Genomic DNA, 69,037 nt, shown 5'->3' on the forward strand with positions numbered 1-69,037 from the left:
GGGCCTGTCCTCTCCGGCCAGCTCAGAGGGCTGCACCTCCTGAAGTTAGGTGGGGCCATGTGACTGGCTTTGGCCAATGAAATGTAACCAGAACTAAGGTGTGTCCCTACTCTGGGAAAGCACGTCAGAGCCCATGTGGTATTCTCCACGCCCTGTGTATCCCCTGGTGCGCCGACCAATGAGAGCCCATGTTCCTGATGGTGCAGAGAGGTGGGACCTCCCTCCACACGGGCCACTGACTTGCTACAAGATCAGTTGCCCTGGAAGTTGTCTGGGCCCTCGGTGGCCCGTGTGTCCTTTGGAGTGAGGGCCATCTGAAGTGTGTTCAGATCAAATAAATACACGCTGAGGATAAACTATGCATGCATTTCTGGGTTTGCACTTTGCGCACACTTCCCCTTGCCATTCATTCATTCATTCATTCATGTATTATTCATTCATTCACTCACTGAAAGCAACATTGATGGAATGTCTACCACATGCCAAGTCCTGGGCTGGGTCCCAGGGACACAGCAATGCAAACGACGTACTTGCCACCCTTGATGAGCTCACGACCTAACTTGGGAAATGAACGTGCAGTAACAACAACCACAGGAGGTAAACAGTAGACAGCAGGAGAGCATTTTCTGCGCAGCAGGCACTGCACTGCACTATCTAACTCGGTTCTGACAACCACCCTACACACTAGTGTGTTACTCAGCGCTCCCATTATCTACTGCCCTGTGACAAGTGACACCAAACACAGGGCTGAATGAAGCAATCATTTTAGTGTCTTTGCGTCAGATAGACCCAGCACCTCCCGCCCAGACTTGGGCTCTCTCCCTCCGCCCCTGCTCTTCCCCTAGGCCCCGTCCACCCTCGTATCCACTGCCCGGCTGGCGGCAACCCACAGGCCTGGTGTGAGTCCCGGCTTTTCCATTTTCCTCTGACACGCTCCGCCTCAGCCTCCCCACCCGATGGTGGACACAGTGTAAATAAACTTAACCCTACTGGACCGCACACTTTAAAATGACGAAAACAGTAGGTTTTGTTGCGCAGTTTTAACACAATGACAACTACCATACAAAGCAGAACAAAGAAAAAGCCTTAAAAAATGAAATGGTGGATTTGATTAATTGATTGCTAAGGGCCCCCGATTCTATGGGCGTGTAAGGCCAAGGACACACGATTGAGAGGCAGGGAAGAGAAAGGCAGGCCAGGGAGGTAGAGCGGCGGAGTGATCCGGCCAAGGAGACGGGGCGGGGGAGGGCGGTGCCGGATCCCTGACGTCGTCCCTCTACGCCCAGTGTTTATTCCCCGATTTTCAGCCACCGTCCCCTTCAAAGCTCAGCCCTAACCTCCACCTTCCTCTGCGGGTCGCTCTACACTCGGTGCCGGAGCACGAGGCGGACGGCGGGTGTTCAAACAGCTTCTGAGTTTTCACATTTCTTTTTTCAGCAGAATGCGACCCAGCATCAAGATGAAAGCAATACATATTTGATAAGAAAAAACAGTGATCCGATCATGTTCTCAAACACATCGGCCGCGTCGCCCAGGGCTTCCACGCTCGGCGCCAAGAGCAGGCGCCCCCGCCGGCCAAAGGGCTACGCAGACACGTCCCAGATCTGCTCAGCCTGGTTTCAATATCCAGTTTCCTGTTCCCCAAAGCACTCTCTCCTATCAGAATATGAGCCGCAATTTTGGGTCAGCAAGAGAGAGCCCGGCAGATACGAGGCTTGAAGCCCAAGGGAAGATCCCGTTCCCACAACGCTGATTACACACCAGCAGCTGCCCCTAAAGAGCAGGTGAAGAAATGAACGTAGGCAGCATTCTAAGTACCATCCGGCAATGTCTGCGAGAACAGCCACCCCTGCCCACACACAAGCGAAAATAAAAACATCAGTTGGATGTATTATCCTCAGAAGCCCTCATGGAGACAGGCTGGACGCCAGTGCAGCCTCAAACTCCCAGCTGAAAAGACGGCTGGAGAACTCGGGAATAATGGGGCCATTATTAAGGTCAGTGCAGGTGCTAGGAGGAACACGAGGTCGAGGGAAGAAACCCAGGAGGGCTTCCAGTAAGTGGTGGCATCCAAGCTGAATCAAGAGTGGGTGGCCCAGCAGAAGTGAGAAGGTGAACACCTCCAGAAATGATAACAGCGGTTGTACCTGGGTAGCAACAGATTATGGGCAACTCCGCCTCCCCCTGACCTCCTCGCTATTTTCTATTGTTTCTTTAAAGTGCATGTGTCACTTTTCATAAAATTGTTACAAGAAAGGGAAGGTAGCCTTTTCTTTTCTTTTTTTTTTTAAAGATTTTATTTATCTTTAGAGGGGAAGGGGGAAGGAGAGAGGGAGAGAAACATCAATGTATGGTTGCCTTTTGTGCGTCCCCTGCTGGGAACTGGCCTGCAGGAAACCGGCCTGCAACCCAGGCATGTGCCCTGACTGGGACTCGAACTGCAATCGTGTGGTTCGCAGGCCCGTGCTCAACCCACTGAGCTACACCAGCCAGGGCCGGAAGGTAACCTTTTCAAAGGACTTGGCGAGTTTTCATGAGAATGTGATCCAATGTCCTTGTCATCATGGGGACAGAGAGCCTTTCCCCTCTTGCACCCCCTCCGTCAGCCTCTCCCCTTGCTGGTGTGTTAGTGTCCCGGGGCGGCTACAGCAAAGTACAGCGGGCCGGGGGCTTGACCAGCAGAAATTTACTTCCACCGTCCTGGAGGCTGGATGGCCAGCTCAAGGTATTGGCAGGTTGGTTCCTCCTGAGGCCTCTCTCCTTGGCTGGTAGACGGCCGTCTTCTCCCATGTCCTCACATGGTCTCTTATCTGTGCATGTCTGTGTCCTGACTTTATCGTTTTGTATGGACACCAGTCACATTGGATCAGGGCCCACCCTCGAGACTGAGATGAACTTGATCACCGCCGTAAAGGCCCCACCTCCGAATACAGTGACATCCGGGGCCCCTAGCGGTTAGGGCTTCCACAGATGGACTGGGCAGGGGAGTGGGGGGCGGGAACACAACACAGCCCATGGCACTGGGGGCAGGCAGATGGTGCTGGAGGTGCCCTTTGTCTCCCCCTTTGCCGAGGGAGCGCAAAGAACACAAGTACCAACCTGATTTGGATGCAGAGATGCTGGATGCTGGAGAAGATGCACGTGGGCTGTTAGCGCTCTGGGGCCACCTGGGGGAGGCGCAAGGCACGGGCATCCAGCGGCCAGGAAAGAGCACACTCGCTGGGGGTCCCTTAAAACCACGGAAACATCTCCTGCCCCTGAGGGTGTATGTGCACACGCACGACACACACGTGCACGCAGACACATGCACACACTGCTTCCAGCGATCGTTCTCTTTGTTGCAGATGTGCGTCCACATGGTGATGGCTGAGCTAGAAGAGGCCCAGGAGGAGATGCCATTGCCCTTGTCACCTGGGATCGCCTCAGAGACCTGTGCTGGACTCAGGAGGCGTTGTCGTCTGCTCTCTGAGAGACCCTGCAGACCGACCCCTCTCTGCTTCTCCACTCGCAGCCCAGGAGGGGAGACTCCCAGAGACCACCATTACCAGTTTCTATGGGGTCTTTCTATTTCCACAGCCGTGACCGTGGGGTGCCCTGCTCCAGCCCACACAGGGACCCAACTCTTCTCTGGTTTCCTCTGAGTGCCAGGGAGACAGGGCGGGGTTTCTAGGGAAGGACACAAGCCCAGGTGGCCAAGAGCCACAGTCGCCTCGGCTGCGACAGCCCCACCCAGCTCTCCTCCCAGAGCCCCAGGCCCCTCCCACATCTCACCCTCTCAGACCTCCTCTCTCTCTGCAGCTGTGGCTCCTGACTTCCCCAGCAGGGACCCTGAGTCTGGTCCCCAGACCGCCCTGGGAAAGCCAGGGGTGATTGGGGGCTGGCAGCCCCTGCTTCTCCGAATTTCCATCCATAAAGGCACCCTGGGGTCCTCACCCTCAGTGGCAGGACAAGATCAAGGGTGAAATCCACATGACGAGAACCCTAATCTGATCCATTTCTGCAGGAGTTGGTACCCTTCAACCCCTTCCTTAGAGATGATGTTACATAGCACACACCACAGCTTCCTCTTCAGCTCCATTTTACAGATGAAGACACTGAGGCCCAGAGAGGGGAAGCCACTGTCTCAAGGTCACACAGCGGGTAAGCAGCAGAGCCAGAGTAGGGACTTGTGTGCCCTTTACTACCCTTAGGACTCTCTGTTGGTGGTGAGGGGTGGGAGGGAAAACAAGGCCACAGCCTGGAGATCTGCCTCTCAGGAACAGGGCCGAGGCTCCTTCAACATAATTCACGGTGTCTCCCCGGCCGAGCTCAGGAAGAGCATTAGATCGGGCAGCAGTGGCCCCGCCCACCAGGTCCCTGGACCAGAGGAGATCAGTCTCCTGCTCCGTCGCAGCAGGTGGAAATAGTGTGAACTCATGAAATACCACCAGTGAGGCGAACAGCTGAATGCTCATGTCCTGGCACAGGGCCACGAAGAGACTGCTGACCCACACACACTGGCCCCCACCCGCTGGGAGGCCAGTGTGGCCTGTGGGGACGGCACCGAACAGGGGTGCAGGCAGACAGACCAGGCTCTGGTCTCTGTGTGCTGTGTGACCTGGGACAAGTGACTGGACTTCTCTGAACCTCAGTTTTTATGGCTGGGATCCACTTCTGCAACACATACGTGAAAGTGTCCAGCTCAAGGCCAGGCACAATATTTGGACGAGGGAACAGAAGAGGTCAATGTCCCCATGCTGTGTCAGTCATCTATCCAGCCAGCAGCCTCATGGCGGTTCAGAATAAGGACCCGAAAGCTGGGGGGCAATGCCCCTGGGCACTTCCGCTACCTGGACGCAGAGGCCTCATCAGGGACAGGCTGGGGTTGGGGCTGTCAAGTCCAGAAAGGTCACTTTGGCCCAGAGTGACTCATTCCTTAAAAGTTCAGTGACATCACCTTCACCAAGGACTTACGGCATGAACCTGCCTGGTGCCTGGCACACTTGGGCACTCCCAGAAATCCACCCGGTTCATGGTTTTGACCACCTAGGATCCCTCACCTCTCAGGAGGGTCCCGGGACAGTCCACTCCCCAAGCACTTCCAGAGATGTTGATATTCTGCCCCATTCAAACCAAGCTAGCCACAGCCAATGAAGCTCAGTTCCGGGACTTGACTCGGGTTCTGGGGCAGTGGCCCCCTCTCCCCTGGGACCGGACTCGACCGTCTATGGCCCTGCAGGGAAGGGCCATTCTGTAACCCTCAGAGGACAGCCAGGCTGAGAAGGTGGCCCCTGCAGCCCAAGGTATTGCTGAGAATTACAAAGAGCATTCTGGATCAAGCTGTACCTGAACCTTCAGGGACTTGTTTGTTACATTTTGTCCTTTGGGGGTGACGGGGACAGGTGGTGGGAAATGTTTTTTTCTTACTGAGGTATAATTGTCATACAGCATTATACTAGTTTCAGGGGTACAACATAGTGATTCAATACTTTTATATGCTGCAAAATGACCACCACAATAAGTCTGTCTAACATCCGTCACATGCATAGTTACAGAATTAACCCAGCCCAGCCGGGCTGTCACTTGTGGTCAAAAAAGTCCCGCCTGATAAACCCACTCCCTGGCATCAAGGCCCCCTGTGAGACCAGATTCATAACATGACGGCTCTTGAATAGATTCAGAGCAAAAGGAACTGAATAATTTTCCAAGATGCTCTACTCGGGCTTTAGGGCTTTAGGATATCCCTACCACTTCAGGTGCTATGGGGTGGGAGTGGGGAACACTTCAGAATTGGGAGCCTTAAGTTTAAATCTGGACTCTCTCACTTACTTACCAGCTGTGTGACTTTGGACAAGGCTCTCACCCTCTCTGAGACTTTCCTCAAGCCTCTGAGGACTACAATGAGGGTAACACGAAATAATTTGATACAGCACTAGGTATGTAGTAGGTCCTCAATAAACGCACCCCCTACAACATGGGGACATGTTGTCCCCTCAGATAATTCACCCACGGTGGGCGCCGCCCCCGGCGTGTTTTTCTCCCACTGGCCTCATCCAGAAGCGAAGCTGCAGAGTACAGAGAGGCTAGGGCTTCGGGTCAGAGAGACCCGGGTTTAAGTCCTCCCCATGCTCTGTGACCTCAGGCAAGTTGCCTAACCTCTCTGAGCCTTGTTCCCTTGTTAGTAAAATGGGGACAGCAATGCCTACCTTGTAAGGAGGTTCAAGGGCAAAAGCATAACGCAATGCACAGCACACCTGGCACATTGCTCAACAAACGAGTGTGATGTTTTCCCAGGCCCTAGCCCTTCCCCAAGGGTTGGTCCTCGACTGCCACGTCCCCACTCTGCCGTGCCCCTGCTCTTGGCCTCCCCTGACGACCACCAAAGCTCTGTGCCCGGGCCCAGCCCCTCGCTGGCGGCCCCACCAGAATGTCTTCCCGGCAGCCCAAACCCAGCACAATGTCCCGGCTTGTCCGCTACTCCCTGTGAGACTCGGGTCCATCATCTTGGCCTTGGTTTCTACATTATAACATGAGCAGGTAGTAGTTCATCACTTTGGAGGTCCTCCCAGGCCTGACATCCTAGGGTTCTCAACACAGCATCACCCCCACTGGGCCCCGCCCCCTCCCCCGACTCAGTGCCTTCCACAGCAGCACCTTCACTCTCTTCTGTGGACCCCAGCTTACACACTTAGAGTTAGCTTGGACTGTCCATCACAGCCCCCAAGCCTAGGAGAGACTTCTCAGAAATGCTACCCAGGCTCCACACTCCTCCCCGTCTTCACCACCCTCGTCCAGACGCCCAGCTCACCCAGGCTCCACACCGGCTTCTCCCTCCAGTCTGCCCGCTGCTCTCCTGGCTCCTGGAGCCGACAGTCAGTGAAGGGCTGGTGTAGCTTCCCTCCTCCTGTCCGGGTCGAGCACTGGACTTGACTGTTGACAATGTTAGCACCCTGGGGATTCTTTTTCAGGTTGGGGATGAAGAGAGGAACTGTTTGCGATGTTCATAATAAATATCTGTGAAGTTCATTCGTTCATTCATGCTTTTCAGAGGCGCCCGTTGGGTGGTCGCCTCCAGGGCAGGGCAGACCGCACCAGAGTTCCCTTTGTGAGTCTCATGAAAGCTATGGGCCTTGGCCCCACAAAAGCGCCCTTGCACATGACTTCTTGCATATTTCAGGGGGTTTGTAGCCCCCAAAGCCCATCTATAGAGTAAAGCTGGCCCCTGACCGAGCGCATTTTACAGGTGGGAGGCCGAGACGCAAAGAGAGGACGAGACCCGGGAGCGGACGTGTGGCTGGTGCCTTCCCGCCGACCCCCGAGCCCCTCCTGAAGGTGCTGGGCCACGCCTGCTCCAGGCCCACGGCTTTGAGTGGTGAGTCCTGTCACCAACGCCTTTGCGCTCCGCCCCTCATCCACGCACGGGCACGGGCCTGCACTGTGAGGCCATCCGGAGTGAGATGACGTGTGCGCGGGAACCCAGCCTGTGGCCTATGGGCGGGAGAAGATTCTTGTTCCATCCCTTTGCTGGCCTCTCTCTTCCTTTCCTTGCAGGATTTTGGAGGACAGAATCATTGCAGCCATCTAAAATGGTCACGGAGGGCTTCGTGGAAGAGGAGAGCCTGGCCTGAGCCTCAACTTTGGGTGACGAAGGGACGCAGGGCCAATGTTATTAATAGGCCCAGCTCGATGGGCCCAGGGAGGCCGAATGTGATACAGACACCCAGCTCCGAGTTGGGAAGTACCTGACACCAGAAGGGGAGGGGGCCGGGGGCCGGGGGGAGCGGCGCCTCCCAAAATAGCCAGAGCAGAAGCCTATATAGGTGGCTATCCCACCACCAGACACACTTCCCTGCAGGACCTCCCACCAGCCCAGCCTCTGACTGCAGGTTCCAGCCCCCCACCCCCACCGAGGTGAGTGGCAGCCACTGAGGTTGGAGGAGGATGGAGGGGTACAGTGGGAAGAGGCCAGCCGGAAGGGACTGCCGTCTCTCCCCTCCCTCCAGTGACTAGGGGCTGGGGTGTGGGGTGCTGGACAGTGGGGGAGCCCAGGTCCCGGAGCATGAGCTCCTGGGGTGGCTGCCCTGCCTCTGGTGTGGCCTGCGGCCCATTCTTCCACCTGCCTGGGCCTCAGGTTTCCCACCTGTGACCGGAGGGGTGGAGCCAGACTTCTGCGGACTGGTCAGTGGGCAGAGCGGGCAGGAGGCAGGGGTGTGGGAGGTGGACGGGCTGAAATGACGTCATCGGGCACCAGAGTGGGTGGACTTCAGCCCAGAGAGGGTGCCGAGTGGATGGGAGGTGTCTGCAGCAAGGCAGACGGAGCGGGGAGGACAGGGATGGGCCTCCATGGAGCCCTCGCCACAGGGGCAGGCGTCTGGGGACTCAGCGTGTGGGTGTGAGACGTCAGAGGGCTGGGTCCTGGGCGCTGGGGAGGAACCCCTTGGAGGTGTCGCTGAGTTCCAGTCAGCAGCCCTGGGAGCGGGCCCCTCTTGGCCACCACTGACTCTGTGTGGCCTCAGTCTCCCTATCAGTGTAACCAAGGGTCCTTCAGCCAGGAAACAGGTTCTTCCGATGAGGCCTTGGCAGTGAGCTGAGCCGGGGGTTGACAAGGTGGCACAGAAGCCCAGCATGTCCAAGTTAGCAGCCTGGCCAGGGCGGGGGGCCCAGGGCAGCTGAGGGGTCCGGCAAAGTCCTCCCACCGAAGACCAGGTCCGGAGCTGCAGCCCGGGTACCCTGGAAGCCAGGCGGGCTGTCGCCTGAAGGAGCTGACTCACAGGGAGGGGGACAGCCGGGGCCAGCAGCATACTAAGGTTTCTGGGAAGGGCAGCCGTCCAGGGCAGAGCTGAGGGAGTTGGTGTCGACAGTGAGCACGAAGGAACTTGAGCTACTGGGTCGCTGGGCAGTTCTTCCCCCATCCATCCTGCCCACCAAGGGCCACCAGTCTCAGCCCCTCCCAGCTGCCCACACTCCTTCCAAGGGACCACCAACACCGTAAAAGCGAGGGAGACAGACAGAAGCCCAGAGAGGGTGGCGGCCACAACCCAAGGTCACACAGCGACTTAGTGCATCCCCAGATCTGGAACCCAGGCGCCCCCAACTCCCTGCCCAGTGCTCCTCGCACTCCAGAGGCAGCCGAATCCTTGGGAGGCCGTGGGAAAGAATGCAACTGGTTTCTGGCTGCCTACAGACGAGGAAGTGTCACCTTTCCAGAGATGACGCTCAGGCCATCGACCTGCTTAGGTCACCTGGAAAGCGTGGTCTGAAGGTGCCACCCTCTCCCCAAACCTGGGCCCCTCGGCCTCCAAGACAGGAGAGGGTGCCTGGAGATTCCAAGTGGCCTGATCCATCCTAGCCTCCTCCAAAAGTTTAGCGGGGACACCCAGAGTCTGGACCTGAGCTCTACTCCGTGGCCAGGAGACCAGAGAAGTAAGTAGTTTAGGAGGTCTGAGAAGGGTTCTTTGAAAAGTCGGACTAGAAAAAAAATTAGGTTTCGGTAGGTGCATCCCTGACCAGATGCGGGATGGGCACCAGCGTGGAGCCCAAGGAGTGCCCGCCCACCTGTGCCACCCCCACTCGGCTCCCGTGGGTCAGGTTTCCAGACCTCAGCGCTCAGATTTTGCAGCATAAAATTTGCGTCCAGGACAGACAGCGCGGAGGCTGAGGTAGGAGCAGAGTAGCAGCAGGACCAGGGGCCCCAGGAGGGTGAAGGTCTGGCCCCTGCCCGGCCTTATCCTCCCCGAAGCGGCGGGACACCCTCCGAGGTGCACCGACCTTACTGCCCTACTGCGTGCCCTTGGCTGCGGGCGAACCCTCCAGGCCCGGCTGGTGACGCGGGAGCCCCATAAAGCCCAGAGACCGCCCCCTCCCCCGGCGCCCCGGCCGCAGCCCTCAGGATGGTGAAGACCCCCGGCGGGGGCGGCTGTGGGTCGCGGGGCAGACGGAGCTGCTCTGGCTGCGCGCCCAGCCGGGCGCCCCCTGGCTCTGCGCCAGGCCGGCCCGCGTGCGCCCGGCGCGCAGCACTGCAGCGCCGGTCATATGAGCAGAAATGATGAGAAAGGCACTTTTTAATCTTTTCGCACTTACTCTGCCCGCTCAAACAGTTGCAGGATGTCGATGACAGACTTGCTCAGCGTTGAGGACATCAAGAAGGCGGTGGGGGCCTTTGCCGGTGAGCAGCGCGCTCCTCTCCCTAGCCCTCTACCCTCACCCACGGCCCGGGCCCCCGGGCCCCTCTGCGCGTGCATCGGGTTGGCGCCAGCGGGGCAGGGAGTAGGGGTCCTCAGCATTTCCCAAAGTCCGGGAGGGGCTCAGATCGGGTGGGGAGGCCCGGCACCCTGCCCCAGGAATCGAAAACTTGCCAGCACCACAGCCTGGGTGTCCGGCTGCGAGGACCAAGGGCGAAGACCCGGGGGAAGACAGGACCTTCGGGTCCTTGGGGTCCTTGGGGTCCTTGTGCGCGCTCTGGACTTCCCCTTTAAGGCACGTGGAAGGGGCTGCAGGCACTTAAGTCCTCTCTCCGACCCATTCTGGACAGATCTCATCTCACCCCTCGGTGGGCAGGGCTGTCCCCACCCCTGTCTGAACCCCCCACTCCGGGGGCTCAGAACCCCCTTCCAACGACAACCCCAGAGTGAGGTGACTTTCGGAAGCTGGCGCCCTGCCCTGCCCTGCCCAGCCCTGTCTGAGCATCCCCAGCGCTTGCAACTTCCAGCCTCCGTTGGCTGCCCCGGAGGGAAGCGGGAAGCTGGCTGGCTCGCCTTTCTGAGCCGCCCGGGACTGGAGAGCTTAGCGGCGCCCGTCTCCCTCCCATCCCGGAGATGGGGGAAACTAAGGCGAGGAGGGGGTCTGAAACCTGCCCAAGGTCACCTAGCAGGCACTGGGGATCTCGGAAGTAGGTCCTGGTCCCCCACCCTCATGTTAGCCCTGGGCAAAGGGAGGAGAACGGGACTCTTAACAGGACCCCTCCCCCACCACAGGTTACTCCACCTCACACTGAGCGTTTCCCCAGCTTCTTAAAGAGGAGTTCAGCTCCCACCCGGAAAGCTGGGAAGCTTCTCCCTTTCCTCTCTGTTCCGTGCCTTCTCCCCTGAGCATGAAGAAGCTGGGGGAAGCCACCCGCCCAGGGGGCCTACATAACCCACCCCTTCTCCGCCACCCACCTTGCTCCCTCCAGATGGAACCTTAACTGGGAGTTTCCAGGGAGCCTTCTAACCGCGCCCCAGCCCCACCTCAGAACTCCCACCAGAACTGCTTTCCACAGCAGAGCCTGGACTTTGGCCCTCCCCTCCCCCTCCTGTGTGTGACCTTGAGAGAAACCTGCCCTCTCTGTGTTGATTTCCTAGCAACTCAATCTGTGGCTAAGAAAAAGGGTGCCTCGCCCTGGACCCTTTGCCCTGCCTCCCCCCACCCTGGCCCCCAATGCACACGCCGTGTGCACATCCCTCCGACCCCCCTGCCCACTCCCACGCAGCCACCAGCCTCTCTGCCTTCAGAGGCTGCCCCCATCCCCAGCCAAGGGGCCGGTGGTGGAAGGGAAGGGCAGGCTCGGGAGCCAGGGAGGCCCCGGTGCAGCTCACCTCTCCCACCTCTGGCCAGGCAGCCCCTCCCATGGCGGCGGCAAGGAGGACTCAGTCAACAAGTTCTGGGACAGCCTCCCCACCCCCGTCCCTCCTGTCCTTCCCTGTGGGCATTTCCACCCGCTTCTCTCCGCCCCCACAGCCCCCGAGTCCTTCGACCACAGGAAGTTCTTCCAGATGGTGGGTCTGAAGAAGAAGAGCGCAGAGGACGTGAAGAGGGTGTTCCACATCCTGGACAAGGACAAGAGCGGCTTCATCGAGGAGGAGGAGCTGGGGTAAACTGAGGCTGAGGCTGGCAGGGGCTGCTCAGCCGGAGGCTCCCTCAGTCCTTCCCTCCGCCCCCTTCAGAAAATAGCCGGGCCCCTGTTGCTTCGGAGGAGTAAAATCCTCAGCAGAAAGTTCAACTAACTAGGTTCAATTATAGCTACTTAATATTGTTCATGGAATGATGCTACTTAATAATTTAATACAATTCAAAAGGCCATTTTTCTCTGCCTAACACCATAGGCAAGACAGAGAGAGCCAGCTCGAGTATTTCACTGATTTTCATTTGCCTGCCAAGCACCTCCTGCCACCCCGAGACTGCCCTCCCCTGTGGCCCCCACCCCCATATCAGTGAGGCCAAGGCAGCTCCTGGGTGCACTAGGGTCAAGTCACCAGCCCTAGGCGCTCGGGAGTCCAGGGGGCAAAGCAAAGGAGGAGAAGGTCATGACCAGGGAAGTGCAGAGTGGTGCCAGCAGAGGAGGCCCCTGGCCCTCGTCTACCAGCCGGCTGGGCCTGTGTCGCTCTCTGGCCAAGGCCGCCTTGGATTTTGGCAGAAAGCGAAGGAGGTGTGGATGGAGAGGAGCCTTTCAAGTGAGGACATCCCGTCCGCCTGGCCTTACCCCAAACCATCCCGCGAGGACACCCTTTGTCTACAACCTTCTCCTCCTGTCCACCTGTGCCCTGTGTGCAAACGCACGCGCGTGCACACACTCAGGCTGACTTCTCCCTGTTCTCCAGGCATGGAGGACTCTTCCCCCACCCCAGGTGTCCCAGATGCCTCCCTGCAGAGCACCATTCTGCTTCCTTCTGCTGCCATCGCTGCAGCCATGCCCCTGCGTGGTCTCTCTCCTAGCCTTTGCCCCTGCCCCCCATGTTTTCCGGTGGCCTCCCAGGTCACCTCTGTTTCCCCGCACCCCCTGTTTCCAGCATGGCCCCGGCACAGAGAAGATACTTTTGTGTTGGTTGCACTGGCTGAATAAAAAGCAATTGCAGGTGTCCTGCCTGTGACGAGGCGAGGTCAGCCCTCAGCTGAGGACCGCCTGTCCTTCCCGCTCACCCACTTAGGAGGGGCCGACCGCAGTTCTGGCTGCCCAGCCCGGCCCCAGCACATGCCCACCCGCCCGCTCCCCCCGCGCAGACGCCAGCCCACCGTCTGCACAGTGTTCCTGCAAGGTGCCCTTGACCTGGCTCCCTCCCTGGTTTTTCTTCCCAGATCCATCCTGAAGGGCTTCTCTGCAGATGCCAGGGACCTGTCTGCTAAAGAAACCAAGACGCTGCTGGCCGCTGGGGACAAGGATGGGGACGGCAAGATCGGGGTGGACGGTGAGTAGCCACAACAGGGGGTCTGGGCACACTGGGGGTCTCGGGACATTTGGATTTGAAGCACGGAGCTCAGTCCTTCGTGGGAAAGGGAGAGAGAGGCCAGCCAGCCAGCTCCCAAGACCAGATGAGAAGAGGCAGCTTGTCGAGTCTGAGAGCTCTGTCCTGCAAGCCAGGCCAACAAGACCTGGTTTGGTTTTGTTTTTTCTACATTTGAACAATCTTTTTTCCCCTCCCTACCTTGTAGGGAGAGAATCCAGGAGAATTTAGGATTTTCCCTGAACTTTGCCGACACTTTTACCTGGGTTCTGATCCCTGCTCTGCCCAAAGGAGCTGTGTGACCCTGGCTGTTCTCTCTCCCTCTCTGGGCCTCAGTCTCCCATCTGAAACCCAAGCAGATGGGGCCAACTGATCCCCAAGGGCCCTGCCGGCCTCGGATCTCACGTTCTCAGATTCCAGGGATGGAAATTCCTTATCTCCTATCCTCCCCACATCTTGTCCGGGTGTCCTGTGACTTCAAGTGTCCAGCCTGTGCTGGCTGCACTTGCATAGAGCAGTCCAGCATTGAAGGGGAGCCAGGAAAAACAGCCTGCCAGGGACTGGCTGGGAACGCGGAAACGGAATACCTTCCCTTCGAGCCGTGCCTTCAGAACAGCCGAGGGTGGTGGTCCGGCATCCCACATCCTTCCCCAGCCAGACCCAACCCACATTCACGGAGCACGTCCGGCACCGTTCTCTCGTAGCATCACAGCATCCTTGGGAGTCAGCCCCGTCCTGCAGGTGGGCAAACAGAGCGTGAGGTGCGTTCACCTGTTCAAAGAGCCAGGACGTCAGTGGTGGGCCGGGGATTCGAACCAGGTCTGAATAACTCTTCCCAACATGCTATGCGGCAGCTGCCCCTCTAAGAATCTTTTCTGCCAGTCTAAGTGACAATGGCGTGCAGGTTGGCCTCTAGGTCCAGGCTTTCTGGGATCCAATCCCAGCCCTGCCACCTTCTAGCTGTGTGACTTTGGGCAATTCAGGTGACGCGTCTGGGCCTCGGTTTTCTCATCTCTGAACTGAGGATAATGATAGTCCTCATCTCATAGAACTGTCGTGAGGATTAGATGTGTCAGTGTGTGAAGCGTTTAGAATGGTGCCCGACCCAGTCAGACCCCCCTGTGTTTGCTGATGGTGCCGTCCTTTCGCCCCCAGTGCCCAGCCCATACCCCACCCAAAGCAGGCACTCGGGAAGCATCTGTCGGCCCAGCCCCCCGCACTCTGCTTCCTCTCTGCCCGTCACCAGCTGTGGCCTCGGCCACACTTAGGTGCCCTCGCCAGACAAACGGGGTGCGTGGTTTAAATGCTCGGGCTCGTTGTGAAAATTAAATGGCAATAGACAGAAACCGCCTTGGGAAAGGTACAAGGATGCTCAACGTAGATGTAGTTTATTAAAGTTTTATGTCAGAAACAAGAATAGAGGACCTCTAGCAAGGTCAGACGCAGCGACTGCCCGGCCCCGATGACAGCTGCCCTTTCTGTGGCTGCAGAGAAGGGAGGGGGTTTTAAAGGGGCCGGAGCAGAGGGTGCTGGGGAGAAATCGGTGGCTGGTCCCCGTGACCCCAGTGAGTGGCCCATGTCCCCCACATTCCCATCCTCACAGAGCCACCCCCAAGCCTGGATTCCCGCCATGACCCCACCCCCCAGCCTCCAGACCTGCCTCCCAGTTTTACTTGTGGCCAATATGCCACAGTTCAGAAGCCCCAGGCGGGGCCCTCATGGCTGGCTGCTCACCAACCCAAATGATGAAGAAAAACCAGGCCAGACCCTGGCCTGCTTCCCTGCTTCCCTCCCTCCCTCGCCCCCCCTCTGATCTCAAAGTGCTCACTCTGCCTACTGGGGAGCAACCCTGGGCCGCTCAGTGGGGGAGGTGCAGGTGAACGAGGCCCAACTGCCAGAGGCGCCATTTCCTGGCTTGGTGCCCCTGAGCAGCAGCTCAGCGAGCCTGAGCCTCAGTTTCTCCACCTGTAAACTGGGCACAATATACCTCACCAGGATCTTGTGAGGCATCTGTGGCACGATGCCTGGGAGTGCAGAGTGCAGCGCCCAGCACGTAGTAAGTGCTCAACGAACAGCGCTGAGATACTCCTTCCGTTCTATCTGCCTGTTGCTGACGGCTCTGTGTGTGTGCTCACGGGGCACAGGTAACACCAGGCAGAGGCCGGGAGGTTTGGACACGCACGGTGGAGGCGGAGAGGCCTCGGGCAGGTCTGGAGGCTGTGGGCAGGGAGGCCGGGCAAGGTGTTGGTACCGGCAAAGGCACAGAGGCTGGAGAGTCTAGGGCATGCGTGCCAAGAAGCGAGATGATTGATTTGTCCAGGGTGGAATTTGCCCAGAGGAGTGTACCAGGGTGTGAGATGTGTGTCCAGCCCTGTGCTGGGATCTTCACAAATGTCACCTCATTTAACCTTGAGCGGACCGAGGACATGAGTCTAGATGCAGAGAGAGCAGCTCCTGCACCCAAGGTGACCATGGATTCAAACCCAGGTCTGTCTCGTCACCTTGCGGGCTCAGGCCCACCTGGCAAAGGTCTGGGGGGCAGGGCAGAGCGCAGCAGGGTGGGCAGGGTGGCAGAGGCAAGGGAGGAAATGGGGCAAGAGAGAGCAGATCCCCTGAGGCAGTGGCCTGCTTCTGTGGTAGAACCACGGAGGTGCTCCCCCTCCCGACTGCGCCCCCCAACACAGCACTTTTTCTGGAGGCGGATGGGGTGGGTGTGATGGTACCCACCAGGCGGTGGGATGGGAGGCAGAGCCACTGCCGGGGGCCCAGGAGGCTCTGTTTCAGGGACTCTGCCCCGCTGCCCGCTCCCTCCAAAGGCCGCAGGGTCTGCGCCCTTGAGGATGCTTTCCACTCCTGGTGGGCCCCGGGGCAAGTCACGGAGCGTGGGGTCCCTTCCAGCCCTGAGGACTCCGTGGCCATTGCAGTGAATGAGCTTCTAGATGAGGCCCAGCTCAGCTCTCAGGCTCGGCTCTCAGGCTCGGCTGTGCCCCCTTGAGTCACGGTCACGGTGATGTTTAACCCTGCAAAGCCCTTGCTGCGCGCCAGGCACAGTGCTGAGCATTTTACTCTCAATCTTCCCAGATCTCTGTGAGGTGTTACTACCCCCGTTTATGGATGAGGACGCTGAGGCTCAGGGAGGCTGAATGTTTGCCCAAACTTCCACACCTAGGAAGAGACAAGGTCAAGGTCTGAGTTCAGGTCTGTCTGGATCTCAAGCACATGTGTGTGGCGCCCGCCTCATCCACGCATTCAGGGTGTAATGAGTTTCCACCATAAGGTGCTGTGTTTATCGACTCTCGTTTGCTTCTGTCTCCCCCACCGGCATGCCAGCCCACGAGGGCAGGACCTTCGCTTCGTTCTTTTCTGACCCAGCACCTAGGAAAGGGCCTGGTACCTAGTATGAGCACAAGAGGAGTTTGTTGAATGAATGAATGAGTGAGTGGACGTGTGTCCGGCTCTGGGCTGCAGTGACGAGGAAGCGTGGTGTGTTGCAAGAGGTCAGCCGGCTGAGGCTGGGGGCTTGCGTGCGGCAGGTGCAGGGGGTTCTAGACGCAAGGCCGGCCTGCCTGCCTGGGTCTGCCTGGGTCTCCCGCGCCGTTTGCCCTCCTGAGCGATATTCACCATGTTCTTCAGAATCCCAGCCTGAAGGGAGGGGACCAAACAACAAAGTTCTAATAATAATGCTCTGCATTCCCGTCTCTGGGCAACTAGTTCCAGCAATCTCAGACTTTTATGGATGTGGTTGATTGATTTTCGAAGGCCACCCAAGCGCAGGGCTGGTAAAGGGGGCATTTGGGGCAGAGAAGAAGCTGGATGGAGGCGGAAGCTGCCCCAAAACCCAGCCGCAGTTGCAAACTCCAGGCACAAATAGCTGGCGTGACAGTCAGGGGCAGCGTCCTGAGCTACGGGGGGGGGGGGGGTCTCGAGTTAGAGTCACCTGGAGCATTTAGTATGGCACAGCAGGGGGTGCCCCGGCCCCAGGGCTTCTGATTGCTTAGGTCTGGGTGGGGAGCCCACAAGCCACAGTTCTGCCAAGTCCCTGGGCGGGGCTGATACCCCAGGGACCACGCTTGGAGAACCACAGGCTCACGGTGATCCTAGAAAGTAGGCACCATTCGTTCCTCTTCCCATCTCACAAACGAGGAAGCAGAGGTGCCGACCATGCTGTGGCCGGGGCCCCTCTGTGGCAAGGCTGGTCCAGCCGAGACCCTCTGTCACTCTGCCTCCCCCAAGGGTGTGGGTCCCCAGCCCAGCCTCTCTACACCCAGTGCCTGCCACACAGAATGCCAGTCAGGTGGCCAGCAGCAGCAGTGGCCGTCCATGTGGCACGTCTGGGCCCTGGAGTCGGCACATGGGCCTTCACTCTTACAGCCCCAGCAGCCCCCAGAGCTGCATGAGACAAGGGGGTGAGGCTCAGTGAAGGGGGCAGCCATCAGCTGGGGGCCCAAGCTACCCAGACGTTGCCACTCCCAGGGTCCGGCTCCTCCACCAGGCCCTAGACGAACGTTGCAAAGTTCCCCATCCACACACCTGCCCTCGTACCACACCCCACACAGTGCCATTTCCCTGAAACCCGATCCTGTCTCCTACGCTTCTGGCCTGTGTAACCCAAGAGGCTGTGGTTTGCTTTTTGCTTCTGTTGCTAAAAAATGTGGTCGTAATGATCGCCTAACCTCAGAAGTCTGTGCCTTCACGTTCCTCTGGGCATTTGTCTATTCTGCTTCCTCCTGGCAAAATCCGCTCTTTCATCCTGGAGAAGCCTATCTCACAGGGGAGGTGGGAGTGAGGGAGGAAGCTCGGGCCACAACACCAGCAGTGAGGCAGAAACCCAGCTACAGCCTGGCAGGGATAAACCTACCCACCCCAGAGGGTTGTAGCTGGGCTGGAGGGAGTGGTTCCGGAAATGATTCCTTTCTCCTGTTTTACGGGATGCTTTGTCTTGGAAGCTACCTCGAAACCCTTTGGAAATAGTAGAATCCCAGTCCTCAAAGGAGATGAAATCGAGTCCAAGACAGGAGGGAAGCGAGACAGATGGGAGGAGTCCTTCTCCCCGTGCCTCCTGTAATTCCAGCCCTCCATTCCCGCTGGGGTTGGATTTCCAAGCCAGGTGGGACGTGCCCATCAGGGTCTGCCCGCAGTCCTGATGGGCGCAGGGCGTTTCGTCCCGTCTCAGGGCATCCTCAAGCAGCCGGACCAGGTTTGTGAGCCACACCGAGAGATGTGGAAACTGAGGCCTGGCAGACATGGTATTCCAAAGTCATGGGGCAGATCCCTGGTCGAAGGGAACCAGGTCTCCTGACTCTGTCCCTCCTGCCTCCAGGCTGAGTTGATACGTTCGAGTTATAAAATGGTCCCTGTGCTTAGCAAGATGCTGGCTTCAATTTCTGCGTGGACCTCCCCAAGGCCGGCCTCATGCTGCGCTAGATGGGACTTGGCAGAGGAAAAGGAAGCGGTGCTCCTTACTAATCACGCCTCTGCAACCAGGAGCAGGAGAGCGCGACCCTTCCCCACCCCTGTGGGTCAAGCAGGGCTGGAGTCAGAACCCGGGGCTGTGCAACTGCAGCCTCGGAGACCCAGACACACCCTGGCCTGGGCCACACCTGAGTTAGAATCTCCTTGGTTATGTGACTCCCAGCCTCGGTTTCCCTGTAAGTAAAATGGGGACAAGAGCGCAGGCAAGGATGACCTGGGATGGCACACGGGGCAGTGACCCACACAGCCTGGGCCCTCCCCCCCCCCCGAACCGTTTATGGAGGCTCCTTGCAGCCCATCTGGTGTGACCCTGGCTGGCCCTGCCTCCCCATTCTCCTGGGTTTGGAAAGCGATCTCTGTTTGCCATAGCAATTTGTAAGGGACCCGGCCCGGGAGCTATTTCGAGGCGAGGTGATAAACCGGGAGGTCGGAGCCTTCGTCCTGGTCCCCAGGACAGAGGCAAGGGACGAGCCTTCCAGGCGCTGACTCAATGTCTGTCTCAGTTTCACCCGGGGCTGTCAGTGTGTGCTGGTCTCATCTGTCAATGACTTCTAAATTTGTCCAGTGCCCACAGCACCCGGCCCCGGGACAGACCTAGTTAGGCTGACTGCAGTTTCCTAAGGGGAAGGACAGGACTGAGTCCTCCCAGCCTCTGACCGGGTGTCTGCAGCCCCGAACCGCAACCCTGCCCCTGTCTCTTTGTGATGGGACGGTGAACAGCCCAGCGAGCTGGCCCCAGGGGCCTTGGGGTGGGGGTGGGGGGCGTCCGTGGCAAAGGCATTGCTGACGTGAGGGGCGATGGGAGGAAAGCCTCTGGACCCGCCGCAGACACACTCTCCCTCAGCAGTAAGATCGACTTCATTGCGCTGTGGCTGTGCCAGGCGCCGCCGCACGGGGCGCCTCTCAGCCGTTCTCTCATGCAGCCCTCTCCCGCCCTGTGAAGGGCTACTCCAGCACCCCACTGCGCAGATGCGGAGCCAGGGGGTCAGAGGCTGCGTCGGTGGGTGGGCATGTTGGGGCTGGGGTCCTAACCCAGATGGGACGCACAGTGTCAGAAACTCCTGCCCGGTCAGCCGCTTGCTCTTGAGGCTTCCTGTGCCCTCTGTCACTTTACATCTTCCTCATCTTAGTGTCAGGACTCGGGGGCTGTCACTGTTGTTATTTCAAAGCTCCCGCCTGCATCCTGTTGCGCTGAGTTCCGAGGAAGGCGTGGCCCGACACGCTTAGACCACGCCCCATGTGCCAGGCCCCTTCTGTATTTGCCCCAATGGGCTTCCCAACTGCCACGTGAGTGGGCGTTATCACACCCACTTTACAGATGTGAGACCTGAGGCTCAGAGAGGAAAGTAGTGACCAAAGGCCACCTAGCCAGGACGTGGTGGAACAAGGTTCAGACCCAGCTCCAGGGTGGCTGGGAGGTTGTACACAGGTGCCAGGCAGGGACAAGAAATTGTGGGGACAACAGCAAGGCTGGGAAGCAAAGACGATGGCCGCCGGGGAATCCACGCCAGGCAGCAGCCCGGCATCCGTTGGCTGGCGGTTAAGGCAGCTGGAGCTGCAGAAGCATCTAGATAGCAACTGCTACCAGGTGCTGGGTGTGCTGGCCATGGGCCAGGCCTGTGACCAGAGCTTTACCTCGGGTTCCTCTGAGCAGCCCCGGGAGTGCCGTTCCATGGATGGGAAAGCTGAGGCACGACGAGGTGAAGTCCAAGGTCACAGAAGCAAGAAGTGGGAACTGGGCCTCGACTCCTAGTTCCCTTGCTCCAAAGCCTGTGGGAGAGTGGGAAATGAGTCTTCATCCCGGAGGGGCGAGGGTCCTGCCCAGGCACGGGTGTGACGGTGGAGCAGAGACGGACACCCTGTCCCCTGACGCCCCAGTCCCCATCCCTGCATCCTGCCCCCAAATCAGCAGGCTGGGACTTTACAAGGTCTTTGGATGTTTGCGCATTTGCTTTTTCCTAAGGAGGCCGTGTGGATGCTTCAGAGACCTCTTCTGATGGGAGGCTGTTCGTTAATTGGCTGGTTCCTAAGAGCTCTGCCCTGAGGGAGGTGCAGACTGGGCAGAAGAGGTGACCCCTGCCCTCCCTTCCTCTGCAAAGTGCCCTTCTCCGGCTTCCGGGAGGATAAAATTAGAACCCTGGGCTCTCTGCAGAAAGCTGGGGTGTGTGGCCGTCTCGACATCCCAGCTGCTTCTGAATGGGTCACGGGGGTGGGCAGAGGGGCGTCCACTCGGAGGCTTTTCGCAAACCCCAGGGCTCCAAAATCTCTCCCATAAGCAGACTCCCAGACGCTGGACTTTCCACCCCTGGAGAGCCCCTCACTTGGCCTTCCTTGGTGCCCTTCACTCTGACAGCACCCAGCACTGGCCAGAGGAAGGTGGTAAAGGTCACTTTCCTGACCTGCCATTTTGAGGGCGAGGGTCAGAGAGGTCAGTGCAGGTCGGGAAAGGGCAGGACCTGATTCCCCTCTCGGCAGTCTTCCAGGGGCTGGTGTTAGCAGACAGATCCGGCCCCCCTTGTCCCAGGTCACAGCAACTCGGTGCCCACGGTCCGGGCACGCTGGCTGGGCCAGTTTTCTAGACTAAATGGCAGATGGGAGCTGGAGGGAGTTCACGCTTCCCCTGCAGCGGGATGCTGGCCCTTCGGGAACGGCCTCTCCGCACTCCCCTGGGCGGTACCCGTGGCAGCCCCGGCCCAGTCCTGCCTCTGCCTCCCACTTTCCGTGTGTCCTGGACAGTTCCCCTCTTCGGGCCTCCATTTCCCCATCTGTAAAGTGGGGATCGCCCCGCTTCCCTCCCTGGGCTGGCATGAGAATTACACGAGGTGGGTCGGTACTTGTTGACCCCTAAGGAGGACTCATGAGCCATCCACCCATCTGTCCGTCCATCCATCCATCCATCCATCTGGCATTTGTTCATTAGCATCCACCCTGTGCCAGGTCCCTTCTGTTGCTCGGAGGGTGGGGAACAAGACAGGGCTCCCGGCCCTCCTGGAATTTCCGTTTCAGCAGGGGAGACCGATAAAAATAAGTGCATAAATAAGACCATTCCAGAAAGTGCTAGGAACCAAGAAGGGAGAGAAAAGGGGCTGAGCCGTCGGAGTCCTGGGGGCAGCAGTATTTGAGGTGGCCCAATGCACCTCAGTCGAAGCAGGTCGGGAACCTCCGGGTCCAGGAGGAAGCCAGCGAGCGCAGCTTGAATCGCGCTCACCGTGTGATCTTGGCCCAGCTCCTGCGCCCTTGGGCCTCAGTTTCCCCATCAGTGAATGCCGCCAAAGCCTCTGTCCTAAGGGGTAGTGGTGAGAGTTTGATAAGGTGACACAGGCAAAGCACTTGCCCTGTAGGCACTGAATAAAGAAGGATGTTCAAATTCTATGCAAGTGGACAATGTCAGTCAGAGAGAGCACCGATGATGAAGGGCACCTCAAAAGATGCTGCAGGGTCGCAGGAGCTCACAGCTGAGGACCCCGGAGCACCCCCATGTCTCTCTTCCCTTTCTGATGACGGCAATGAGGCTCAGAGAGGCTAGGTCACACCGCCCACAGCAGCGGAGCCGGGCTTAGAGCCCAGGCCGGCCACGGGGTCTCTCCCACACCCCCTCTTGTTTCCACCCTGGGAGCCCCCACCTGCCATCCTGCCCCTCCACCTGCTTTTTCCCGTGGGAGCCCTGCATCTGTGCACAGGACTCTGTCAGAAGCCACCTTCCCGCTGAAGGTTTGGTGAAGCAACAGGAGAAGACCCTCCTTCTCTCTGCGACAGTGAGGTCTCTGTGCCCGCCTTACCCTTTCACAAACACACGTGGCCCCTCAGTGCAGCCGCTGAGCCCGGGGGCAGGACGGAGCAGTGGGTAAGACGGGTGGGGTCAGGAGCTGTCTGTTCTAATGGGGGAGGCGGACAACAAAGGAATAAGAAAGAAATATTCCAAAGTACTTCGAGGGCCACACGCTGTGCCCGTGATAAGAAAAGGTGCTGGCTAAGATCATTGCTGCTTCCACCAGCGGGTCAGAGAAGGCCCCTGGGACAGTGACAGGTGGGCTGAGACCAGGCGGCGAGGAGCAGCTGGCGTGGGAAAGTCTGGAGGGTGAGCCCGGTGGAATGAGCAGCAGGTGCAGAGACCCTGAGGCAAGAATGCCCTCGGTGCCCCGAGGCTCGGAGGAAACGCCGGCAGCCCCCAGCCCTTCCTGCCACGTGTTGTTCTCCTGCCGACGAGACCAGCAGCTCTGCAGAGTCTCTTCTCCTCTCTGGGCCTCAGTTTTTCCTTCTGTAAAATGGGGGTGATACCTCCCGGTTTCCGGCGTGCTCGGGGTATTAAGTGAGCAGCTGTGTGTGCTTGCTCCTCTGAGCTGCGGGGAGATGTCTTGCTCTCAGAGACCTTGGGTCTTGCCGTGTCCCCCTGAGAAAGAAGAGCACACCGCGGTTCTCAAATCTGGCTGCTCCCCAGAATCGCCTCCCAACAAATAAAATGACTCCTCCTTTTCCTAAGCTGGAAATTCCAAGGCAAGCCTCTGAGTGCCTGTCTCCTTGGAGTCCACTGGTGACCCTGATGGGCAGCCGAGGGACAGCTCGACAGGTGGCCAAGGAAGGCGTTGGGTCTGAGTCCTGGCTCTGCTGCTCATGAACTTGTAAAGACTGCTGGCGCCTGAGCTTGAGTTGCCTCATCTGCAGAATGGGAATGATGATAAAAAGCACGTTAGAGGGTCAGGGTCAAAGGTGGTATTGCATACAGTGCTCATCACAGTGACTGGCATGTGATGAGCTTCCAGAAAATCCTCATGGCTGTTATTACTGTAGTTACGGTTAACAACTTGTGGGCTGCATGACATCATGAAGTAACAGGTACGGGAGGCTCACCATCTCCCACTGCCACCCATCCATTCATCCATTCTTTCCCACACTCCCTCGGCCCATCCTGCCAGGACTTCCGCAGCAGATGTGAGAGCCGAGAGCACGCCCCACGCAGGGGCCCGGCGGTCGGCCGCACCAGTCTCTTCTGTGGGGCCCGCCTCTGACTCACCTCCTTGTCATTTTCTTTTGCAGAATTCTCCACTCTGGTGGCTGAAAGCTAAGCGGCCCTGACTGCCCCAGGTCTCCCACCTCTCCGCCTCGGACCCCCGATCTCAGCTCCTCTTGCTGCCCTCCTGCATTTCTGTTCGGTTTGTTTATGTTATTTTTTACTCCACCCTGCCCCCCTTTAGCCCTTAAATGATACCATTCTTCTGGAAAATGCTAGAGAAACAATAAAGGCTGTACCAATTGGACTCTGCTGCTCAGAAAGATCCAGGACAAAGGGTTGGGGGAGGGCATGGGTCCTACCTTGGGCTTCCAGACAAACCTGTGCAGGGCTGGGGGCAGGGTTGAGACAGAAAAACATGGGGTGGAAGAGAAATCTACTGAGCCCCCCTCTGCATTTGTTACTGAGCACTGTACTCCATAGGGGTTGCCCGTTAGTCCTTGACACACACTCCCAAGGTCGGTGGTGAACCTCCCAGTTTATGGACCCTCAGAGAGGAAGTGATGCGTCTAATCCCACACAGCTAGGACCTGTGGATGGATGGATGGCTGGATGGATAGATGGACACCCATTAAAACTCTTTTGGCACAAATGACAGAAACCCAACTCTAAGTGACTTAAGCAAAGAAGGAAATAAAAAACAAAAAATTGATTGGTTATGTACCCACCTGGTCCAGGGTAGGTCTTCAGGAAGAGCTGGATCAAGGGACTCAAAGATGCCACCAGGATTCAAACCTTCTTCCCCTCATCTGAGCACTGCTTTTCCTTGTGCTGGATTCATGTGTGGTGGCAAGACTTCCCCAGCAGCTCCAGGTGTGCATTCAGTAAAATCAGTAAGAAAATAAAAAATAAAAAAGAGCTCTCTTTCCCATTCACTGCATCAGAAGGCCCCGAATTTAGTCCCATTAACGCTGTAGCTGATGTTCACTGAGCACTTGCTCTGTGCTGAGCCCTTCCCATGATTCCATCTGCACAACTGCCCTGTGAAGTGGGAGCATCATTGTCTGCTCTGCACAGATGGGAAAACCTGGGCACAGGGAAGTTAAACGTCTGCCCGGGATCACACCGCGAGTGAGGGGTGGAGCCAGGACCCCACTGCACAGTCCCCTCCAGAGCCTGCGTCCCTCGCGCAACTGCTCACAGATGAGGGCCCTGATTGGCCCATTCTGGGGGTGCCACCTGTGGAGACAGGCAGCGTCGCTCATACCCTAAGTTCACAGCCTGAGCACTGGGGAGAGCGTCCCTCCAGAACTCAGAGGTGGGGACAGCAGCTTGGTGGCAAACACGCTGGGTGGCCTCTGCTCGTCCGTCCCCAGGCAGCCTGGGGCGGGAGTGGCAGTGGTGTTCGCCCTCCTCCAGGTCGGTTCCCAGACCCCGCCCAGAATGTTGCCTGGGAGAACTTCCCGAGGTGTCGCCCTGGCCTGGCTGCCAGGGCGGGCGCTCACAAAGGGCAAGGCCCAGAGCCGGCCAGTGCTTCAGGGGTCAGGGGTCAGGCTACCTCCCTGGGTGGCAGCAAGCAGCCCAGGCCTGGGAGGGGCCTGGGGATGAGAACAGGACCAGAACTGGGAAGGAAGAGAGGAGCTGATGGGGCTCAGCCGGCGGAGGAGGCTGCACGCCGGTCTGCGGCAGACCGCTGTATCAGCAGGCAGGGGGCGGTGCCCGCCGCCCACACACGTGTGCACGGGACAGCGGTCAAGGCGGGGTCGGTGAAGGTTTCCCGTGGGCTCTAACGGCCGGACTGTGGACACTGAGGACGGGTGGGGCTGGGCAGCCAGAGCGTCTCCCCTGGAAATCAGCACAGGGCCTGCAAGAAGGACAGGCAGGTCAGGACAACAGTGACAGCTGCTGCCGCGCTGGCCCTGGCGCCCTGAGGGCCCCTGGTCCCACATCCACATGACAGCCCACGCACAGCTCAGACTCTGGGTGGCGTGAGCGGGCAGCCCCGTGTGTTTGAGAGCAGGGCTGCTGGGGACACAGGACACTGGATCCAGAGCCCCCGATCTGGAAAGAACGTACCTGGGGCCTGGGCAGGACAAGATGGGGGCACCTTTGGGGGTGGGAGGGGAACAGCGCGGTAGTCAGAGGGTGCTTGACGGCAAACAGCAGTGACCCCCACGGTCGCTCCCCAGGCCCTCCCCCTCCTGCCTCCCACGTGGTTCTCCACTGGCCCTGCCCCTCCCCCTGTCTCCTCTCGGCCACCTCGGCTGCCAGGACCCGCCCATCGAGGCCTCGGTGGAGGCTTCAGGCATCTCTTCCTCTGAGGCGCTTCCCTGGCCACGGGTCGCAACTTGGGTTTGGCATCGCAGCGGACTGGGACCTGTACCCCTGGGCAGAGGTACCCCGGCTTCAGCCAGGCTCTGGAGCCTTGGAGGTGCTGGTGGACGCCGCACCCGCCCGCCCCTCCCCGGTCAGTGTGTGGCCTCAGAGCCAGTCCCTGACCCCCCGCCCTGTCCTGATCCGGGGTCTCTCCACACACATCTCTTATTCTCCTGCTTAAAGCTGTCCAGGAACTACCCTATTAGAGAATAAAATAATTCTACTTTATTTATCCTTTTACAACAAATTTATAACAAATTATTCTACGACTCATTTTATAGCATAAAAACCCAGGCACAGCCTTCCTCGCCCACAGGCCCGGCCCAGCCTCTGCCTCCCACCCAGCTTCCAACATGTTCTCCCCCCTCTGCACCGCCCCCACACTGTTTCCTCGGCCTGGACTTCCCTGCACTCCCCACCCCCCGCCCCCTTTCCCTGGCTGCATCCCATCTGTCCTCAGCAAAGCCACCTAGAGTAGATGTCCCCTTTTAGGGTTAGAGCCCTTGAACTTGCCCTCCCCCGGAAAGTACTCATTGCAGGTGAAATGGGAGGAGAAAGTGTGACAGTCTAATTCCCAGTCCTGTCTCCCCGAGACCCTAAGATGCCCCAGAGCACCTCTGGGGTGGGGGCGCCCTGCTGGATCCCAGAGCCTGGCCCACAAAAGGGTGACATGGCCCAAACGTGGCCACAGAGGCCCAAGGTGGCCTGGGACTCAGTCAAGGCCACAAAAGGAGTGCAGAGCAGGGTGGGGACTGGACCCCCAACCTCCAGCTCCCCACTCCAGAGACCTTCCAACCCAGCACGGAGAGAGGGGCACCGGGGAAGCCTCCCTGCCCAGCACGCAGTCTGCAGGCCCAGCATCTCAGACCCCAGAACCCCCAACCTCCAGTCCCCCATCTGGGTTTGCACTTCAGCTGAACAGTCTCCTGTTCATTGTCATGCTCAGAGGAGCCCCATTCGTCATCTCAGTCCCCCTTCTGTCTGGGAGAGGCTGGAAGCAGCTGGTGGGCGGGGTGGGGGCTGAGGCCAGGGAAAGGAGGAGGCAAATTGGTCCAGAGTGGCTTTTGATAGGAGTGGAATGAGACTGCAGGGGGCAGAGGGCTGAGTGATGGATTGATTGAAAGTCCAGCCCCAGAGCAGGGGGAGGGAAGGTGGTGTGGGGGGAGGGTCAGAGTGGATGAGGAGAGTCGGTGGGCTTGCAGGACAGAGCTGCCTCTTCCTCCTCGGAGCGCCACTACCCACCAGACTGCCCTGCACTCGGTTGTGCCCTCCAAGGAAGAGGACAGTCTCTATTTCCACAGGTGGGAAAACTAAGGTTCGGAGAGGTTAGGTAACTTGCCCAAACACAGCTGATCAAAATGCAAATAGAAGTGAATGCACTTGCTCATCCACTCAACAAATACTTTGTGAGTGCCTTCCTGCACCCGACACAAGCTCAGCACTTTGGAAGCACAGCCTCATGGAGCCATCATAGCCATTGTGAGAATTCTTCCCAAAGGAATCAGGCTTTGCTCTCTGCTTCTGGCTGACCGTGATGGTCTCCCCACCCCAGGGCCCCTGACGGACACCACCATACAGGGGCGGTTAGCCCAGGAAGATTCAAACGGGGTGATTCTGGTACTCGAGTCTGTGTAGGAGTCAGGAGGCCGAGCATGAGGGGAAGCTCGGGGGTTGGACAGAAGCCCAGCGCGCTCTACCCACCCAGCATCCTTCCCACTGGTCCAGGTGGTGCAGGGCCTGGCAGCCAGCCAGGGCCCCAGACTTTGTCCAAAGGGCCCTCTCCTGACTCACCTGCGCTTCTGCCCTCCCTGTCCCTTCTCAGGTGAGTGGTAGAAGGTAGACCCTCATCTTTATGAGGGTCAGATTGGGCTTCCCAAGAGCCAAGGACAGGCTGCCCCATGCAAGGTGGCACTCCAGCTGGGGTACCCCCATCACCCCTATTTTTCAGATGAGGATGGGGGCATCAGGCACCTTGGCAGATGCTCCAGCCCCATTTGCTTGGCCCCACTCTTTGCCCAATGGGGACAGAGGCAGGATTCAGACTTCAAGGAGCCTGGGCCTGAGCCAGACACCGTGCGCTCCCTCTGCCTCCCCCACGCCCCCTGCAGGGGGCCTGGGAAGTGTCCGGGGCCTTCCTGCACCTTCCACTCGTTCATTAACTCTGCACTGCTTTGGGCTTCCTCCCGCTTTCTCAGAGGGCCCAAAACTCCTTAACAGCCTGCAAAGCCCTTCATGTCTGACCCTTCCTATCTCGTCACGCCCGTCCCTTACCTCTCTGCTTGTGTGCTGCTCTCTCCCCTCCCACGAGCAGGACCCTACACCATCCCCTGCATTCTCTGCTCTAAGGAGATCGCACGTCCTGCCTCTCCCTCCAGGAGCCCACTCAGGGGCCCCCCGCCTGGATCGCTGTTCCTGCCCCACCCAGCTAATCCCGGGCAAGGCTCAGACCTCAGCTAAATGAGGCCGACTTGGAGAAGCTCTCTCCACTCCCACTGATACCCAAGTTGAGTTGCTTGTTTTCACTTACAACTGTTTATTGAGCATTTACTATGTGCCAGGCCCAGTGAGGGTCCCACAGTAAATAAACAAGGTGAGACCCGCTCTCACAGAGCTCCCATTCTGAGCGACTCTCACTTTGTGCTTTGTGCTTCCTCTGGCTCCCACTCTGACTCAAATGTGTGGCTTCTCTAATGATCTGTCTTCCTAAAGGGAAGAAAACCATTTCAAATCATAAATCTGGTGAGGTTTAGCGTCATGAATATGTAAAGAATTCTCACCACTTAACAACAAAGAGACAACTAGCTTGTGTGAGCTGGGGTTTTCCAGAGAAACAGGAGCGATTGGAGGTACAGACGGATACCAGTGTATAGATGAAGATACACAAATACAGATCTTTGCTATGTAAAGAGAGTCATTATGAGGCAGTAGCTGACATGATTGCAGTGGCAGACAAGTCCCCAATCTGCATGGTGAATCAGCCAGCGGGAGACCAGGGCAGCCGATGGCGGAGCCCCAGCTCAGTTGCAGAGGCACCAAAAAAAGCAATGTCTCGGTCCGAAAGTGATCAGGCTGAAGAATTCTCTTACTCTGGGAGATTGGCCTTCAACTGATTAGATGAGGCCCACCCACATTGTGGAGGGTAGTCTGCTTTACTCAGTCTAGTGATGTATACATTTCGCTCATCCACAATGCCCTCCCAGAAACACCCAGAATAATGTTTGGCCAAATATCTGGTCACTTCATATCCCAGTCAAGTCGACATAAAATCAACTGTCACACAACCCAATTTAAAAATGGACATCAGACTTGAACAGACATTTCTCCAAAGAAGAGGTGCAAGTGTCCAACAAGCACAGGAAAAGATGCTCCTTACGGAGATGAAAAATCAAAGCCGCGGGGACATACCACTTCACACCTGCTAGGGTAGCCATGACCCCAAAAATAAAAAGAAGAATTATCGGCAGAGATGTGGAGAAATGGGTCCCCTCACATCCAGGCGGTGAGGACCTAGGACGGTGCAGCCACTGTGGGCAGCAGCCTGGTGGATCCACGGAGCGTTCAGCATCGAATTTACTCATGACCCAGAAGCCCGCTCCCCAGCACACGTCCGGGAGGAGAGGAAGCTCACGTCCACACGGGAGCCTGTGCACAGAGATCCGCGCAGCGTCACTCACAGCGTCACTCACAGTAATGTCACAGCAGCCAGAAGGGGAAACAGCCCCGTGCCCACCGGCGGGTGAATGGAGAGTCCAACGCTGTGCACTGCTGCAGTGGAATGCGACTCCGACTTCCATGACCCGGAGGAACCTAAAAACACGGTGCTGAGTGAGAGATGCCAGACAGGGAAGGCGGCACATCGTGTGATTCCTTCCGCGTGGAGTGGCCAGAACGTGTAAACCCTCGAGGGAGAAAGCAGGCGAAAGGTTGCCGGGGGATGCACGCATGGATGGACGGACAAATGGACGGACAGAGGAGGGGAATGACTGTGGAAGGGGTGCAGGGTGTCCTTCTGGAGCGAAGAAACGCGTCTGCGATGAGAGAGGCGGTGCCTGTGCGAGAGGAACGCACCGGATGCGCCCAACTGCACGCTAAGGTGCTTGGTCGTACGTTGTGTGGACCCCACCTCAGTCAGCACCGTCACCGTCGCCATCACCTGCCTGCCCCACATGGTTCTTGGGCTTTGTGACAGCTGGGAGCTCGGCCCTCTTGCCACCGCGACCCCAGCACCCACCACAATCCCTGGCACAGAGAAGATGCTTGATAAATACATCTTCGTGGGTTAAGTGAACACAAAACATAATGAAAACACTCACAGTGAAAAAGAAAGCAAAGCAACCACACCCGAAGGAGGCCGCGCCTTTCCCAAACTACAGGCGGGGCGAGCAGCTCGAAGAGGAGCTGGGTGTGTTCTGTGCGGTCCTACAGGCACCAGACCGTGGCCAGCGGGGGCCTTCGAGGCCGCAGCTCCGCACTGAACCCCGGGAGCGCCGCTGTCTGCCCCTCGGCTGCTGCTGCTGCGCGCTAAGACAGGCTGCCCCGCACCACGGCGAGCCTCCTGGCATGAGAAGCCCCGGAACAGAGAGGAGGGACTTGAAAGAACTCTGTGCACCAGCAGGAACGCTCCCCTAGACAGGGAGTCCCTTCCGACTCGGAGATGCTGTCATCTGAGCCATTAGAAACCCATTCAGCCTCCTGCTGGCTGCCTGCTACCTTGTTGAACCAGCCGTCCACCGGTTATTTATCGAGCACAGATGTCCCACGGAGGATCCAAAGAGGGTGCCATGTCCCGAAGAGGCTGAGGAATGTCTGGTCACCCTTCTTACTTTCTCCACCCACCCCGGACTGACCCAGTGTTTGGAACACCACCTGGGAAGGCTCTGATGTGCTGATGTCACCGGGCTCATTTAACGTCCCTGCTGCAGGTGTCTGCTGTCCTCTGGGTGTGCTCACCACTCCGGGCCCCGGCACTGACACCTACTGGCAGCGTTGCCACCAGCTGCCGCTCAGCTGGCCCCACTCTCCCCGGGGACCAGGCACTGGTGACCAGGAAAGAGGTTCCTGCCACACAGTGGGAAACAAGGTTTTGAAAAATTACAGGACATCTACAAACAAACTATCGTGTGTCATTCAAATGAGACATTGCGGATATTCTATAATAATGTGGCAAAGACCTCCAGTGTGAGTTTCAGTTTGTTATAGGTGATAGTGTATTATACCCTGTGTATATTATATACTATGTATATGTTATACACACACACATTATATACTTTGTTATAATATTATGTTTGCCTCCTCAACGTTGTAGTGGCCTATGTAGCACTAATTCTCCCCCTTTCTTTCTATCACGGTCCCACTGAGGGCAGGACGACAACGTGCCCTGTGAGGATCTCTCACCCGGCCGGGGGCACGGCGCTGGTCAGTGAGAGGTGGACACGCGTCCCTGGGTGGGGCTCGAAGGAAGCTTCTAGAGAAGCAGACCCCCTCGGTCTGTCTGGGATGCAGCCTAGGAGCCCAAAGACGGATGCCTGTCTGCAGCCATGGGGATTAAAGAGGCAGCTGGTGACGGTGACATTGGAAAGCAAGAGGACAGCAACTGGAGGATGGAGCTCAGCAGCTGCCATCCTTGAGAGAGCTGGTGACGGGAGGTACGGAGCCCCTGTGTGATTTAAGTCCCTGCGGTCAGTTCTCGGGACAAACGTCACTCTAGCCAAAGCAATGGTGGTTAAAGGAACTACAAGTGCGGCGCGGCGGCGGAGCAGGCACGCCTTCTCGGAGCCCCAGAACGTGCCCTTATTTGAAATAAAGGTGTTTGCAGATGTGATTAAGGTGAGGATCTCAAGACAAAACTATCCTGGATTATTGTGGGCCCTGAACCCATGACAGGTGTCATCGCAGGAGACAGAAAGGAGGGGACACACACGGAAGATGGCCACGTTGGGACGGGCCAAGGCTGGAACTCTGCTGCCACCGGCCAGGGCACACCAGGGGCCGCTGGAACCTGGAGCAGGCAGCGTGGACCCCCGTGCCCCTGGCTGGAGCTGTTAGAAGGGTCAGGCCCTGCTGACTCCACACTCGGCTCTGGGACCATGAGACGAGCCCCAGACCAGGACAGTGTTGGGGTCGAGGCCCATCCCTGGCTTATCCACCCCACGGCCTAAGCTCAGACCCACTAAACTCCTCTGCCTGGGGGGCTATATGCATAACAGCCCGCTGTGCACCCCATGTTTAGGGACACAAACCAGAGCGAGCCAACTAGCCAGGTGAGCAGAGAGCAGAATGCAGTAGGAAAGCAGCAGCCAGGGGACCACACCGAAGCCACTGTTGAATGTGGTGCTGCGGGAACAGCCCGTCCTCACGCCTCACGAGGTCTGTGTTCACCCCAGTGCCCGTGGCGCTCGCCTGGACATGTGCTGCGAGAAACCTGCCCTCTCTCGCCCCTCCAGCTTCTCTGGGGCCCCGGCCATTTGTCCCCCCTCCACTGGAGCTCGCATCTGTCCACCCTCGAGGAACCAGCAGAGGGCCCTCAGTCCGGCAGAGTGCTCGAGCTGACTCCAGGCCAGATGAGAAACTGCTGTGCCCCAACAGTTCTGCAAAATCCCAAGCTTTTTGCTGGAGCAGAGAGAGGGTCAGCTGTTGGGAGGTCTCTTGCATCATCATCACAAAACGCCACCTTATCAGCAGCGCCAGAGAGGTCGTGGTGGATGGTCTGCTGGGGGCAGGGTGGGGGGCAACCCTTTCTCTGCTTCGAGGAAGACCCTTCGATGACGTGAACAGCAGGGAGGAACTGATGGCCAGTTCTGCCGCCACAGGGAACTGCTTCAACGGGCGCTTTGCTTCCTTCTGAAGGGGATGGCCTTCAGTTCTCGGGTTTCTCGCGAGGAAAGCTTCCTCTCCCTGGGAAAGGGTAAGAGGACATTTTTAGGTCATTCATTCATTCATTCAGTGCCCTAGAGTAGTAACAGCCTCCTGCATTTGGGTGTTTACTCTGTGGCTGCATTAAGAGCTTGATGTGCATTTAATCCTCACAACTTCCCAAGGAAGGTCACAGGTCCCATTTTACAGACAAGGAAGCAGCCTCGGCCAAGCTCATCAGCTCCTCCAGGGCCACCCAGCCAGGAAGCAGTGAAGCGGATTTGGAGGGAGAAGATCTGACCTCGGATCCCTCTCTCCCTTCTTACTGTCCCTGTTGCGTTGAGCACGTCTTCCATTCATCTCACTGAGCCTCAGTTTCCTGCTCTGGAACCTGGGCACACCGACGGTTCAGGTTGCAGAGGACAGACGGAGGGGGCAGAGAGGTGAAGTGCCGGCACCTGAGCGGCCGATTCACACAGTGTGGTATCTGCTTTTCAACTTCCCGTATCCCAAAACCGGGGTCCCACCCTCCCCCAACAAAGATTAAATTGGTGACGTCTTAAAAATCTTTCCCAGGGAGCGAGATGTCAGACTCTCTTAGGGAGCCTGAGGGTCACCCCACTGAGAAGGGGGCACCAGAGACGCCTGTTTGGCTGTTCAGAGTCAGACTCTGCTGACTCAGATTCGGTGCTGCTGGCCCTCTCGTCCCTCCCATTGCTCCGCTGGGCACCCTGCATCTGCCTGTGTCTAGAAGCAGCTGCCCCCCACCCCCCCTCGGCTCACAGCCCCCAGGACCACCCAGGCAGCAACCTGCTGGGCCAGCCCGGGCTCATTTCCCGGCTCCACTTGGAAGAGGCCCCTGCACTTTTCCCTCTGAACAGCGATCAGGTGTTTTCGTTCTGCTTCTGGGCCACCAGGTCCCAGCTCACGGACGCCACCTTCAGGGGCTGATGGCATGCTCCGAGAATACCTGAACAGGGGACAGGGACCTGACCTGGAGCGGAGCCCATCATGGTAACGGTGACAGCCCTTACCTTTGCCCACACTTTACAGTTTGCTCAGCCCATCTTAGGCAACATGTGGTGTTAATTTTGACTGTGACTCTTTGAGAGAAAGGGAGTGGGACACTGTTGTTCCCAAGCCCAGCCATGTCAAGCGGCCTTTTGTGGGAGGTAAGTCAGAGCCTGAGTGCACTTGCCGGGGGGGAACCTGGGGGAAGGGGGCGGGGCAAAGAGCCCACGGGGACCCGCACTCCCGGAGCAGGGCATGGAGCAGCCTCCAGTGCATCGGAGACAGGCCAGCCAGGGGCGGGAGGAGAACCAGGAGAAGGGGCATCACTGGGCAAGGTACAGAGAAGGCCAGAAGGGAGGAGAGGTGGGCAGTGCCAACTCAGTGGAGATGCCCCATCTGAGACAGAGGAGCAGAGCAGCCACGAGTGGGGTTCAAGTCCTGCATCACCGTTCCGAGTGCGTGACCCCAGGCACGTGGCTAAACCTCTCCGTGCCTCAGTTTCCTCATCCATAGAATGGGAGAACGAGAGCCCCCACTCACGAGGTTACCACGAGGCTTCATGCCTGTCGAGGCTTAGTGGCATAGTAAGGGCACGGTGACCCCGATCCCTGCAGCCTGGTGGTGCAGTTGAACACTGGCCACGGGTGACCTGACCCAGGCTCAGGGGAAGACTGTGGGCATAGACGGTGGAGTAAGTGGGAGGTGAGGGAACAAAGGGAATGAATGGGCCGGTGCTCTCACAGGGGCTAAGCTTTGAAGGGAGGTGTGGGGAACACAGGACCGGGAAGGGCCTGAACTTGTGGAGGCAGCAAGGTTCGGTGGGGCGGGGCAGGGGCAAGAGCCCTGTGGAAATGGAAGGCCAGGGAGCGTGAGGGGGTGACCACCAGAGCAGGGCCTGGAGGGGAGAGCAGGGAGCCCGGTCCCAGGAGGAGGGACCGGCCGCTGCCCCTCCTGGGGGTGCAGAGGAGGATCCGGACGTGGGCTGCCGCTGGAGGGAGGAGAAGGTATCGGAGTTGGGTCTCCAAACCTGCCCAGAGTGGACATGGGCGGAGATGTATGAGCAGGGGCCCGGAGCACAGCCTACCCTCAGTCACAATGCTCACTGCCTTCAGTTAAGACAATGTTTTTGAAATGTTTGTTGTTTCTAAGAAGGTCTCCTGGGCTGGACTCCTAGCCTTGCTCCTCCGTGACCTCTGTGACCTCTGGCAAGTTACTTAACCTCCCTGTGCCTCAGTGTCCTCGCCTGGAAAGCAGTGGTAACGGTGCTCCCTGCCTGCCGAGGTTGCTGTGGGAATGGCGTGAAATAACCTAAGGGTGAGCCTGGTCCAGGGCCAATCACTGTTGGCTGATATTTTAGCTAATGTCAGTCACACGGGATGCTCTTCAGAGGCTGCTGGGGCAAGAGAACGGTTCCTCCAGAGGAATCTGTCTAATGCGTTAGTACACCCAGGAGGTTTGGCCCATCTTTATAGAATCCCCTCTACTCCAGGCACTGGGTGGAGCTCCTGCAAAAGAGGGACCCTGCCCTTGGGGGTCTCCAATTCCAGGGTCACGGAGGCTGGCTCGGCGCTGAGTCACCCCACTTTGAATCCTCACCCCAAAAGCCCAGGATGAAGGATTTATTATTATTGTTCCCATTCCAGCTCTCATTCCATTTGTACAGAGAAGTGTGGCAAGTTGCCCAAGGTCACAGAGCTACAAAGTGGCCAAGCTGGGATTTGAAACCCAACAGCCTGGCCTTCAAGGCCAGGACTTCATCACTGTGCTACACTGCCAGCAGCTGCAAGTAGTGGTCCACACTGCTATGGCATGTACAACACACATGGAGCAGGCGACGCCTGAGCTGAGGAAAGCACAGTAGGAACAAACTAGGTTGGGGGGTGGGGCAGGGCCAAAGGGCCTGGGGCGGGAGAGTCAGGTCGAGTTTGTGGATGGCAAAAGCCAGCCTGCCCGAGGCACCGCGTGGGGGGTGGAACTAGAGACAGGCAGCGGCCTGCTCGCCGGTCCACAGCTCCTTGAGAAAAGCAGACTCTCCCCCCACTCCCCGCCCTAGGAAGCCTTTGAGGGGTTGCAGTGGACACAGGACACAATTTAAAAGAACCGTGCTCTGCAGTTGAATAGGACACAGCCATTAAAAAGCACAAAACCCCACAAGAGTGAGGGGGATTGTAGGTCTGACTCGGAACCTCTCGGAAGCGTACTGCCAGGTTGAAAAGTGAGGTGCAGAAGAGTGTGTGCGGCGGCTTCCAGTCGGGAGGCAAGGAGGAGAGAAAGGGTCAGAGGGGCGTCAGGAGAGCTCTCTGGGCGGGCGTAGAGCCTCTCCAGCAGGGTGCACACCCCACGGCCACTGGCGGCGGGGACTGCGGGCCTGTGATCGGGAGGGGGAAGGAAGGTTCTCTGTGTGTTCACCTTCTTCTAGATTTTAAACCTAGGGAAGAGACCGTCTATTCAAAATTTTAAAATTAAAAAAATGACCTGGCTGCTGGGAGGAAAATGCAATAGAGGGGGCAGGAGTGGATTCAGGGAAATTAGGAGATGAGGCTTGGGACTGTGGAGGGTGGGGAGGTGAGGGTGGGGCGTGAGCAGTAGCTAGGAAAAGAACCTCGAGCCACAGGAGCCAGCTTCACTTTGTCCAGAGCTGAATTTGCCCTTGGTTCAGACCAAGCCAGCCAGAAATGAACAGACATACTAAATGTGGAATGTTCTAGAAAAGAAGCTCTTGGAGCCGGTAGTTGAGCTACTGCGGGCTGTTAAACGAGGCCTCGGGTGGCTCTAAAGGGATGATTTGCTCAACTTTAAATAACATGCAGCTGCAAAGTAAATCAAAACGCGGCCGCCCTGGGCTCCTTCCTGCAGCAGACATTTCCCCGGCGGCTGCTGCCCCCTGCTGACGGAATGAGGACACCACAGCCTCCGTGCAATTCCCAGCCCACAGCGCAGGGCTCGACTTTGTATTTGGATTCCGGACGCATGGGAGGTGAGTCAGTCAGTCACATTTCCTCTGCCCTTATTGTGATGGCCACGCCAAACACTGCATCAGCGGAGGCACAAACAACCAGGCCCACGTGAACCGTGGAAAACCGAACAGCAAAGTCATCACCACGAGGAGGCAGCTCACCAGAAGGCAGACGCAACACAGTCCTTATAGAAAACCATAAAACAGATGCCGCCACCGCATTGGAGATCACCCCTGGGGGATTCAACAGCAACCCAAAGGCCGTTAATAAGAGCTGGTGTTCACTGGGTCTGCCTATTATACTTGTCGGGTTAGCTGTGCCCCACCCCACCCGTGTTAACTCATTCAATCCTCAGCACGCACAGGGCAGGGCTGAGGAAACAGATGCAGAGAGAGTTTACGTGGCCAAGCAGGCTGCAAACCCAGGTCACCTGAGCCCCGGTCCTGGCAAAGTTCAGTTTTAAAATCCATATTTTCTGCTCATATGTCAGCGGTTCTCGCCCATGGGTGATTTTGACCCCCAAGGGGCATTTGTCAATTTTTGGAGACACTGTGGCTTGTCACAACGAGGACGATGCTTCTGGCATCCAGCGCGTAGAGGCCAGAGATTCTGCCAAACACCCTGTGAGGCACAGGACAGCCCCCTACAACAGAGAACTACCCAATCCAAAATGTCAGAGGAGCCGAGGTGGAGAAACCCTGATCTAATGACATAAAACCCCTGTGAATCTGCTAGCCCTCCCTTTCCCATTGCCCTCTGACATGAGGGCAATTAGCACAAATCTGCTTTAATGTGTGAAAGGCATTCTTAAGGATTCACACAGATCTTCTCCCATTAATTTACCCTGAAGCCTCTTATTTACCAAAAGGGGTTGCACGCATCCAGCAAATCTGCTGATGCAGATTCACACTCCACAGGTGATGGGCTCTTCGGAGAAGCCCCCAGAGCAACAGCGGAGGGACTCGCACCTGCCGCGGGCACGATGAGCCGGAGCCGTCTGCTGGCACGGAACATTACGCCTGTCCCTGGCACCCAGCCGCACACAGCTCAAACTCATGCTGCTCGTCAGTGCTGTCGGGAGGCATTCAACCCCAGGATGATTGAACAGTCCCTGGAAACAAATCGTCAGCAGCTGCCTCTCTGCTTCCTTCTCCCCCAAAACCCTCACTTCCTAATCAGCCCTAACAGCCCATCCCTGGCTTTGGGGAGCAGCACTGTTAAGCCTCTCCCCTAGGCAAGAACTGGGGTTCAAGAAGTAGTGCTTGTTGAATGAATGAATGTGTGAATGTCCAGAAAGGTAAGCCCCGTGAGATTTCATTCAAAAACATTTACCAAGTGTCTCGCCATGCTGGGCACTGTCCTAGATGCTGAAGGACAGAAGAAACCAAATCCCTGTTCTCACGAAGCTAACCTGGTGGTAGAGAAAGACAGATACTATCCGAATAAACAAATGAACATGGAATATACTCTCAGGCAGCGGTGAGCGCTGTGAAGAAGGAAAAGTGAGACAAGGAGATTGAGACCGACAGATCGGGGGCAAGTCTTCACACCGAGGGTTCTCGGGCCTCTCCGCGGACACAGTGTTTGGACTGAGCTCAGGTCATGAGGGAAGTGTCACACGGCCATGCTGAGAACAAGGGCACGGGCCCCGAGGTGGGAGGGGCTTGGGAGAGACGGAGGTACCAGAGCACAAACAGAGAAAGTGAGTGAAGGAGGGTCCTGGCGTGACCTAACGCAGCAGTTCTTAAACGTGAGAAGGCATCAGAATCGCCAGAAAGGTTGATGAAAACGTAAACTGTGGTCCCCAACCCAATGCTTGGTTGTCTGGGCCAGAACCTAAGAATCCGCATTTCTAACCGGTCTCTGTGTGCCGCTGGTGCCGCTGGTCCAGGAGCCACAGCCCAGGCCGTGTAGTCGTAATGCAGCAAGTCCTTCCCTGTCCAGCACCACCACGAGCAGTTCCAGGTCACTGGCTTCTCTGTCTGCCTCCCCACCGGGTCGGATGTGCCCTGTGAACCGATGGCAGTCTCGTCTATAGTGACTCATAAGTGCTCACTAAAATGTGTGTTGAATGAATCTCTCAGGTTTCAGGCCAGGCCTCACCTAGTTCTCTTTTGTTATTCTCCCAGCAGGTGGTTGGGCCAAACCTACTACTCACCAACCTCCCACCCAAGCAAAGAGTGGCAGCTGCCATTCTTCAATGAACTCCCTTCCTGCAACTCCGTGCCTTTGCACATGCTGTTCAGTCTACCTCCTAAACCCCTACCCATTCCTCAGAGCTCTCCTTCCAGAATCTCCTTCCCAACACCCTTCCACCTACCCGGGGCTAGGAGTGTTCCTGGAGTCCTGTATTCACTCACATCCCAAGGATTTGTTCAGACAATTGCCTTCCCTTCTTGACTAGAGGTCACACTGAGTAGCCCCCTGCCCCTGGCCTAACGAGTCAACAGAGGCGTTCTACTGTGGTGGCAGTGTTTTAAATTTAAGTTCATTGCCAACATTTGAGAGTCAGGGGATTTCACACAAAAACACAGGTTCTGGGCTCCTCCAGAAAAGTCAGGGCCGGCAATTTCACACAGCCATGCTCTGCCAGAGCTGCCTGGGATTCTGTCACTTTTGATTTGGTGGCCCTATCAACCAGCAGAGTGCCCCATCCAGGATAGGCACTCAGGAAAAGCTTAGTAATGAAACCAAAAAGGATGAGTAATTAAAAAGAAAAAAAAGTCAGTCCCAAAAGTAAGTGACTGGAGGCTGGTTCTGATTCTAGCTGACGTGCTGCATGACCTTGAGCTCTCTCTGGACCTCAGCTTCCTTGCCCTTTAAATTGCAGGAATAATAGTTTTCACTTCCCAGGGTCATTGCATCAGACAAGAGAGGATGCAAAGTGCTTAGCACGTGCCTGGCATGTAATGCTCAATCCACATGAGCTATTATGTGGAACTCAAAAACCATGTTTACTCCCCAGGACAGGAGGACCTGGGAGAGGATTCGGAGGCAGGGGAGGTCCCTGCGGGGGCGGGGGGGGGTGATAAACCACCAGTTCTGCCTTTCACTGGCTGTGTAACCCTGGGCATTTGACTTAACCTCCTTTGGGTCTCCATTTCCCCACCTATCAAATGGGAATGATAAGAGCCTCATAAGGGTTATTGTGAATATCAAGTATGAACGTGAATGTTAAATTAGGCAAGAACTACTTTAGAATGGGGCCAGCATTCAGCATGCTCTCAACACATGCCGGCTGTCACTGTTACAGCCGCTCAGAGAGGGGTTGGATTAGCATTTCTCCAGGCCTTTCATGGTACCAAAACTCTCTGGCCGCCTTACAGCCAGTGAATCTCATCCATGCAGCTGTCACTAGTCATCAAGAATGCACAGAAAGTCCTTGGAATGAGGAGAGCAGAATTCAGTACACAGGGTTTCCACCTCTCTGGAAAGACCCAGAATGCTTCATGGCAGTTCTGACTAAAGTCACACAGAGTAGTAGCAACGGAAAGTGAAGGGTGGATGTGATGAGCAGAGTGTAGCCCGAGACGGGGCAGGCTGTTACCCCCTCACAAGGGACACCGAGGCTCCAGAGGATGTCCCCAGATGTCAGTGTCTCTGCTCCATGGAGCTGCCTCAAAGGCTGACTCAGGCATAAAGTCCTTTAGGGGACTAATGGGGTCAGTGAACAGGACAGCCTGGAAGGGGAGGCAGGAAGACCAGGCAGAGCCTTCCTGATTTGCCCAGGCCTGGGGTGTCTGAGACAGACATGCATGAGGTCTCCAAAGGAAAAAGAAAAAGTGGGTAAGGGACATGAAGGTGAGACAGGTTTGAGCCAGAATATCAGGAACGCTTCCCAAGAAGAGAGGATTCCAGACAATTTGCGTGCTTCACTGCGGATTCAGGGCTGAAACCTTCACGGCCATTTACAGAGGGAGTGTGGGTTAACTCTCCAGCACAAGGGTGGTGGTGGCCACGCTGAGACCTAGAGCAGCTGAGAGCAAAATGTTTCCGGTAACTGGAAATCCCTGAGGCTGCTCCTCCCTTTCAGTAGCAGCCTTGGGTGGGGTGGAGCAGCAGTGCGAGCAAGGGTGCATCTGCCCAACCTATGATGGCGATGAGAAACCAAGTGCAACCAGATAAATTTCTTCTCGTGCATTCATTCAGCGGCTGAGCGTTGAGCCCCTACTATGCCCCCAGACACATACTTGCTCTTTTAAGCCTCAGGACAACCCCTGAAGTGTGTTCAGTAGCCCATCTTTACAGAGGAGGAAAGAGGCTCAGGCGTGAGGTGACTTGCCTGGGCCAGGAAGATGGCAGCGACTTCAGTCTGGGTTTCCTAACCGTGGAGCAAGTGGGACCTCCCTTGCATGACCAGTGTCTTGGATGCTCGCTTTTGTTCAACGTGCGATGTGTGATACGGCCTCCGCTTTACCAGGGAGGAAATGCACCCAGAGAAATGTAGTTGAAATTTCTCGGTCCAATCCGAGGAATTGGACTTTTGATAGGTGTTCGTTTGTTCAAAGTTCGTTTGTTCTCCGTCTTTGACACCACTTTAAACACTTCCTTTCATATTTTAGATTTTAAAGCATATAACATTCGGCGGGCTTTAAAAATTAGATTTCCCTGCGGGATACGGAACAAGGACTGGATTTCTCGATGGTCCTCACGGCCGTACTCCTGCGGACCTGGGAGTTCCGGGAGCGACAAGAACCTCTGCAACATCAAACCCGCTCTAAGCTCCTCTTTGTTGCCTTGTGTACTGCGCAGGCGCCTCCCCGGTCTCCCGCAGGATACGCGAATCCCCAGTCCTCCCGAAGATGGGCCAAGCCAGCCTTGGCCAATCAGAAAGCTCCTTTTATCACCGCTCTGGCTACGAGATGTTGAAGCTTATTTCCCTGAACTTTCCGGCAGTGAGGAGGAATTAGATGTGAAAATGATTGACATTTCCTACAACCATTAGCCAAGCGATAAAAGCTTGAAGAGCAGACATTAATACGAATTGCCTTACAAGAAAGGTCTGTTAGCCCCGCCTCCCCCTTCCACTGGTCCCCAATAACTTTGGGAGGGTTCTTGCGGTGGCAGCCAATCGAGACTCAGCGAGAAGGCCGAGGAGGCGGGACCGGTGGGCACGGTTGCTTCGCTAGTTCGTCTGCGCGGTGCTTGGGACGTGGGGTTGTGGGGGTCACTCTTCCTGATGGTCCCCGCTGGAAGGGACTGGGCGGCGAATGAGAGCCGCGAGCCGCGTCACCTCGCTGGCACCTTCCGGGCTGCCTACTGAGGCCTTGAGCTGGGCTCCGTCTGGCGTGCCACTGCGTCCTCACCCAACCCTAGCCCCCGTAGCCTCCCCCTGTACTGCCCAAAGGGTCCAGTCCCATCTGTCCCCGTCCCCACCGCAGCCACAGGCCGCACCGCCTCTAGCCGCTGCTGTGGTCCGTGGAGGTGGTCGGTTACCATGGTGAAGCTGGCAGCCAAATGCATTCTGGCAGGTGAGTCTGAAATTTACAGTGTCCTGAGTCCAGAGACTCATAAGTTATTGAGAGATTTCGTTCAGGTAAATTGTCTCTCCTCTTCCCTTCCGTTTTCCCAAAAGCGAGTTAATGCAATTGCTAATGGTGTAGATAGACTCCCTTAGATGTGAAAGAACTGTCTTCCCAGAGCACATTGGTAGCTCCGGCTGATTTCCCCAGCTCCCTGTCGTACTCTGAGACCACACCAGTTTGAGCTGTGCTCTGGAGGTTCAGGCTAAGCACAGCAAAGGTGCTTCTGCTAAACCACGTGTTAGGCATCGGTGACTTCGGTGATCTTTTCTTAGGGGATTTTTCCCATCCCCTCCTAACAGGGATTAGAGACAGTACCCTTGACCAGAGTTTACAAAAAAGCGCATGTGTTGTCTTTGAAGCCCAAAGTTACTATGCCCCCCCCCACCTCTCAGGGGGACATGAATGTCAAATCCCCCCAAAGTCAGGAATTTGTTTTGTTAATTGATGCATGCCAAGCACCCCAACGATATCTGGAAGCTAGTAGATCCTCAGTAAATATTTGCAGCATGGATGAATACGTGGCATTCACAGTGGTGGCGCTCTCTACCAGCTGCACATTTAGGACAATATTTGCCTGGATTATAGACCTGGGACCTCAGAACACACACATACTTTGCTGAGCTCTTACTGCCTGCTGGGCACAGTTATTCCACTTCACCCTCACAGTAGCACCCTGGGGTGGGTGCTGTGTTCTTCTGATCTTACTAAAAAGTCAAGTCTCTTGGCCAAGGTCACCCCGAGTGATGGAAGGGCATAGGCAGGATTTCAAACCCCAGACCTGCCCAACTCCACAACTCTTCTCCTGTGTTACTCCTGAAACCTGCCTCCTCTCCAGGCCTCCTTGACCAGCTCAGGAAAGAAGCAGTGAGAAAGCATAAAGGGCAAGAAGAGATTCTTCTTCATTTTGATTCATCTCTTCCAGACTGAGATAGATGATCTTTTTAATGATTTTCTCATTTGGAAATAAAAGGGTCACACAGAAAGATGACTGACAACAGTAACTCAAATCGTCCTGGAGCCAAAGAAATGATTGGTCCCCCAGAGAGGTCTCCGGTTTCTGGAGCACCAGGGGAGGCAGCATTGTGCAAGGAAAGTAACTGCGCCGGTCTCTCCTCGGCTCTGTCCCTGGGACACTTCTCTGAGCCTGTTTTCTCATGGATAAGGTGGGAAGGTTTTTATTTTCTGAAGTTACATTTTTGCAAAATGGGCTTTTCTCTTCCACCGTTTGTTCTCTGTTTCTGTTTTCAATTCACCTTCCATCACGGAGCTAACTTCTGAACACTGTCCATGGGCTGGCGCTGTGCAGACTCTCCACGGTTGTCCCACTGAGTCCTGACACAGCTCTGGGGTCAGCATTGTTGCCATCGTCACTTACAGGTGGCGCAGCTGAGGCCCAGTGGAGTCAGGACACTCGCCCTGGGCCACACAACTGGATGTGGGAGACCTGGGATCTAGACCCAGGTGATCTGACTTGTAGAGCTTTGTCCTTAGCCCCAGGCTGTCCTGTCCCCAAGCCTGCATTCTGGACTCTGCCCTTCTTTGCCCCCCTCCCTCAGGTACTGTTTCACTTGATTGCAGCCACTGCCTGAGTGACTGCCGAACCCCCAGCCTAGCTCTCAATCTGCAGCCTCCTTTCGAAGCCTCAGGGTATCTCCTCTTGGAAGTTTCTGGGCACCAGAGCATGGCGAATCAGCTCCATCCGCACCACCCCACCTCACACACACTCACCCCTCTGTGGGTTTGGTTTCCTTTCCCCTCGCAGTCCTGCTGTTTCAGTTGAGTTAAGCTACCTTTTTGCTCTCACATAACTAGTCATTAAAGGACCTGATGTTCGATGCAAGCGATTATTCACCAGGTATTTATTGAGCACCTACTAAGTGTGAGTCACCATGCAAGGTACGCTGGGAATAGAGGGATGAATCAGCCAGCCAGCCCCTACACACAAGGAAGCGCTGAGATGCACAGAGTAACTTACGATGCGGCAAACAGACTGCAGTGCCCTCTGTGCGCAGGCACCGGGGAAGTACCTCAGGGCACAGCCACTGATTGTGCCGGCTCAGATCCAGAGACAGAACTGCCCTTGATATTTCCCTGCATGTTACTTACTTAAAGATTACCTAACTATGACTTACCACCCATCAGGTACTGTACCATTGAACTCATTAAATCCTCAAAAATTCCATGAAATAGGTGCTGTTATCCCCATTTTGCAGATGGGACAACAGAGTCCCAGAGAGGTTGCTGACCCAAGGTCACACAGGTTGTAAGTGATGGAGCTGGGGCCTGTGCCCTGAGTACTGTGGTTACCGCCTCTCAGTATACGTGGGGTGGGGGGGTGTGCCTCCCTGGAAGGCTGTTCCAACGCTGGTCTCGTTGAGCCACATGGGGAGACAGAGGAGGGAGAGATGACCTTCAGAGGCTATGCGGGATTTGGACTTGGCCTGGGGAGACCTAGGAGGAGGGGTGTTCGGAGATCAAGAGTATAGGTATACAGATACCGAAGGATAACGTCGTATACCTGAAATGGACAGGGTCTGGCACAGATAACGTCCCTCTTTATTACAAAATCATAAGCGTGTAGTTCTATAACATAACAATATCACAGTCAAGCACACTTTAGGGAATTTTAGGTGAAATGTTCCAATTAAAACTATAAATTATTATACCCATATTATTACCCTACCAACCACACTCAAGCAGACGGTACTTGTGCTGGACCCTCTATATAATGATATTAATCACTGTTACCTCAATAAAAAAAAAATATGTATTGGTTACTGCAGGTACCCACACACAGACAGTAGAGGTGTGGGGTGGAGCTGTTGTGGGAGGGATGGTCGGAGAGCTGGGTGGCAGGAGGGGTAGGGACGACTGGGGAGCAGGTGGGCAGCGGGAGGAGACCTTGGGGGCTCCGCGGGAGAGGGGACCAGGGCTGTGTTCTGAAGGGCAGTCTGTGAGGCTGAGCTCGGGTGGGTCAGAACAGGGAGAATACGAAAAGGAGAGGGCCAGTTGGGGAGTGTTGTCAGGCAAGACCCAGTCAAGAAAACAGAAAATACACTAGGCATTTCAGCAGAGAAAGTTTAGTAGACGGACTTGGTCTGATGGGTGTTGAAGGCCGAAAGGGCAAGAGGAAAACTCAGTGAGGACACAGCCAGTAGGTAGAGGTGTGGTTGCTGGAAGCTTGAAAAGAAGAGCCCCTCGGAGCAGGACCCAGACCTCTAAGGGGGCTGCCCAGCTTGGGCGGTGCCTCAGGGATCCTGTCCCCAGTGCGTGAGGCTGTCCCATGCCACAGATCCCTAGGGCCCATTGCCCACCAGCCGGGAGCTCAGCCCTGAGCTGAGGGCAAGACACAGCCAGTCTCAGAGCAGGTGGAGGGCCTGCGTCTTGAGGCCACTTCTGGCACCCGCGTGCTACGGAAGTCAGGGGCCAAGCAAAGAGCAGCGGCTGCACTGGGTGTTTCCGCGGTGAGGGTTTAGTGTGGGACGGTAACCCAACGTGGGGACTGGAGAGAGAAAGGGGACAGCATGGAGCCTCGCCCAGGGCTGGGGCTTGGGGGCCGCCACAGAAGCCCCGGTGTGAGGTACTCAGGGCAGCGTGGGCAGTGACACCAAGGTCTCGTGGGCGTCAGGAAGGACGAGGAGACCGACTGAGCGTGGGAGGAAGGAGGAGAGTCAGAGGTGACTGGTGGAGTCCAAGGACAGTGAGGATGAATGGGGACGTCGTGACTAGAGCAGACTGGCGGGGGCGAGGCTGCTCAGGACCCCGAGCCTGGCTGCAGACAACAGATGGGGGCAGGCCCGCCATTCCACAGTGGCAGTCAAGGTAGCGAGTAAAGGGGACAGAGTAGCTGGGAGCAGAGGGCCAAGGATAGACCCAGGAGGTGCCCGCGTTTGGGCGGCAGGAGTAGGCAGAGAGGCAGGAGGACCAGGCCAGAGGGCTCAGGAAGGAGGAGACTGCTTCCGGCTGACTCATCCTCCGAGACGGCAAGGAGCAAGAGGACTGAGAAAAGGCCACTGGACTTGGCCATTCTTGAGGTCACCCTTGCATGGTGCCTTCATAGACGTCACCCTCTGTCAAGCAGTGCCCCTCCCCCCATCACCCCCAGGCTCAGCCTCGCGGCCGGGACGTCTGCCCACTGATGAAACGACGCAACCATTCTCTCCCCGATGCGCCCTCCGACGCTCGGGTTCTCAGCTTGTGCTGTTTGAATTTGCACTTATCATCTTGCTGCTCTGCAAACATGTTTATCAGTTCTCTCCCCTCCCTGTGCTCGGCTCCCTCCCCAGCCGACACAGGAGGCTTTCCACGAGAGTGGGTGACTGCGACTGGCAGTCGGAAGAAAGATTTATGAAACTAACCAGTGCAAATCTGTGGGGAATTTCACAAGCAGGAAGAGCCAATTTCCAACTGGATTCGGAAGCCAAACGGGAGTTGGGAGGGTGGGAACTGTCCTAAGGCAATGAGAGTGATGTACGCACTGTGCTTGGAGATGGGGGGCACCCAGTGATACCCCAGCCTGTGGCTGCCCCCAGTGTCATGGAGGGCTGTGGTGATGAGGGACTGGAGGGACAGTGTTAAAAATGGGTTAGAAGGGCCCCTGAGCTCGAGGAAAGGAGTGGAGTCTGGCTGAAGGAGCGTGACGTTGGAATCCCGGGGAGGTCGTCATCTGTGAAGTGAGGTTAAGGCTGGTCCAGGGTGGGGGGTGTGGAATGAGATTGTATGAATGGGTTCAGGAGGCAGGCCCCCACCTGGGTTAGTTCCCTTGTAAGATGTGGTGGTCATGTTAGAAAAGCAAGACCCGAATAGCTTGTTTAAACCCGAAGGAATTAACATGAAATGAAATGCCACGAGCAAGTCAGATCATTGTCTCATAAGGGAAGCTTATAGGTGAGAAGAGTCAAAACCAAAAAGTGAGCAGAGCGGGAGGCTACCGAGAAATCGGGTGAGGAGAAGTGTTGTGGCTGACTGTAAACTGGGAAGCAAAGTGAAGGGATCGCATGAAGGGTGCGAGTCAGGGGCCGTGGGGAGCGAGTGGGAAGCACGTGTCCTGTCTGGGGTGCTGGGTGACCTGGAGAGTCTCGTAAGACAATCGAGGTGGAGAAAGTCTTGCAAACAGAAACAGTGTAGCATCAAAGGAGGCTGAGCAGGGCCACCAGTGGGGAAGTGGGAAGGACACAGGGCGGAGAAGGGTGAGCACGGAGAGCCACCACAGCCTTGGGGACAGGGGAGGCACTCCAAATTAAACTGCCACCAGCAGTCCTGGGAGAGGTCCAGATCTTAGGCTGGAACTGGGGCATAAACCTTCAGTTTTGAGGTACCAATTTATGGGGCTCCCAACTAACAAAGGAACGCCGTGGAGAGAAACCCAAGGTGGGAGGTGAGCCTGGAGAAGATGGTTTCTGCTGCAGACGGACGCCAGTGGTCACAGGGGCACACCCAGGTGGACGGCAGTATGTCACATGGAAGTGGGTATCAGGATGGCGAGTGTGGCATCTTTTGCTTCCCACAAATGCAGAGCCCCTCCCAACTCCCACACCCACCAAAAAGCACAGTGCAGGGTCCTAACCATGGAAGCTCTAGCCGGATTGGTTCAGTCAGCCGAGCCCATCAGTCAGTCTGGCCACACCTCTTTACCTCCCGGACCTCAAAGTAAATTTTGGTTTGAGAGGGACAGGTTTTCCCACAGGGGACGTTTCCAGGGACTAGGGGCAGTTCTGTTCCCAATGCCCTAAAGCCCTGCATCCAGCTCTGTTACCTTCTGGGCTTGCTCTTTTGGATGAAAGGGCTGGCCTTGAAGAGATGCAACCCTGGCCATCGGGGGATTCGAAGGTCGGTCTCGGGTGCCCACTGCCCTGCCGGCGACCTCACGGCAACTTCCTGTGAGAATTGACTCATTTTCTCTGAGAGCGCCCTGAGGTTTGTGGTCTCTAGACTAGTGTTCTAGAGTGGGAAGTGCTCGAGTCGGCTGAGGATGGAAGTGATGTTCGTCTGGTACTCTGTCCCCCCAGGAGACCCAGCGGTGGGCAAGACCGCCCTGGCGCAGATATTTCGCAGCGACGGAGCCCATTTCCAGAAGAACTACACCCTGGTGAGCTGGGGGGCCGAGGGCCTGGCCGAGGTGGGCAGTGCGGTGACTGTACAAGTTGTCAAATGGCCCTAAGAAGCCTCGAGACCTCTGCCCAGAGGCTGCAGGGATGACCCTGTGGGAAGTGTTTTCCCACAGCCTTGGGGCAGACCCACCAGGGGGTGACTGTCAGTACGCACAGCTCGCTCCTGGGCAGGGAGCTGGGAGATCAGCTGGTCTTCTCTGACCCCGCACCGAAAGCGAGTCCAGGACATGAACACCTGCACTGGGACGTGTCTCCTGGGTGCAGTGCCTGTCGTGTCCTCCTGCACGACACCCCGTGGGGCCCTCTGACACGCACGGTGTTGGTTTTCCTCGGCAGACCACAGGGGTGGATTTGGTGGTGAAGACGGTGCCAGTTCCTGACTCGGGGGACAGTGTGGTAAGTGGTGCCCTTGCCCCAAGGGAACTCAGTGCCACCGCAGCCGGGCCCAGGGTCCCAGAGTCACCGTCGCCCTCCCTATAGGAGACCTGGTGCCATGGCTTGGCCTGGGCTCGCCTGAGGGTTGGGAACAGAGTTGTGCGGCGGCCAGGGAAGAGGCGTCCCAGGGAGGGCAGACAGAGAGGAAGTGAGGCTGGGACGGGGGCTTTGCCCTCACAGAACTCACCCATCACTTTCTTACCCTGGCTCCCTCGCTGGGTAAGTTGTGGGCTCACAACTCCTGCAACTGAATTGCAAGGGGTTGTTTGCATGTGCTTTCCTGGGGAGATATGGGAGTCACCAGATTGTTAAAGAGGTCTGTGATGCAAGGAGAAGGGACAAGACGATGCCCAGGTAACCTGCGTGTGACTTGGGTCAGGGCGCTGAGGTTCAGACGGCGTGGGCCAGGTTTGGCAGCCAGCCAGGACTGTCCAGCGCTTGGAGGGAAGTTAGGGGAGACCCCCTAGGTGACAGCCCTGGGGAGGGGCTCTGCCACAGGCCCGCTGAGGCTTGGGCTGGGCAGGAGGGGTCACCCTGCGTCCTCTGTCAGAATAGCACCGTAGCCATCCAGGACGGTGACAGACTGTCCTACTTTACCCTCCTTCCCAGGCCTTCTCAGTGACCTCCTTTGAAAGAATGGTTTTAAGATTTGAAAATCAATTTGGTTAACAAAGTGCAGAATGACCTTTTGGAAACCAGCGCACTTGTCCGCCTGTTTAGCATTCTGTTCTGCCAGGTGGGAAGTCAGCTTGTTCCTAGTATTTTCGCTCTTGCAGTTAGGGAAGGTGACGCCGCCCAGAGTGCTGGGAGGTGTGGGGAGCCATCGTGCTGCCCCCCAGCCTTCCGGGGGCCGCTCCTCTCCCCACCTTCCACCTCGTGCCCCCGGGAGAAGGTGCGGCCTCCAGGCCACTAGTGGTCTGTGCCCCCCACCCCGCAGGTGGATGGACATTCTTAGGTCACACCTTTCTGATTCCAGGAGCTCTTCATTTTTGACTCTGCCGGCAAGGAGCTGTTTTCTGAGATGCTGGATAAGTTGGCAAGTAGCGTGTTGTTTGATTTCTTATCCTCCACCACCACCTCCCACCAAAAGGTCTGCCCCTCACCATGCCCCCACAGAGACTTCACTGCGCTCTGGCTGCTGAGAGGCCATCGAGACAAAGTTCTGGGAGGGGCGCCCCTCCCAGCCTTGGGACTGGTGGCCCCTTGGCTAGTGGGAATGGCTCGGGCATGTGACTTCCCACACCCCGGCCCCCAGCTCTGAATGGCTGGGTCCCAAATGTGCCAGAAGTTAGTGACTCAGTTCTCGTAGTTGCCCTTCTGGGGACTACCTCCCTTCTCTTGAATACCCCTTCCCGATGGTACCCTTTCAGACCTCCTCCTCGACCCCTCAGAACAGGGGCCAACATTTCCACCCCCCCTCAGGGGGTGAGGCGGGCCTTCCCGGGCCACTCCCTGGTCCCATGGGTCTGGCTCTGGGATGTGCGCCTGCTGCCCAGGGCTTGTCACGCCCATCCAGCCAGCCACCCTCTCAGGCCCCCACCTGCCGAGCCTTCCCGGGTAACAGTTGCACTAATCTGGGCCAGTGAGCTAATTGGAAGGGTTGCACTCTCCAGAGCCCTCCCCTGCCTTTCCAAGAATGGCTACATTTTAATGGAAACTGTCTTCTGCCCCCTTTTTTGTTATTGTTGTCTAAGAGATACAGATCTGATGGTGGTAAGTTCATGTTCACCCCATGCCCACCTACTATGTGCACAGCCTGGTGCTAGGTGCTGCCCTACCCAGCAGGAGGTCAGGGCCACGTTCAGCTCACACCCTGACTCCAGGCTCCCTGCTCCAGCTCCAGCTCGACCCCAGGACTTACCTGGTTCCCCCGCTGAGGCTGGAGGAAGAAGGCTTCTCCTGCAGGCACATGGGGGGGTCAGTGTGATTCTAGCTCCAGTTCTGAGATGGTCTGCAGAGTGAGGGAGTGGGAACCATCAGTGTAGTCCATGCTCCCCCATCCTGGAGGCCTCCGGGAGCCAGGGTGGCCTTGGGGGCAGCAAGGTGAGCCTTCCAGAGTGACCAGGGGCTCCTTCCAAGGACAGCCAGAGGGAAGGGGTTCCTCCTCACACCCTGGGAGGTAATGACACCCCAGAAGTAACCCAGACTCTCGCTGTGCAGGGTGGGGGTCTGCAGGGGCCAGGGGTGGCCACAGGTCCCGTGCAGGCCAGCCTGAGCAGGGCTGCCCTTTGGCCCTGTGCCGGGACAGGGCCTGTCCGGTGGTCTGGTTTGGACTGGGGCCGAGGCACTGCAGGAGAGGCAGGAGGTGCCTCCTCTGCACTGTGAAAAGCCGGCTCTTACTATGGAGATGCAAGCACACAGGCATCCAGGCTGAGGGAAGAAAGGGTGCTGTCCAGGGCCCCCAGAGCAGGAAGGCGCACCAGCTCACCCCGTAGCAGGCTGTCACTGAGAAGGTGTGCAAGGACTGGCTGCTGAGGCTGTGGCGGGGAGAGAGAAGCGGCAGTCCTACCCTGTCGAAAGCATGTCTGACCCAGGCACGTCGGTCACCCTGCAGGGCTGCTGCACAGCAGGGACCCTGAGGCCAGCCGGCAAAGCTGGGAGGTCTCACGACAATGCCCAGAGAGCCTGGTACAGATGTGAGCTCTCACCGTACCTCCCCGCCGTGAGCCCACCCACTCACTCTTGGGGTGAACTGTTTTCTTCTGTGGGTGGGACTCAGTTTCCTCACTGTCATCGCCTCTACAGCTTTTCATTTCCCTTCGTCCACATGACTGGCCCAGTTTTCTATCCTAGAAGTCACTCTCACTGTTTCTGATGTGCTCATCCTGTCCCTCTTGCACAGTGGGAGAGTCCCAACGTCCTGTGTCTCGTCTACGACGTGACCAACGAGCAGTCCTTCAGCAGCTGCAGCAAGTGGCTGGAGAAGGCACAGCTACAGGTTCCAGGCGCCTTCCTCCCAGGTAGGAGCTGTGGGCACCCAGGTTTGCCAGCAGCACCTCTGTTGTTCAAGTTGAAGAGCACAAGGTCATTGCACAGCTGGCTGTGGGTGCAGAAAGAGGTGCCCTGGGCTTCGAGGGCGATGGTCCGGCCTGTACGCAGAAGCCTCAGCAAGTAACCACACACGTCTGAGTCTGTCAGATGGGCACGAGGACGCCTACTTTGCAAGGTGTGGGGGGACTCAGGCAACAAGGGGAGGGGCTGTGGTGGGGGGACACGAATTGGTATTTCTGGGAAACTAACCCAGACAAATGCCTGGCTTTCTCCTGTGCAGGGGGCACAAGTTAACAGGCAGGTGCTGTTGTCACTTCTGAATGCTTTAAATCAGTTTATTTTTCATCCTTCTGCGAGATCAACAAATTCTCCTCATTACAGACCAGGAAGAAGAGACAGGCTCAGAAATCAGCTGCAGCTCATGCAGCTGGGGACACAACAAAATTACCTCCGGCTCCCTGACTCTGAGCCTGGTCCTTAGATTAGTATTAATGACCATTTTTAAAGTTCACTCCATGCGCCAGGAGTTTACTGCAAAGGCTACAGTCGGCCCTCCCTTCAGGGCACCTGCAGCCTTAAGGCGACAGAGCAGACACTCGGGGAGTCTAGAAACAGGGCCAAGCGGAAGCTAGCGAGAAAAGCAAGGCCTGTCACTGTCCCCATCTTGCTCGCTGCCTCGAACCAGGCGCCCCGTCACACGACCTTTTGTGCCCCCCAGAATCAGCCCGCTTGCCCCATTTTGTCCCCGCCGGCCACCCAGACGGCCAGCTCAGTGCGGCGCTTTGGTTGTGTCTTCCGAGCAGGTGTGCTAGTGGGCAACAAGACGGACCTGGCCAGCAGGCGGGCGGTGCAGTCGGCGCAGGCCCGTGCCTGGGCGCTGGGCCAAGGCCTGGAGTGTTTTGAAACATCAGTGGTGAGTGTCTCGCTGGCTCCGTAGCCCAGGCTGGAGCGGGCCTCTGCGGGGAGCGGTTCCTCACATGGCCCCACGTGCTTCTATCGAGCTGTTACCCCGCCACTCACAGAGTTGATTTGGAAGTGATGTTTGCACCCTCAGGCCAAGGTCTGTTCTCATGACAGCAAGAGCCACGCACGCATTTCAGTAAAGCAGATCAGCCGGCCAGCCCCGGGAAGGGTTGTGTCTCAGCCAGGGAGAAACATAAGCAGGTTGTGTTCAGTGGCAGTGACACTTGACCTTTGCATGTGGGTTAGGTGTTGCTGGAGCATTACGTCATGGATGCTCATGTTCAGTCCGTCAGCAGGAGCTGGTCCCCCACATCCCACTCCCATGTTGAGGAGGTGAAGTGACTGGCCCAAGGTCACATGACTAGTGGAGGGTTGAGCCAGGAGTAGGGAAGGTCTGACCCCCGCTCAATGCACCTTGTCCTACCTCGTCACAGCCACGGGGTGACTGACTGCAGGCCACAAGCCATGTCCCAGCAGAGTCAGCAGGAGCTCTCACCGAGAGGACCAGCCCGGGCAAACTGCTGCCTGTACCCTCAGCACGCACATGTGACAATTTTAGCCATCCAGTGCCAGTGAAACCCTTTTCCATGTTGGGGGTTTTGAGGTCCCAGCCTCCCTGCCACCTGGGTGCAGGCGTGTGACCCAGGCTGTACCCGTCAGACATGGTTGTGTGACAGTTTCCCACGGAGGGGAGGGAAGTGAAGGCCGATCCCTCAGGAGCAGCCCAGAGACGTCCACTCCTGAGTCGAGGGGCCCAGGTGCTGGCTGCGGTGCCCCCGGCCAGGGCTGCTGGGGAGACTCGCAGGCCTGGCCTGTCCGTGGTTGTAACAGGACCTCGCTCCTGGCCGTGCGACCTCCAGACCTGAGTCTTTGCCTCTCCCAAAGAGCCAGCAGGCTAACTAGTAGTCTGGAGGTGGTCTTCCACTCAGAATCGACTTCAGCTACGGAAGGTTAATTAAGCAGCAACATTGCTGTTGTTGCATCTGTAGAACTTGACAGACAAATGCTGCTGTTTGGTTGCTGCATGGACATGAACTTTCAGAGTCCCCCCAAGCAGGCGTGCTCCCTTAAGGAAAGTGCAGCGAGGAAAGGCAGGTGCTCTGAGCCCTGACAGTGAGAGGCAGGACTGGGTGGGGGTCCTCTGTGTGTTATCAACCCGTGAGTTCCTGGGCTCCTCACCTGTAAAGTGGGAATGGTAAGCCACGTCCCTCATGAGTGGCAGATATGAAAATTAAGTCACGGTGACTATGAAAACACTTAGCACAAAGTCTAGTGCACAGTAAGCTCTCAATGTATGTCAACTTTTAAAAAGTATATTTACCCCTAGCAATCTTGTTTATACTCATCATTTACTAAATCCTGGAACCCGCAGATTGTTCAAAGACAGAAGCCACTCTTGCCTCTGGCCCAACAAGCCCAGATGCGGAATTCATGACAGTGATTCAAATCAGCGAGCTTTTGCTGCGTAGTGGGCCTCGGAGCCAAGCAGCAACCCAAGCTGCCCACAGCAAATGATGTTTGAGTGTTCCCCCTCCAGCCCTCACATTTGTGCCGCTGCCTCCTTACCCCAGTATCCCATACACCCCGGAACTCTTGGTGGAACCCAAATTAACACCCACCCCGACTCATCGGTCAGCAGAGGCTCCTGGGCAGTGGGTGCTAAACTCGGTTCGGTGTGTGTGGTGCGCTGTTGCCCCGGGTGCATGAACTGTGCCCGAGGAGGCTGCAGTGAAGCCCTTGGTATTAACCGTGCATGTTGACCCTGAGGCCACTCGGTTAAGAAAGGCTGTAATTAAAAAGGCGACATAATGAGAGGCCGTGCCCTCCTTCTCCTCTCTCCCCACTGCTGCGGCACCCCCGTCCAGTGCACCTAACGGCGGGGCCTGCCTGGCTCCCTGACTGGGATTTTTATTTTGTATCCCATCCCCAGAAAATACTCATCTTAAAACTGGAAGTTTATACTCTTCGACCACCTGCACCCACCCCACCCACTGCCCCGGCAACCGCCAGTCTGCTCTGTGTTCCTGGGGGTGTTTTTTTACATTCCACACACGGGAGATCACACGGAATCTGTCTTTCTGACTCCACCCAGCACAGTGCTGGTTTCCGCGGTGGCTGCGCCAGCTTGTGTCCGCCAGCAGGGCACGAGGGTTCCCTTTTCTCCGCATCCTCGCCAGCCCTGGTGTGTCTTGTCTTTTCGTGAGCCGTTTTAACAGGCGTGAGGTGAGGTGCTGTCTCCTTGTGGGTTCAGTTTGCATTTCCCTGATGGTTAGTGATGCTGAGTGCCTTTCTGTGAACCTATTAGCCATTTGAATATTTTCTTTGAAAAAAATGTCTCCTCAGGTCCTTTGCCCACTTTGTACCAGCTCAGTTGTGTTCTTGCTATTGAGGTGCCCGAGTTGTACATTTTGGATACTAGCCCCTTATCACACGTGTGGCTTACAGATGTCCCCTCCCATCCCGTAGGTTCCTCTTCACTTGGTCCCTCATCTCTATTGCCATGCGAAGCTTTTGAGCTGGATGTGGTCCTACTTGGTTTCCGCTGTTGTTGCCTGTGCTTTTGGTGTCAGAGCCATAAAGTCATTGCCAAGATCAATGTCAAGCAGCCTTTTTCCCAGTGTTTTTCTTCTGGGAGTTTCATGGTTTCAGGTCTTCAGTTCAAGTCTTTACTTCGTTTTAATTTTTGTGAGCGGTGTAAAATGGGTCCAGTTTTACTGTTTGACATTGGCATTGCCCAGGAGTTCACACTCTGCCCGACACAACAGGCCTGGTGGGTGTGGCAGTTACTCCTCTGATGTCCGCCTGGAGAGTGACAGTTCCACATGGTGCTGTGCCCCTGCTCCTTGGGCTGCATCCCCCCTTACCCACCCCCCATCTTTCCAATCGCTGTCAGCGCTTATCGCCGTCTCCAGCTCCCTCGGCCAGCTTGTTTCCTGTGCCCTGGGATTTTTCCCTTGCTAGAAAGTCCAGCTGACTTGCTCCACCGGAACTGGTTGCTTGGTGCATTTCTGTCACCGGCTGGCAGAGTCCAGAGGCCGCTCCTCAAATTGCAGAATCTGAGTTCTAGGCAGGGTGCCGCACAGACCCGCTGGGCCACTGCCCCGGGCCCCAGACTGCTGTCTGTGAAACCCGGGGCCTGAGGACTCGGTGCCGTTCTTTGGTTTGGAAATTCTTCCAATGTGGAGAGTTCATCTCTCATCTCCCATCGAGGTTGCACTTTTGTTTGAAACAGGCCCTCGTGAGTTCATAGCCGAGCTGCTTGCCTTGGAAGTAGTGGGTTCTCCCTTCTGCCAGCTTATTTCTTTAAAAAAAAATGTAAAATATGTGGACATAGTAAAGCCACAATGGAAAAATGTGGAGGTCCCTCAAAAATTAAAACTAGAACTGCTACATGACCCAGCAGCCCCATTCCTGGGTCTTCCCTCAAAGAGAAGGAAAGCACTGGCTGAAAAGACGCCTCTGCCCCACGTTCTCGGCGGCACCGTGCACGGCGGCCCCGACGTGGAAACGGCCCGAGGGTCCGTCGATGGACGGGTGGGCAGAGACGTCGGGACTGCTGTAACGGATATCATCCATCCGCAAAAAGAAAGAAACCCTGACACTTGCAACAGCGTGGATGGAACTTGAGGCGTTGGCCTAAGGGAAGTGAGTCAGAGAAGGATCAGTACCATATGGTCTCTCTAATATGTGAAATTAAACAAAAAAGCTCGTAGACACAGAGAACAGACTGATGGTTGCCTAAGTAGGGGTGGGAGAAATGGCTGAACCGGTTGGGTTTTTGTTGTTGTTTTCAGTTTAAATAAATTGAATTAAAAATTTTAATACGCGTGTGCACCCAAAGAGTGAAAGCCCTTTGCACACCTTTAGTCACAGAAATGTTATTTCCGTCATTAAGATACCCAGGGCTGGGTGGCTGTCAAGATTCCTAACTTGATTTCCAGTTGGCGCCTCCCGGCCAGCCCACCCCGGGAAGCAGGGCCAGGCTGGCCGCTTCTGCATTCCAGCACCTCCCGCCAGTTCAGCCCGCAGCCCGCAGGGAAGGGGGAGAGGCGTGAGGGCTGGGTCTCTGCTGGACCTGCTGTGGCCCCTCAGGACTTGCCAGGTGTCTGAGGCTGACTCCCCGAGCACTTCAGAGATGCCCCTGCTGCCCCCATCAGCAGGGCACTCCCACCAGCAGTCTCCTTGTGGCAGGGCATCCTCCTCAGGCCAGGGCACCACCTCACTCCTCCCGCAGCTGTGGTTCCTGGCCCTCTGTCCTTGCTGGGACCCCGCACCCCCTGCAGGCTGTCCCTGCAGAGTCCTGTTAAGACCGCTCCAGCCTGGGAGGTCCAGGGCAGGGCAGCTGCAGCCTCAGTGGACAGAGGAGCAGTGCTGCCATCCCAGTGAACCCGCTCCCGGCTTGGACACCAGAACAGCCAGCCTTGTTCGCCCCTCAGTTCTTCCCTGAGCCCCCAGCCTTGGGCTTTCTCATGGAACCTCCCGCTGAGCTAGAGGTGAGGGGGCACCCCTCCTGGAGGGAAATGTCACAGCGCAACCCTTCCTCAAGGCGAGGGTGGCCCGTGCCGTCCGGCCCTCCCTCTAGTGTGAGGGTCCTTGCTGTCTGTTATTTTGCTATGGCCTTTGGGGCCTCTGTCCAAGATAAGCCAGAAAGGAGTCTTGTAACAGCCTGCCTCACACAGAGGAAGAGTGGCTGGAAGGACAGGCTCTGTAGAGACAGATCTCGATTCAAACTCAGCTCCACGACTGACACACGTGTGGCTTTGGCCAAGTTACTTAATCTCTCCCTGTCACAGTTTCCTTCTGATAACACGGCACAGTGACCGCGCCTCCCCATGTGGTGTGACGGGGAGGCAGGGGCGGGTGCGCGCTGGCCCTCTGATGACTCATGTAACACGCGGGCCTCTCCGATCTGTCTCCGCAGAAGGACATGGAGAACTACGAAGCCCCGTTCCAGCATCTGGCCCGGCAGTTCCACCAGCTGTACCGGGAGAAGGTGGAGAGCTTCCGCGCACTCGTGTGAGGGGCTGGGAGCTGCTGCTGGTGGCCCGGCAGTGCCCCCCACCTGCCAGTCTCCTTGGAAGCGGAGAGAAGGTGGGCTGCCGTGGTCCTTCCCACCTACTGTGACAGCTTTAAATAAAATAACATGTGGAAGCAGCAGCTCCTTCCATTCTTGGCCGGGGCCAGCCCTGGTTCCACTTTGCGCTTTGCCTGCTGGTTCTTGAGCAGCCCTGGAAGCCAGGCTGGGGACCTGGGCAGGCTGCCTCCTAGGGGGCCTTCACAGAGCACACCCCATCGTGGGATGGAATTGCTTACAATTTGCCGCAGTTGAGATGCTCGGCTTGGAGCTCACCGCAGGACTCGGGGTGCTGACCGCCCGCCATGTCCTGATTCTCACACACCAGGCTCTCCTGCCTCTCCGCTGTCCGGGTGCCAGAGCTCCTTTGCAGGGGCCACTGTCACCAACAAAACAGTGCCCTCTGCTGGCCTCCCTTGATGCCTCTTAATGAGGCGCCAGCCCCTCCCAGCTGCCGGGAACCCTGAGCACCAGGGAGCCCAGAACCAGGCCACTTTCCTTCAGTGACCCACCTCTTGGAGCCAGGCAGCAGTCATAATTCTTTGTACCGAGCTGGACCGTTTTCCATCCTGTTTCTGCTGCCAGATTAATCTTCCTAAAACACCGCTTCCACTCCTCTGATTACAAAGACCCACAGAGGCCCCTCACCACCTCCCGCATCAGGCTGCATGCAGGCCACGGGCTGGCATCGAAGGCCACCTCTGCCTGTCGCCTGCCCCCAAGGGTCTCGACTCCTTTGGGTCCTAGAGCCCAGAGGGCTTTGTCGCCCGCAGTCCCCACATCTCCAGCCTTGTGGGAGTGGGGACATCATGTGGACAGTGCCAGGCGTGGGGGTAGGCAGGCCGGGGTGTGTCTCAATGACAGTGATGGTAGTGGGGATGGCTCTGGTCACTGTGTGTGGCCTGCCATGTCCCACATGAGCTAAGCATCTTACATGCACTGGCTCATTTAATCTTTACAACAGTCTTCTTTCACTTTACAAACGAAGAACCCGAGTCAGAGAACTGAGGGGCTTAGCTCACAGCCGCTGGTCCCCGCGCCCCTCCCCCACCGCTGGAGCTGGCCTGGGGAAGGCGGAGCCCTTTTCATCCACCAAGGGATAGTTAGGCTGCCCTTCAAGGTCACTGTGGTAAGTGAGATGACAGGTGAAAGACAGCCCTCCCTCCCCCCTTCCTCTTCTGGTAGCTTGTCACCGGGAACTCACTGTGGCCACGGCAGTCTTCCCACTGAGTCATCCTTTCAGAAGACGGCAGCGGGGCCGACAGTGTGCCGGCGCTTTCCCGAGCACGAGCAATGCCCAGCTGCCAGTCTCCGTCACGTGCTCCCGAGGGGAAGACCTGCAAAAACAACCAAGGAGACTTGGAGGGGACATCTCCGGTTGCCCGAGAACTGGTCACAGAACCACAGCTGTGGACAAAGAGATGCTAAGTAACCCACTTCCTAAAGAGATCACAAGAGGCTGGGGCCAGGCACCTTCCCTGTGGCAATGTCCCTGCCGCTGGCAGCCACCCCCGACTGCTCCTCACCCTCACTTTTCCTTGTTTAAATCAGAAAATTGAGTAGTTGAGTCATGGTGTTGGTCAGTGGGTACCACTCCCTGACCTGCCCCACCCCCAGAACCAAGTAAAGGAGGTCCCATGAGACCCCTCCTGAGACAGAGGACACTGCCCAGCAGGCGAGGCCAGCACTTCATGCCCCAACTGGATGCTCACTGAGTTGCAGGGACCCGGGGCCAACCGCAGGCACAGGGTGATGAGGGTGTCCTTGGGGTAGCTTGTCACACAGCCCTGGGAACTGGGGGACTCAGTGGGGAGAAGCCTGCACCTCCAGCAGGGAGTGCAGGTGCTCTCAACTCATTAGGGGTTCACCCACCAGAAAGGGGAGTCAGGGCGCTCTCCAGACAGGTCTGGGCAAAGGGAGCTGCTTGCTCCCTGGAGAGGTCAGGGGCTACAGCTGCCAGGAATGCCAGCCACCGAGCAAGCGCCCGCAGGCATCCCCATCTCCAGGGAGATCACAAGAGAAGGAACCAGACCAGGAGCAGGCCTGCAAAGGAAGAGAAGCGCCCTGCCTGGGGAGGCACCCCCGGGGGGTGGGGGGGGGCGGGGAGAAAGCTCTTGCTCCCTTCCCCACTTCTGGAGAGCTCTGAGCTGGCCTGGTCTGAGTGCCAACAACCAGGAGTGCCTGAAAGGGTTCTGATCGGCCTGCCCAAGGGCCCAGCGGGGAGGGGGACTCGGCAGCGTGTGATGGAGTGAAGCAATTCGGAAAAGAGATGGTTTAGGCTTGGAGCCCACTGAGTCGAGGTCCCCCAGAAAACTGGTTCTGCCGTGAATGAACCAGGGAGGTGACTGCAGACCGTGCCGAGGGCTGTGCAGACAACAGAGAGAGCCTGGGACTGGCGGTGATTTGCGGGGTCACTAAGTTCAGGAAGTGGCTTCAGCAGGAAGAACTCCAAGGATCCAAGGAGAAGTGACATTGAAATTAAGGTCTGACAGCCACGCGGCCACCTGGGGCACAAGCCACCCAGCAGCAAGGACAGCTGGTGCAAATGCCCTGAGGCGTGAACAAGCCTGGCGAGTCCGGGAGCTTTCGGACCAGCGCGGGGCTGTCGGGGTGGGCTGGGAGAAGCCGAGGCGCTGAGGCAGGCAGGGCCCTGCTGGAAGGAATCTGGATTCTCTTACAGAGGCTGCAGGAGGCCAGTGGAAGAAAGACATCATAGCTTTTATGTCCTTGTAGCGCCTGGCACGATTTTGGAAACGTCAGTGGCGATTCATTACTTGACTTCCAAAGAAAAAAATCACTGCACTTCCCTAAAGAGCTCAGGAAAGACCTCCCTTGAAAAGGTGACATTTGGGATTTGAGAGAGGGCAGAGTGACTGGCACCCCTGGCAGGGTTGGTCCACGGGCCCCTCAGAGGTGGTCCGTGACAGCAGTGGCCCATCTCCCCCTTTCCCCGGCAGCCAGCACTGGGACTCAGAGGTTCAGCACGATCGTGCGTGTGGACTTCGGGGGATTACAGACCTGGATGGGCACTCAGGCCCTGTGCTAGAATCACCTACCACCCACAGAGGAGAAAGCTGGACGTCTACACCCCTGTGGAACTTGGAAACTCGGAAAGCACCCCAGCCAGGGTCCCCCAGCTGCCACGGGAAGGGGGTTGGCATGGGAGCCGAGAGCTTCTCCTGCTGCCTCCTCTGGGACTCAGGGGGAAGTTTCTGCTCACTGCCCTCCATGGTCTCCTTCCCTCTGGGAGAAGTGGTTGCTCCCTGGCTCTGTGCAGGTGACCCTTCTCCAGTGTCCTTGGCTGCCTGCTGACGCTGCTGGGTCTACCCGCCAGAAGGACAGGGAAGCCTAGGCAAGTGAGTGGGAGAGAGGCACAGAGGGTGGTCCATTCGGAGTGGCTGTTCTGAAAGGTAAACTGGCTCCCCAGTTCAAACACGATACCTCCGTGACACCGCGGCACTGTCCTTTGTTGGGGGTCCCTGTTTGGACGTGGACAGTGTGGGAGCAGCCCCTGAGGGGCAGCCCCAGGCCCAGAGGTTCACCATGACACCCCTGCCGTGAGAGCCAGCCCTGCAGATTCCCATGGCCTGGATGGCGCGTTGGTCAGACCGTCCTCCACAAGGAGACTTGGGGACAGGAGGCGACCTGCGTCAGCATCTGTGATAAAATACATCTGTCTCGGTGCTAAAGTGTTGTGTCTTTAAAAATGGAATATTGAAAACTAAAAATTTCCTGTCCCAAACTGAGGTGTTAGGAAGCACAGATTTTGTTGAGCCCAGAATGGAAACTGAATTCTACCAACTGCAGCCTGGAGATGTAGAGAGAAGCCTTCGGTTTTGTATGTGTGCGCCCGGTTCCCGCATCCATCTCTGGGCAGGGGCCCTGCTGGTATCAGGATGACTGAGGCTGCACCCTTGCAGAGCTCAAGTCTGGTGGATGCTACTGGGGGAAGGACATTCCAGACAAAGGAAGCAGCATGTGCAAAGGCCCTGCGGCATGCAGCTGGGGGCCCTCCTGGGGAACTGCACATGTGGTACAGTGTGAGGAGTCTGGGTGTCCAGCAGGAGAGAGGTTAGAGAGGAGGCCAAAGCAAAAGCCAGGAGCTTTCATCACACAGAACGGAGGAGTTGGACTTTTTCCAGAAGGGAGTGAGGAGCCAATAAAGGGTTTTAACAGAGGTGACTCACCTAGGTTTCTGTTGTAGAAAGATTAACCTGGGGAACTGGAGGAGGGATGGGAGAGGAAGTGCCTGGAGGTAAGGAGTGCAGATAAGAAAGCCTGGAGCCGAGGGGGTGAGGCAGAAAGGAGGCTTTATCCCTCTCCGGCTTTAGCAAAAACCGGGGAAGTGTCTTTTCAGCCCAATTTAGAGTTGTCTTCCCCCCTTTTCCGCAGAAACCAATCCATTTTTGTAAAGGTGTTATCCTTTACTCACTTTAGAGACGGAGGAACCAGAAAGCAAGTGACTGCGTTAGGCTGCAAATTGCTGTTGATGGAGGCAGGATTAGGAACCCGGTCTGCAGCCCTCCATGGGTTCTATGATATTTGTGGACACAATATCTGTTCACTCATCCTCTCTGCCAGTAAACAGAGCTGGTTCCCATGATAAAAAGGCAAGAAGACCGGGAGGGCTCATTAGGAGGAACTATCGACTGGGCTGTGTCCGAGTTGTACCTGTGATGTGAGGAAAAAGTACATTTGTTTCTGGCCAAAGCTATTATGTATTAAAAACTGGTTCTTGGGGAGTAGGGAGGTGGCCCCAGACTGAGCGTGGGGGCAGCAGTCCAGGAGAGCAAAGACGGCACCATCATCGGTTCCTAGAGGTCAGGGACCCCATCTGATACTCCTCGGAAGTCCCCTAGAAGCAGCTGGGGTTTTGTGGTGAGAGCAGTGGCTTTACATCAGAAGGGTGGAATTAGCAGAGCAGCTGTGCATCTGCAAGCAAGTCACTTGCCCTCTCTGATGGTCAGCTTCCTCATTTTTCCCAGTGGGCACAACAGCATCAACGGTGCCGATTCCTGTGTGTGCATTCAGAGATGTAAAACCTTCTTTCACCAGGCGTAGCCTAATGCGCAGTAGGGGATGTCCAAATTTTCCTTAGTAACTATGGCTTTTTTATGAGCCTAAAAGTGATGTATGCTTATTGCAAAAAAAAGAAAAAGTCAGAAACTATCAAAAAATATAAACTAGAAAATGGAAATTATTCGAATCCTACCACCCAGAATGGCCACTAACTGCCTTCTAGTATGTGCACTCCCCTCCTTTTTCCTCTGCACACGAGACTCGGTACGCCCTCTTTAAACCAAAAATACAACAGTGCCATATGTGCCACCTTCACTTCCGATCTCGGGGACATCGTTTCAAGTCAAGAAATACAGTTTTACATGATTATTTTACTTCTTTGTAAATCATGAAGAATTTTAAACATACCCCAAAATAGAACAGTCCCACGGAACCTCATTCACCTGTCAGCCAGACTCAGAACTTGCAAGGTTCCGCCACGTTGCCTTGGCCTCTGCCTTTCCATCAGTTACTGTTACAACAGTTTAAACCAAACACCAGCCCTCAGTCAAGTGTCTAAACCAACCACAAGGCCATTATCACACCTGACAAAAGCTCACGGAAACTCCTTAGGAGCATCTAATACCCAGTCAGGATGCAGATGTCCCCAGTTAGCTCTGAAAGGTTCTTTTCCAGTTGGTTTATCACATGATCATTTTTAATGACTCCCCCTGTAGCCGGACACCAGGTTTCCAAGATGTCACTCATGGAAAGCACTGAGGGCCACATCCTCCTGCACGTGTGAGTGACCCCTGTCCAATTATTTCCACAGGAACAGTCCCTAGAAGGGAGATTTCCAGGTCAAAACCTATGCACTTGTTTAAGGCTTTTAATACCATTTGACAAATTGCCCTCCAGAGAAACTGTACCAATTCATACTCCCACCGGCAGGGACTGGCACCCTGGGCAGCCTTGGGTTGTTAATGAACGAAAATTAAAGAGAGAGAAAGCAGGTGGGAGGAAAAAAAGAGAAAAGGAAGAGAGGCCTGCAGTGGAGTTGGGGGTTGCACAGTGGCACCACGGAGCTCTGGGCAGACCCCCGGGCAGACCCCCAGGTACCGGCCTCCGAGCCTGAGAGTTGCTCAGAGAGCCGAGGCTCCCAGCCCACCAGTGACTGCACCAGATTAAGTCTTAAAGCAATGATTCAATGGAGACTGAGAACAAAGCCAGAGCAAAGATGCTTCGATCCATTCTAATTAGGAGCTGCCTTTCCAGAGGAGCAGGCTGCCACGCCGAAGGCAGGAAAAAAATTGCTGCAGTCCAGCTGTGCTTGAAGCGTGTCTATTTGCCTGAAATCCCAGCACACACAGAGCTCTGTGCGCTGCGCTTGCAGTCCAGGGGCCTGTGCTGAAGGCTGCGGAGCTCGGCCTGGGGCCAGGCTCCCCAGCACCAGGGCCGGGGTCTTTCTGCTCTCGCTCTTGCTGAGGGCAGTGGGAGGGGGGCGGGAAGAGACCCACCCAGGGCATGTGGCAGGCGTATGCCTTGCTGCTTCTTCATTTTATGTATTTGTTTTAGTTTTGCTATAGTTTTAAAACGAAAATGTATTCCAGGTTTGAGAAGAGCAGATAAAATCAAGCTGCACTCGGGGCCTGGCTCGGACACAGAAGCGAGGCACAGACCATGCTGGCTCCTGAGCCGGCGGCTCACTCCACAGGTGGACGGCGTGACGTCTGCTGGCCTTTGACTCGCCCTCTCCAGTTCGTGCTGAGACAGCCGTGTGCTGAGCCCAAGCGCTCGAAGGACTAGTCCCAGGGTCAAAGTGGTCCAGTCTCCAGCTGACAAAGGCATCCCAGCCATCGGCACTGGCCGGGGAAACACACGGTGCTGAGTCCAGGACTCCTTAGCTGCTGCGACATCTGTGAAACAATGCTGGTATCAAGAGCACGCGGGACCTAGCTCGTGGTGGGCCCGGCTACTATTAACAGAAATTTCTGACAGTGTGGAGGTTCCTCAAAGAATTGAAAATGGAACCCAGCGATTTCCCTCCTGGGTATACATCCGAAGAAACCCAAAACACTAGTTCAAAAGGATATATGCACCTCTGTGTTCACTGCAGCTTTATGTACAATAGCCAAGATCTGAAAGCAGCCCAAGTGCCTGTCAACAGCAAAAGGATGGAAAAGCTGGGATATATTTATACAATGGAATATTACTCAGCCATATAAAAGAATGAAATCGTACCATCTGCGACAGCACGGATGGACCCAGAGGGTATTATGCTAAGTGAAGTAAGTCAAAGACAAATACCATATGATTTCACTTATCTACGGAATATAAAGAACAATACAAATGAACAGACAAAATAGAAGCCGACTCATAGATACAGACACCAGACTGGTGGTTGCCAGAGGGGAGGGGATTGGAGGAGCTGGGTGAGAAAGGTGAAGGGATTGAGAAGTACAGACTGGTGGTTACAGAACAGTCCCGGGGAGTACAGTCAATAATTAGTAATAACTATCTGTGGTACCAGGCGGGTACTGGAAATATTGGGGGATCACTCTGTAAAGTCTATGGGTGCCTAACCACTATGTTAAACACCTGAAACTAATACAAAATAGTGTTGAATGTAAACTGTAAATGAAAAATAAAATTAAAGAAAAGGGAAAGTTTTCAAGCAAAGATCAAGATCAATGTCATGAATAGTGTCGCAGCAATTCACATATACCTCTGTTTAATTCGTATGGCAACTCTTTGAAGTGGGCATTTTGCTCTCAACCTTACCCCTGCAGGTGACGACTCACCTGGCTGGTGGGGTCGGGCCTTGCCCCTGGGTTTCCTGGGACTCAGGGTTCCCTGGGACTCAGGCCTCTTCCCCAGACCTCTGCCTGCCCCCTCGGCATCTGCAAGCCTTTTCTGTCATAGATTCCCACAGTCGCTCCCCTGCCCAGGTATGTTGGGGTTCAGGAGCTGAGTGGAGGGCCCGGCAGGGAGATATAGTCCCTGTGAGTCCCTCTTTGGGCCAGGACATCCTCAAGGCCCCTTCAAGGCCATTTCCTCTCAACCTTCACCACCCAGGAGGCCGAGGCAATGGTGCTGTTTCACAACCAAGGACACGGGCCTGCAACCTTCCTCCCTTGCAGCTTTCCAGAAACACCCTCCTCTGCTCACTGGGATCTGTGAGCCTCAGGAAACACCTTGAGGAGGACTGGATCCTTCCCAGCAGCCCTCCTTCTGCACCTTCCTGCTCCAACAACTCGGATGAGCAGAGCATGAACTGTGTGTCTGCACATGGCCGTCTAGGCCCTGGAATCAAACAGCCTTTGGCCTGGGGTCGCCACAAGGTCACTTCCTCACTGTGTGACCTTGGGCATGTCACCTCACCTCTCCGGGCCCTGATGTCGCCTCCCTCGGGTGGGTGCTGAGGATTCACAGCAGGGCAGTGCTGCTGGGTGCTTGGCCCACGCTGGGGCGGTCAGCATTCATGTTTCAGCATCGTTGTTGCCATTGCTGTCCCCATCCCGGACAGTCCCAAGGAGTCAAATCTGGTGCCCCATCCCTTCCTTTAAAGCAGCTCTGGAGCTGGGAGGCCAGGGTCCCTTGCAAGTAACCCCTGGGAGGTGGCCTGCTGGGGCCCCAGAGCAGTCTGGAGATACCAGACTGGGGACCAGGAGACCTGGGGTCAAGTCCCCAACTCTCCCCCTTACTGGCAGGACCTTTGCCCCTGGGGCCTCCAGAATGACAAGGTCGGGCCCACAATCCCTAAGAATCCTGAGACATGAAACTCCTTTGATTCTCCACTCACAGTAGGCAGACAAGAAGTGTTTCGTGAGCCGCTCTGGGCACAGAGGTGAGGTGTCTCAATTCGCCCCACTTTCTGAGCAGCAACCAAGTGTCAAGCCCTGTCCTGGGCGCAGACTCTTCAGGGCCAAACAAGAGAGCCAACACCCTCTTGCCACACGGAGCGTACAGTACAGAGGGGGAGAGAAACAAGAAGCAAGTTCACACACAGGCACCCAAGCCGAAAAGCTGCTTGAAGGAAAAGACCAGAGCCGCCTGAACAAGACTACAAAGGAGGCCTCTCTCAGACTGAGCGGAGGTTGTCCAGCAAAGGCCCTTCTGTTGAGATGGGACAGGCAGGAGCTGGGTGGTGAAATGGGAAAACTGTATGTCAGCCAGAGGAAGCAGCATGTTCCAAGGTCCTGAGGCAGGGTGGGCAGCAACCTGGATCCCAGAGCAGATCTTCACAGAGCCAGCTCCTCGGCTCTCACTCTCCCAAGAGTCTAATGCAGCTTTTCTCCCTCCAGCAATGGAAGTCTGACCCCAGAGGGAGAAGCAGGTCCCACGTGCAGGGGGTCAGATACGAACCCTGAGCTAGGGTGGGGCTCCAGCTCACCCGTTCACATCATGGGCAGTCCGGGCCCCCCATGCAGGACTGACCCAGCACCAGGCCCATCCAGGGGCTGCACGACCAGGGCACAGGCTGAGGGAGGCCTCCACTGGCCCTTGGAGGTGAGGGGGAGTGAGCGCCATCCATGTGGGGCAGGGGAGGCTCCGAGGCACCTTCGGCCACCCCAGCTTCCCATCACGTGGACGAAAACACACAGACACTGGATGTCCCAGAGCACAGCCCTCACAGCTCACACATCACAGTCCTCTTTGTCCCTCCCCTCCCCACCTGGTGACAGCGCAGGGCATGTCCACTCGAGGGCTGAGGACTCGAGGCCCAGGGAGGTGAACCGACTTGCCCCAGCCACACAGCCAGCCAGGAGGGAAGGCAGAGAGCCCCTGGCCAGCACCTCCTCTGTGCAGACATCTTTCATCCTCCACCTCTGTTCCTCCTCGCAACAGCCTTTCTAGGTGGGTATGATTTTGCCCTTTTTACAGATGTGAAAACCGAGGCTCAGAGAAGTGAAGCCAATCATTCAATTTAGTCAGGAAGTAGAATCCACATAGAACCTGGGCTCTTTGGGTCCCCAAAAAGGAGTCCAGGTAGGCAGGCAGGCCCCCAGGAAGGACACCGTGGCCGGAACGTCTGAGGACAGACCTGCCGGGAAGCAGCTGTCCTATAGGACGAGCCGGGGAAACCCACGGAATAAACACTGGACTTTGGGAGTCGGAGAAAGACTCCCCAGGAGGGGTTGGGAAAGGGTGAGGAGGGGCAGGTAATCAATAGTCCAGGGTAATGGGTACTGAGGGCCAGGCCCATGGTAAGCCCTTAGCAAATGTGAGTGCCCTTCGCCGCCTCTGTTTGGGACCTCAGTGGAGGTCCTGCTGCCACTACATGCCACCCAGTGTGGGGCTCACTGTGCAAACGGGGCCCCTGAGGCACCTGCAGAGCAGCCCAGAGCCCTCACAGCCTCTGTCCCCACCCACCCTCCAGTCCTGCCTAGGCTGCGCCAGAGCCCCAGGACCCCTGTCCCACACTCCCGGCACTCCTGATGCCTGGCCACACCATGCCACTCCTCACCATGCTGCACAGTGCCCCTGCCACCGAGCTTGTCAGCCCCTCCAGAACAGCGACAAGGGCGGTGGAGCCCAGTGGAGGCCGAGGAGGACAAGGAGGAGCAGACAGACCCTCCTGACCCTGCTCAGACACCACTCCCTCCCAAGACCATCTGCTCAGGCCGCACTGGCACCAGGGCAGAAAGAGCCAGCACCCGGCCAGCCACGTGCCAGCCTGCAGTGCCCTCGGGGTCAGGAGGCCCGGCTGCCTTTCCCATGGCAGCTGCCAGGGCTGCTGGGCGGCGGGGGTGCCGGGCTGCAGGCTCACACCAGCTCTGACAGGGGTGGGGGCAAAGGAGGCCTCTGTGACCTAAGAGGGTGGGGAAGGGGCGTGGGAGGGGAGGAGCAGAGGCACCAGCGCCCATCCCCCTTTGAGAGAGGAACGCTGGCTGCATGCAGGGAGCGGGGCCCACTGGAGCCCAGGTACTGCCTGGCCCTCATGTGCCACCCAGAGCTCTGGACACCAGTGAGTGACCTCAGCCACCCTGCCCTGATGGGTCCCCAGGGACCCCCAAATGACTGCCGAGGCCCCCAACCATCCCCTTGCATCTGCCTGAGCCCTTTTGATCCATGTTTACCTCAGTCACCATGGTGACACTGTCCCAACATCAATCAGAACGTGTCACCCCATAGGCATAAAGCCCTTCA

General features: G+C 56.8%; 2 protein-coding genes across 5 annotated transcripts; both read left to right on the forward strand.

Annotated features, from left to right (window-relative positions):
* Nucleotides 1-7,839: 7,839 nt before the first annotated feature.
* PVALB (parvalbumin) lies at nt 7,840-23,902 on the forward strand. Of its 2 annotated transcripts, none has more exons than XM_037160685.2 (5): nt 7,840-7,890; nt 10,077-10,144; nt 11,695-11,827; nt 13,030-13,139; nt 23,682-23,902. In XM_037160685.2, exons 2-5 carry the CDS (start codon nt 10,084-10,086, stop codon nt 23,708-23,710), a joined length of 333 nt encoding a protein of 110 aa, XP_037016580.1. In that variant the 5' UTR covers nt 7,840-7,890; nt 10,077-10,083; the 3' UTR covers nt 23,711-23,902. The 2 variants fall into 2 exon arrangements, with proteins under 2 accessions (XP_037016580.1, XP_037016581.1); XM_037160686.2 differs by lacking the exon at nt 7,840-7,890 and adding an exon at nt 9,574-9,638.
* A 17,977-nt stretch (nt 23,903-41,879) lies between these two features.
* IFT27 (intraflagellar transport 27) lies at nt 41,880-57,969 on the forward strand. 3 transcript variants are annotated; one of them, XM_037160522.2, is made up of 7 exons: nt 41,880-42,262; nt 48,325-48,404; nt 48,763-48,822; nt 49,838-49,897; nt 51,704-51,821; nt 52,656-52,765; nt 57,737-57,969. In XM_037160522.2, the coding sequence occupies exons 1-7, from the start codon at nt 42,229-42,231 to the stop codon at nt 57,833-57,835; spliced, it is 561 nt and encodes a 186-aa protein (XP_037016417.2). In that variant the 5' UTR covers nt 41,880-42,228; the 3' UTR covers nt 57,836-57,969. The 3 variants fall into 3 exon arrangements, with proteins under 3 accessions (XP_037016417.2, XP_037016418.2, XP_037016419.2); XM_037160523.2 differs by lacking the exon at nt 52,656-52,765; XM_037160524.2 differs by lacking the exon at nt 49,838-49,897.
* The last annotated feature ends 11,068 nt before the right edge of the window (nt 57,970-69,037 follow it).

The sequence above is a fragment of the Artibeus jamaicensis genome, unplaced genomic scaffold (assembly GCF_021234435.1).
Source record: "Artibeus jamaicensis isolate MK-2021 breed Jamaican fruit bat unplaced genomic scaffold, CSHL_Jam_final contig_233, whole genome shotgun sequence".
Lineage (NCBI taxonomy): Eukaryota > Metazoa > Chordata > Mammalia > Chiroptera > Phyllostomidae > Artibeus > Artibeus jamaicensis.

Bases quoted from the DNA above. Each gene is read 5' to 3' on its own strand.
- PVALB (XM_037160685.2), top strand. From the start codon at position 10,084: ATGTCGATGACAGACTTGCTCAGCGTTGAGGACATCAAGAAGGCGGTG. The intron at 10,145-11,694 runs GTGAGCAGCGCG...CCGCCCCCACAG, and splicing joins GGCGGTGGGGGCCTTTGCCG to CCCCCGAGTCCTTCGACCAC. The intron at 13,140-23,681 runs GTGAGTAGCCAC...TTTCTTTTGCAG, and splicing joins CGGCAAGATCGGGGTGGACG to AATTCTCCACTCTGGTGGCT.
- IFT27 (XM_037160522.2), top strand. From the start codon at position 42,229: ATGGTGAAGCTGGCAGCCAAATGCATTCTGGCAG. The intron at 42,263-48,324 runs GTGAGTCTGAAA...CTGTCCCCCCAG, and splicing joins AGCCAAATGCATTCTGGCAG to GAGACCCAGCGGTGGGCAAG. The intron at 48,405-48,762 runs GTGAGCTGGGGG...TTTCCTCGGCAG, and splicing joins TCCAGAAGAACTACACCCTG to ACCACAGGGGTGGATTTGGT.